This window comes from Anolis sagrei, chromosome 3, assembly GCF_037176765.1.
Source record: "Anolis sagrei isolate rAnoSag1 chromosome 3, rAnoSag1.mat, whole genome shotgun sequence".
NCBI classification, from domain to species: domain Eukaryota; kingdom Metazoa; phylum Chordata; class Lepidosauria; order Squamata; family Dactyloidae; genus Anolis; species Anolis sagrei.
In genome coordinates this window covers 111,119,605-111,191,693 of record NC_090023.1, presented here as the reverse complement: position 1 = coordinate 111,191,693, position 72,089 = coordinate 111,119,605, and the positions used below count along the sequence as shown (strand labels likewise).

At 40.4% G+C, this 72,089-nt stretch overlaps 1 long non-coding RNA gene across 1 annotated transcript; it reads left to right on the top strand.

Moving 5' to 3' along the window:
* The first annotated feature begins 35,811 nt into the window (after nucleotides 1-35,811).
* On the top strand, nucleotides 35,812-62,280 carry LOC132769971 (uncharacterized). The gene is made up of 5 exons (XR_009630954.2): nucleotides 35,812-35,915; nucleotides 55,583-55,760; nucleotides 56,021-56,253; nucleotides 57,461-57,537; nucleotides 61,223-62,280. It is a non-coding gene; the product is annotated as an uncharacterized lncRNA (long non-coding RNA).
* Nucleotides 62,281-72,089: the final 9,809 nt, after the last annotated feature.

Genomic DNA, 72,089 nt, shown 5'->3' with positions numbered 1-72,089 from the left:
TTTTGTACCACTCTTGTTAAGAGTTGATTTGTTCACCAAGTTTCAATAAACCTGTTGCTTATTTCATCTTTAAACTGGTGTCTGCCTCGGTCTGTCACACTAATTAGATCTCAGCTAGCCTAAAGACAACTTAGTTCCAGTCCAGTCAGCGAAAGAAGCAGTTATCAAAGAAGAACTAAGGGCTTGAATATACTTTACCTATTTCACATTCACACTTATGTTTTCCTCAGACATTAATTGAGGTGGTGGCGGCGAATCTATCAATTACATCGGCAATTAACATCGTTAACGTAGTTGGTCACTGAATAATATTACTGAGGTGGGATAAGAGAGTCTTTCCCCCTTGTCATAGTTGTTTATCGTCATTAAAGTAGTGTCCAGCTGAACGTTAAACCTTCACACTGGTGACCAGAGGGTGGGATTGCTTGTCCACCCTGCCAAGGTTTACGTTGATCTTTATTACACTGGTGGCAGCGGTGGGATTGCTTTCCCCCTTGCCCAGGGTGACGTTGATCCCCATTACACTGGTGGCAGTGGTGGGATTTCTTTCCCCCTTGCCCAGGGTGACGTTGATCCCCATTACAGATAGCCTAGAACCAGAACTAGTCTCCAATCCATGTATCATTGTCCCCTCTGTGCTCCAGCTCTGGGTAAATCCTCTGTTACCACAATTGACAATATGATGTCTATCAATATGGCCTTCCATCATTGTCTAGCTGAGCAGGATGAGTTGTACATAGCTGTGTTGAGGATTTGTTAAAGGGTAAGATGGTAAATCCCTAAAATAAATACATCATTTTGGGGGACTCTCTTGTTATTTGTTTGGGCTAACACAGAACTGAAATTATTCACCTTCTCAAGCTTGACTATTTACAACAAAGATGAATCTGCTTTGGTATTTTAATAAGCATCTTATGTGAAGTTTCTTAAAGGTCACAGACATTAAAACCTATTTTGAAAACCTTTAGTACACCATTCTAGAACAACTTAAACTGCACTAGAAATAGCAGCATTTCAATTCTAACTTATTATTGTCAATGTGAATACCTAATAACAAGGATATATGTAAATGTTTCCCTGCATTGATTCCATGTTAGCTCTGTATAACTGTGTAATCTAATATCTTTTGCAAAACACAGTTATAATATCAAATGTGGTGTTGGATTTGGGTTTAAAATCACCTCCAAAACATAGAATAATGATGCTTCCTACATTCTCAGATCCTTCAATCATCCACATCCTGAGGGATTTACTGATGTTCTCTTTAGCTGAATTCCATAGTATGAAAGTTGACCTATTTACCTGCTATATAACATACAAAATTTCCAGACATAGTGGCAGGGTAAGAAGAGAGGAGATATGCTCTAGATAGAATGATATCAGGCAGAATCAAAGACAGAAGAGTATTACAAAACTGACAACAACAACAACGACAAAAAGTTTGAAGGCAGATTTAGTCTTTCCTTTCAATACCATTTCCAAGTACAAGAACAAGAGCAATGCTGTCAGTATAGGTGGAATATCCCTTATCCCAAATGGTTGGGACCAGAAATATTTTCAATTGCAAAATTTATTAGATTTTGAAATAACTGTATCTGCATACACAACATCTTGGAGATGGGGCCAACGTGTAAACACAAATTTCATCTATCCTTCATATACACATAGACTGAAGGCAATTTTAACCAATATTTGTAATTATGTTGTTTATAAAATAAAGTTTGTGTACATTGAACCATCTTAAAGCTCAGGTGTCATTATCTCAACCACCCATGTGGACAATTTTGGAGTTCTGGATAAAAGAGGCTTCACCTGTATTGCAACTCATTTTGTAGTTTTCTATTTATACTTCTCAAACTTAAATTTGGAACATATTATATAATAACTGCTTCACAAGAAGGAACAGCCCTGAAAGGTTGTCATTCCATATACCATGACAGTGAGATTCTGTTTCAGGATTAGATTGGTTCATTGTTCTTACAGATGTTTAACAGGAAGCGATGCTAACAGAATTCCACCTCCACCCAGATATTTTTCTATGTAGTTCTCACCTTTCATGAAGAAATTCATTACATTTCGAAGGAGACAAAAAAACAGACTCATTCCCCCAGATGAAGTAAACAGCACAATTATAAGAACCCTATTTCAAGCCAGACAGCAAAAGCAATCATCAAGAACAATAAAAGTCATAAACTCCAGATGACAGAAAGCAAGCAATGTCATGTCGAGTATGATCAGTTGTGTCTTTTATAGAGCAACTTTTAAGTTAGGAACTTTAATGTGAGGGCAGATGCAAAATCTAAATTTAGTGCAGATACCAAGCTTGCATGAAGGAAGACTTCTTGCTATACATTCTTCTTAGTTCAACACCAAGATCATGTAAAGCAGAAACATGGTCAAAGAAAAAGAAAGTCTTCTTTTAGATACACAGCTCTAGTAACCAAAGTGGCATGTCAAAACAAAAGCTGAGTTGGAGCTGCAGGATTCAATAGGTAGAATATTAGTTGCCTGGTTGTTTTGCCATGTATATAGGAGAGGTCATGAATCACTAGGCATTTACTATAGTCCCTTTCTGTGCAGCAGAGAACAAGATAGCGTATACTGATGGAGAGGATTTCCCAGCCACCACTCCAACATCCAATATATAATGTATAAGGTATATGCAAGTCCTTTGTGGATACAACAATCCAAGTGTAGGGCCATCTTCACATAACAGAAGAACTGAATTAATGCAGTAAATCAGAGTTGGCAACTTTTTGTCTTCCATGAGTTGTTGGACTACAACTTTGCTCACTACTGGTGATGCTGGCTTCAGCTTATTGGAGATACAGTCTGAAAAAAATTGAGAGGTGGAACATATTATCTGCTCCTGAAGTAAATGTAAGTTATGTTGTAGGTTATAAACAAAGGTAAGTAGACTTGTGGCATATATTTATTTATTTATTTATTTAAAAGTTTTATATACCGACCTTCTCACCTCTCTTGAGGGACTCAGACTGGTTTCCAACCATAATATCACAGACAATCAATAAAACATCATAATTCATATTACAGCAAAACATTAAAACAGCAATTACAATCAATAACTACAATGGTCAGTCATCACACTAAAATCGTTGTTCATCATCCTCCTTCCATATCTCAGGGTGTTAACTTACTTGTCGAATGCCTGTCTCCATAGCCAAGTCTTCACCTGTTTCCTAAACGTCAGGATAGAAGGGGCGGGTTCTGATCTCCAGTGGGAGAGAGTTCCAGAGCTGAGGGGCCACCACCGAGAAGGAAATTCTTTGTTGTCTTCCATCCCCAGTTTAGCTCCACAGAGAATACAGTTCTCTTAAATGATAATAAAACACTAAGTGTTCTGAATGTTGGCACCTGTTGTCAAAGTCAACAAAAATTAGTGGTCCAGTGGATTTCTGAGTGAGAAACATAGACTGAGGGCACTTCCACAAAGGCACAAAGGCCCAAAAGCTGTGATGGGTTCTGGGTTAACCTGAGCAGTGATGGAGCCTGAAGGAGAGGGAGGGTGCACACCACCTCCCTCCCAACCCATCCCCACCAAAAAAAACTTACAGGAGGGGACTGCCAGTAGTGCAGACCCCTTCATAGAGTCCTCCTGACACTTGAAAATGATGCATTAGGAGAGGGAGGTGTTTCTCTCCTCCCTCCCCACCTCCTGTCCCCTTGGGTAAGTTGGGGGGGGGGGGTAGGGAGCTGAGGGTGGCTGGATACCATGCCTTAAGGGAAAGTCCAGGATTGTGGGAGAGGGTGAGGACTGAAAACCAGGAGAAAGTGGGTTATTTTAATCCACTTCCTCCCTCGTTTTAGTTAAGCGTAGAAGGACCCTAAAGTATCATCTCCACTGACTATTTAATGCAGTTCAAATTGAGCATCAAACTGCAGATGCTATATAACAAACTCTCACAAAAGTGCATGAAAGAAAGCCCTCGGTGCAGATTAGTGCTTTGTAGTTTCTGTAATCACCATCTGAGCCTCAAACTGGTTCCAGGATTTCCTCATGATCATCTGCACAGTGGAACTACTTTCTTCAATATTGGTTTGAAACTAACAAGTGGTCAGTGTAGATGTGCCCTGAGTCTTAACTGAACCAGTCTTCTTTTTTTCCAAATAAGGGGTTTACTTCTAATCCAACAGCTCAGAAGCATGTTATAGCCATGGCAATCCATAGGCATAGTATATAACCATGCCTGTTCAGCAAATCCCTGCCACTTTTCTAAAGCCCACAATTGAATCAAAGCCTTGAGGTTGTCAGACTAATACTCTCCTAGCTGAACTGCTTTTAAGGCAGTCTAATCAATTTGGAAAGAGGAAGTACCTGTTTAATAGCAAAAGCTATTTAGATGGGTTCAGTTGTTGTAACACACATTGTAGTTGTGCTGGTACAACTGTACCAGGAGCTCCTATTTTGTTTGCTTTGCATTTAATGTTTGTTATAGTCCTAAGTTTCAGGGACTCTGCAGATAGGTGGCTTCTTTTGGCTGCAATCATAGGGCAAGCCACCTGTCAATTATCATTAGGTTCTCTGGTCCCGCCCCTTTTTGAGTTTTGGAGGGAATAGGAGCCTTTTTGAGTCAGTTCTCACAGAGAAGCCTTTTGCACAGGACATAAAACCAAGAGCTCCTGTAGAAAGCTTCGTCTCCTACAGCTTGGCCGGGGAGAAAAGGCTCTACAGCTTGGCCAGGGTTATACAGCCCTACAGCTTGGCCGGGGAGAAAAGGCTCTACAGCTTGGCCAGGGTAATACAGCTTGGCCGGGGAGAAAAGGCCCACAGCTTGGCTGAGGATTTTGCAACCTTTCAGCTCCTTTGCTGAGGGACTTCAGCCAGCCATCACTGAAACATGAACTCCTTCTTTTCCCCTGGAAGTCTACAAAGCTCTGCTTGGTAAGGGTCGCTCGCGGAAGCCAGACGCAGTTGGTACCGAGTGCAGGGGCTCCACACCAACAGAGGCAAGTACAGACTGCCCAGATTAGAAGTTAAGGCTTTCCCCATTAGTTAGTATACAGTTATGAAGATAGTGCCTGTTCCTAGTGAACAAGATTGCAAGAGCCAATAGTCTTTTAAGAAAGCTTTAAAGTACCTGTTTGTTTTCAACAATAAAGAACTTTGTTGGACTTACTTTAAGCCTCTACAGATCTTTGTTTTGGGGAGGTCCAAGGGCCTTTAATCTGAGGCAGCCCCGGCATCCCATTGGGCACACAGAATTTATGTCCTGTCTACAGTCATATGCACAGGCCCAGCGTGCGACAGCACAGTAGTCTTATGAGTTAAGACATTGTAGTCTTAAGAATTAAATGCACATCTCTCCTATTCTATGGTAGGAAACACCTAACATAGGATAGGTTCACATCCAATGCCAATTATTCAAATTAAATGCTATCCTGAATGTTTTATCATTTCAATTTAACTTGCAAGCCATGCTTAAACAATAGTACTTCACAAACAAGGAGTGCCAGTTTGAAACGTGTATGTGTATAGGTTGGCAAGGAAAGCAATATAAAGTTTTAAAAACAGTAAGCCCAGTGACACAGATTTAATTTGAGTGTAAATAGTGAACCATTAAAAAATAAAGTATGTTTTATAAAAGGCTGATGACTTCATTTAAGTCTTCACTTTAACTTTCGTGTTCATTTTTCTAGGAAAAATGATTAAATTTTCAGATTGAAATCATTTTTGCAGCAGCTTTTATGCCTGCAGCTTCCTGCAATCCACAGTTCCACTTATTGAAGATGAGTGCTCTCTGGAGAACATTTATTCCTCAGTTCCATGCAACATCCACTTGACATTTTATTGAGGGTCAGGAATAAAAGCAAAGGTTGCAATTCAGTTAAAAATCAAGAAGCAGCAAGTGCAGTCTCCTTCTGAAAAATATAGGGTTCAAGCCCAATTGGATATAGGTATAGAAGTGAAATAACTTTTTGGCCCCATCCTCTTTCATTTTTTTTTTATTTGTGTGGGCTCATTGTTTGGTTTGTTGGATATATCCATTCATACACACACATGAATATCATCCTCTATATGAATAGTGGGAAAAGTGCACAATTAGCATTTTCTTTATTAATAATAAAAACAAAAGGCTTTGGGTACATGATCCCTATTATATGAAAAACAAATGACAAAATCAAATCCCCCCCCAACCAGTATTCAAATTTGGGTGCATTGGGTATTTGTGCCAAATTTGGTTCAGTGAATATAAATACATCCTGCATATCAGATATTTACATTATGATTCAAAACAGTAGCAAAATTACAGTTATGGTTGGGGGTCACCACAACATGAGGAGCTGTAACAAGGGGTCATGGCATTAGGAATGTTGAGAACCACTGTTTTAAACAGAAGCTGGATGGCCATCTGTCAGGGGTACTTTGATTGTGTTTTTCCTGCATGGCAGAGGGTTGGACTAGATGGCTCATGTGGTCTCTTCCAACTCTATTGTTCTATGATTCTAAAGGAGGTTGCCAGAGTCCCCAAGATAAGGTTATCTAGTGTGTCCAGTCTTGCATTTGAAAGCTCAAAAGAAGCCTGGGTTCAATTTTTCATTTTTTTTCAAATTTTAACAGTGTTCTGATCTTTAACCTATCAAATAAGCGTGGGAGGTCTGTACTGTATGACCATTCTTCAAAGCTGCTTAGTGTATAACAGTATATTATGTGTACTTGGTTACCCAGTGAAATCACATTTTATTTTTTTAAGTTTGCAGTCATGTGCTTTTGCAACTAGTCAAAAGCTACAATAAATGTCATGCAGGACTATAAAACCCAGGGTGACTGGCAACTCCCCCAATAAACATATGCTTGCAGAATGCTTTATATCACAAAAGAGGTGCTGGTTGTTTTCTTAGAACTGGCCCAGTTCCACTTTCAGTGACAGTCCTAATTCTTAAATCTCAAACAGTAGCCTTGCAGCTTCTATGATCCCTCTGACTAAACAAAAGATAATCATTCCTATTATGGACAAATAGTTGCATTCCAAGTCTCATCATTGTCAAAACAGATCTGCTATCTCTTTGCTAACTTCAACTGTGGTAAAATCTTTAAATGCCTTTCCCATCAACAACTGTAAGGAGATTTCTCATGAAGAGAATCAGTAAAAAGCGATGATGGCCCCAAGTCCCATGGGGCACCGGTCTTTGCTCCACACCAAACGTGCCTCCAACCAAGTCACAAGCAACATGTTACCAACAAAGCAGCATTTCTGAATTTACTCCAATCCTACACTGTCATTCCCTTTCTCTTAATTAGGTTGTAAACCTGATGACAGGGAATTGTTTTATTGTTCTTTACTTCTAACTTGTGGTATTATTATTATTATTATTATTATTATTATTATTATTATACCTTTAGTCCTCTACTACAAAGCCTACAACTTGTAAAACTACAACCCAGACTGGATTCACAGTGCCATATAATCCAATTTCTGAATCCAGAGTATCTGCTTTGAACTGAATTATATGAGTCTGCACTGCCATATAATCCAGTTCAAAGCAGATAATCTAGATTTGTAAACTAGATTAGGGGCCCTTCCAGACAGCCCCTATATCCCATGATCTGATCCCAGGTTTTCTGCATTAAACTGGATTATATGAATCCCCACTACCAAATAATCCTGGCTAAACAGAAAACCTGGGATCAGATCCTGGGATATAGATCCTGTCTGGAAGGGCCCTATATGGCAGTGTAGATAGGACCTCAGATGATTCTATTTCATTGAGTCATGGAAATTACAGTGGTGTCAAACTGCATTAATTCTATGGTGTAGTAAAAGTTTCCCCTGACATTAAGCCTAGTCATCTGACTCGGGGGGTGGGGGTGGGGTGGAGAGCTGACATTGTCCATAGACACCTCCAAGGTCATGTGGCCAGCATGACTGCATGGTGTGCCGTTACTTTTCCACAGAAGTGCTACCTATTGATCTACTTACATTTTCATGTTTTCGAACTGCTAGGTTTGCAGAAGCTTGGCCTAGCAGCAGGAGCTCACCCACTCCCCAGATTCAAACTGCCAATCTTTTGGTCAGCAAGTTCAGAAGCTCAGCGGTTTAACCTGCTGTGCCACCAGGGGGCCCATCTATGGTGTAGATCTACTCCCTAGATTTCCACTCTTCATTATAAGTACTTGGATCCCAATGTCCTCCTATACTTATTTTAAAGTAAAACACACACACACACACACACATAAGGAAAGACATAGCTTCAACATCTTTAAAGTATATTATGACATGTTGCATTATCTGATTTCTTATTTCCTTCTGTATCTGTGATTATTTTCCCCCTAACATATTATTGAAGTTTTCATGAACATCTGTGTAGGTGCACGTTTCCCTCTGAAAAGATCACCATTTTTTAATCCATTTAAGAATTCACGGTTTCTGCTTGAAACTGTAGGCTTCTTTGCTTTAAAGTAACACTTAATCGTACCCAGTCAAAACCAGCCTGAGCATGCCCTTGTTATCTCACATGAGTTTTTTTTTTACTCAAATGCTCACTTCCCACATTTTAAACATTGTTTTGCTAATGAGATTTTTTTGAAGTTTCTGAAAGTTTGGGCTTGTTTTTGTTTTTTTCTCTGTGTGAATGTGTGTCTCTAAGCTATGTTAGTTTTCTTACTTCCTGGGACATTTGAGCTTTTAATTGTCTTGCAAGTAGACTTTTAAGAAGTATAACTTTTGTCATCATCTCATATCATTCAATGTCTGCAGGATAGTGACTACAGTTTTCACAGCCCTGCCAAAAGAAAGGTGGTAGCCCTTGGTGTTGCTTGCTTTTAAGAGACAGTGCCAATTTTGAAAATGATCTTTGAACATGAAAACCAGGCTACATTTGTATCCCTTACTGGGAAAAAAAATCTGTGATACCAGCAGGAGAACCAGATTTGCAAACTAGATGACAATATCAACTGCATTGAGGCAGACCTTGACTTTTATCATCTTAGACCACACATCTTTATATAAGCATAGCTTCATCCTCATTGGCAGCACCCCACACACTAGTGATGTGCTGGATTGCCCTTTTATGGAGATGAATAGGATTTTTGCCCATTGCTGTTACCTGTAGGAGGAAATTCCTTTCAAAGTACTGGTTTACTTGCGGGTTTAGTCAACTATTTAGCAGGATGGCAATGTTGTGCATAAATAAATTGACCAGACTTGTAAAAATGTGTGGATTGAATGAATTAGGAACACATTTATCAATCTTTAGATCAGAGCTTTCCAAACATTTCATGTTGGTGACACACGTTTTAGACATGCATCATTTCATGACACAGTAATTCAGTTTTTCTTGCAAACCAGAACTTAAAGCAATCCCTTGTAAGAGATCCTGGCACATACATAAATTGTAATAATTAAATGTATGGGGACACATTATGTCTCATGAAAACACACTGCAGTTAAAACATGAATGTGTAGAGACACACCGTCTGGAAAACTCTACTTTAGGTTGGTAATGCTACAAATTGGCTCAGGACTGTAGGATCTCTGGATTGGGTTTAAAAAAACAACAAGCAGAGCTATCCATTTTTGAAGTTTGTGGGGAAGAGGTAGCAAACGTTTTCCACCTTTCCCCTTCAAAGAGTGTGCCCTGGGACTAGATTAGGCAAATACACCAACTTTCCTTGGGTGTGGTGACACTTGCCCAAATTGAATTAGGTGATACTCTGTAATCATCAGAGCTAGATTCCCTGGACATGTTTTTTTCCACAGATCTTTTTCCTAGATGATACTGTTAAAACTCTTAATGCTCTTAATTCCAACCATACTTTGCTGTCTTACTGTGTTAGGCCTGGCTTCCATCCTCTAGATACACCTGCCTGTGAACAAAGCTTGGAAGTTAGCCTGTTACAGATAATACATTATTTGTGATTAATTCTGGAATTTGGAAACAACTGTTCAAATTCTCACTCTGCCAATTTCCTAAAGAGGTACTTTTCCCTAACAGATGCACCAAATATTAGTATTTGACAAATATGGGCTTGTATTACCAGTATTTTAATTATCTATAAATATCTCCCCTTTCCAAGCACTTTTATTGCTGCTTAAAACAACACAAAACCCCGTTTTTGTGTGTATCTTTAGACACATACTTTTTACATGTTATCAGGGTTCTGACCTTGCTTCTGAAATCCCAACATGTTAACCCTGCAGCCAGAGTAGTAAATGCAGCCAGCATTTTGTTTACTAATCTCTTGCAATCAAATTTATGGCATGTTATAAATATGGGTGCAGAGATTAAAATTCTTAGACAATGGTATATTGTTATTGGCTAACTCCCTAGGCTAAATACCTGGTATGCAGAGGTGTAATCAAGTGTAGGTTGGAGTTTGATGTATGAAAGCAATGCTTGACTGGATTTAAATGGCTTTGATTGGGGCAGATATGATGCATACTTGGACTTAACATTAGTAATTGCTGGTTTTTCTTGGCAAGTTTGCAAAGAGCTTGACAATTATATTCTGAATTGTTCATCTGTTCCAATCTTAGCGATGCATATCACGGTTCCACTTCATTCCGAGTAAGCCTGGATTTCACCATTCTGGAGTTGACTGACATATTGAATCTTTGCACAGTTTTGGAAACTTGAAGCTGCAGCTTCTGTGTACAAAGTATATTGGAACACTGGCAGGAAAGGATGCTGGCTCATGCACTAAAAAGGCTCTCTCTTCATTCCATTTTTCTCTTTTTCAGAAAGCCTCGAGCTGTAGGTTCTAGGAGGAAACAATTGGCATTGAATAAGATTACTGAATAATATCTGGAGCCCTTTCCCACTACGGAAATGATGGTTTGATGAGGCATTAAAGCCTTCTGGCTGAAAATTCTAAGTACCGTGTCTTAAACTGCAACTCCTAAGATACCAAATGAATTAAAGGGGAATCAAAGTGTTATAACTATATAGTATGAAAGAGCCTCTGACTGTGAGAAACAGATGGAAGCTCTAGGCTTTCCCTTCAAGGACAGGCTATAGCTCATTAGCAGGTGGTTGGAATTCCAGAGGAGATCTAAGCGGGGGGAAACTCCTGAAGAGTTTCTGCCCAGTCAGTACTGAGCAAGATGTCCCAATGATCAGAAAAGGATTCCTATCTATGAGCCTAACTAAAGGATATAGTTTGTCATGTGAGCTGAACCACTGAAAGGCAAACAGCAATGCAATGAAGTATTTAGAAGATAGAATATCATTGATATTTCACCCTCTGAACTGACTAGGAAATGCCTCTTTAACCATTTGCTTCCTAACCCTTTCCAGTCCAGACACTTTGTTCCACAGATCAGAAGCAATGTTGTAGAACAAAGGAAAAGATGAAATGTGATCTCTATGGTGCCCATCGCTGAGGGGAGATCTTCCAGAAATTTGTCATGCTTGTTTTTCTGGACAGAACAGACATCTATCCCACTGTGTATAGTTTGAGAGATTTATGCAAAAAGATTTCTCCTCCTCCTCCTTTGCCTTAGCAAGCTCAAAAATCAGTCATTTGGATGAGATGTAAATTATTCATCTTGGTGGGGCATTGTCAGGAGTTGCCACAATTATACACTGAGAGTTGCTTCGAACAAATTGCATTCTCATATTGACTTTTTTCCTGCAAAACAAAATGATGCCGTTGTTGTTGTTGTTGTTGTTGTTGTTGTTGTTGTTGCTGCTGCTGCCGCTGCTGCTGCTACTACTGCTATTATTGCTACTACTACTACTCGACTCTCTTCTGGTGATCAATAGCCCTAAATGGAACCATCACTTTCAATAATACAGAAACATGACAGAGAAAGATCAACATAACAAAGCAAAATGTATTTCTCCAGACAACAGTTTTCCATGGCCTTAAACATTTGACATCTTTAGCTTACTCACAGCATGGCAGATTAAAGGCAATTTTAACTTTTGCAGTGTTACACTATGTTGATAAACATTTCAATGTTTTTTAAAAACAGAAGAAAGCATGACCAATAAACAAATAAAGATAAGAAGGCACAGACTTGCATAAAAAAATGTTTAGAAATAATGGCTGTTGACGCTTTTTAAATGCATAGTCTCCATGATTACATGGCTATAGTATACAGAGATTCCTAGCCTGGCATGATCACCCCAATCCCAAATTACCAGTAAGCAGCCACTGCGATCAATTGAGGGTCATTTCTCTGTTGCTCAGGAAGCATCTGATTGACTTTTGAATCCCACTTTTGTAAGTGCTCTCCTTTACAACAGGCAAAAGCAAGGTCCTTGTTGCAATTACCTCTTGCACCAAAGATCAGTGCGCAAGAAGGGAGTGGGACCTTCACAGGCAATATGCAGGAATTATGAATAACAGTCGCCTTTTCATCACAACAGGAATGGGAAACCTTTGACTCTCTATATGTTTTGGACTTCAGTTCTTCACAACAGAAATACTAAGGGATTAAGAGAACTAGAGTCCAAAGTTAAGGGCTAAAGTTTCCCAATCACAACAGAGAGGATGACATCAGGGACTACCCTATGACAGATGACTGTCCTTCATAAAATAGAACACATGTTCGCTACATTTTAAAAAATCAATACTACACTAAGATCAAATGACATCCTTAAGCTAGCCTCCTATATATGTTTTTGACTACAGCTCCAAGAACTGTTACCCAACACTGTCAATAGTCAGGGATAGTATGAGCTGTACAACTATATCTCAGTTAACACACTAGACATGTTTCTGAGAATTGCTTTTTAACAAAAAAAAATGTAGTATTAATAGCAAGTTCAAGTTCTACATCACAAATAAGACAAAGAGTTCAACATGCTTCATCAAATTATTGATCCAAAACAAATAACATGGACATGTGAAATGAAATAACCAAGTCAAGCCATGTAAGCCTTGCGAAAGCAAACAAACACCTTCCAGAAATTAGTTGAAAGCTTCTTCCAAAATGCATACAGAGGTAACTTGTTTTCACCAATCTCTGCTTTTTTTGTAATTTCCATTTTGGCAGCCAAACTTATAAACTTCAGCTTTTTTAACATGCTGGGCCAACTGATAAAGCAGGCATATCTGCTGTCTTTCCTTTCTGTTTTTCTGTTCACACAAACACAATAAACTTAAGGCAGTTGTTTGCTATGTCTGTTGCATGAATACAGAAGGTTCAACTAAAGTAGAATCCTGCTCTTCCCCAGCTCAAGTTTTGTTTATTGCATTGTTTATTGCAGACGCATTGCAACCCAAAATCAAACATTTCTGTTTTTTCCAGCTCTCCTTTGCCAGCCTCCCAATGTTGATGCTTCCTTATCCTACACTAGGGAAAGAAAAGGGGCAGACATAAAAAGAAATTGTGCTAACAGGAGTATGCTTGGTTTCCAAAACAGCAATGAGATGTTACATTGGACAAGCTGCCTCTTGTTGCCAACTGCTATCAAGTCAACTTTAATTGATGGTGTTCCCAATACTGATATCCAACTCATCAAACCCATTCCTAACTATCTGAAGCAAATGTGTATGTGTTTGTGTCTTCAAGTCACCTATCAACTTATAGTGATACAATGAATTTTTCACAGAGCTTTCTTAGACAAAGAATACTCAGTTGTAGTTTTGCAAATATGGGGTAATAATTCCCTCTTCTGGTTTAGAATTGTCACCTTTTCTTCCCCGTCTGCATTCCTGTGTTCTTAATAGCTGCCTAATATCACTATAGCAATTGTCTCCTGGCATAAAAACAGCAATGGACAAAGCTTCACTGAGCAAATTCCACTAAGAACATCTGTGAAAACATCCCCCCAATAGGAACCCTTTAAATCTTTTGTGATACTCAGTCTTTTGAAACACGAGTTTTGGACTTGAGCCATTCTGCAGCTTATCCTTTGAGCAATAACCAAAAGCAACAAGGATGTTGACATTCTTTGGAATAAAGTGAAGCGATAAAGGTCTCAGCAGTGTCAAGTCATCCCCGGTTGCAGAATATTAAATATTTGTATGTAAATATAAGCTATAGGGAAGATCTAGGAAGTTTGCAGGATAAAATCATGACTTAAGCATGGGCTTCTGAGGAGCATCAGAAGAGCAGAATTACTTCCTAGCAAATATGAACCCTGCTGGCTTTTAGCAGTACCTGGCCTCAGCTCTTCTGGACAAAATTCCATGCAGAATTGTTAATGATTTTCTTTGGGAGAACAAACTCTGTGTGTGTATGTGCTCATGTCAACATACAGCCTAATAGATTTTATGCAGGTACAAATGAAATACTACATATTCTTTTAATACTGTGTTTACTTTTTTTAAGCTATTGTTTAAAATTTGTAACTATAAACATGTGTATTTTTTCTTAAAAGGGACCAAAAACTCCAGCTCAAACCAGGTGACATTTAGTGGTTTGAATATTGGAGAAGGGCTCCAAGACATGACAGTTTGAATTCTGACTTATCTGTGGAAACTTCAGGGTGATCTTGGGGAAATTGCACATATGCACACATACATACACTGGCCTTAGAAGGAGACAATGAATAACCTCTTCAGAATGAATTTTCCCAAGAAAACCCTGAGTTAAGGTCATCATATATCAGAGTTGTCATGATGGCACATAATTCAACAAAAAACCCCACATTACTCAAACAGGGTTAACTGGAATGTGAGGGTGAAGAGATATGGACGATAGGGCTCCATTGTCTACATATCACTGAACACACTGGAAAGATAGTGCTGTGAAAGCTACCTCCTCACATATAGATTGCACTTCTATTTTGTTATTTTCAAATAAACTGGAATTTTGGGATCTCTCAAGAAGAAACAGAAGAGTAAGAATGTATGGGGATCACCAGTTGGCAGTAACATTATATAAGGTGCCTTTTAAAGAAGCAGCATGTAAATACACAGTGTGGAAGCTTTTCTACCATTCATTCTGCACTGTGGAACACTGCATTTCTTCTTGTTCTTTTAATTTAATTACTGAGTGACACAACCACCAATATCTGCAATTTGTAATTTGAGATATTTGCTATTTAATGTGTGGCTGGAATTCTGCCTTTTTCTATTTGTCCTCTTTTTGTATTAGCCTTCTCTAACCTTCAGCTCTTCACTGTTTTGTCCTCTTATGACAGGCCAAATAATTTGCCACAGGATTAACCTTGTACTCAAACATCCCAAAGTGTCCCACAGAATGAATATTTCTTATTAGTATTTCCCTTGCACTGAAACACCCTGAAATATTCCAAGGGAAATGTTGCACAGAGAAATACATATGAAGGGTTTTTTTCCTGAAAAAAAAGTCAAAAAGTCAGATGACATTGTGACTTTGTTTTATTGTTTTAATTAATGCTATATGTATTGGTTTTAATGATTGTTTTGTATTTGATTGAGTTATATTATTGTAATTGTGATGTAGCAGTCTTGCACCATTACTAATGTAAGCTGGTCTGAGTTCCCCTTCTAGAGTAGAGAAGAGACGGGGTACAAATGCCAGAAATAATAATAAATAATAAATAAGTTGTGGCTCAGATATATTTCCATAAATTGTGTTTCTTCGCAGAAGAATTCCTCGAAAAAACTTCAGGACGTTCAAGTGCCAAGAGAAAATTACAGAGCTATTGCTGCTCTGTTATTGCTACCAATGAGATTTCTCAACTGTCTAGAAATGCATTTTTCAATTGGGGAACTATTAAAATAAGTTTCTTTCCATATCCCTATAGCAGATATAGTCATATGTGTGTTGTGTCTTTGAATTTAGTGGTTCCTTTGTCTTGGACGTTTCTTCACCTGTTCCCACAGGATTACTTTTTCCAGTAGAACTTCTTGAAAAATTATGCCTTACATTTTTACACATTTATCAAAATAAAGGCATTTCAAGTTGATAAGGGAATTTTGTAGTAAATTTACAAAATTTGGATTTCTGTATCATCTCAGGTGTCTGATTTCCAGATTTCTGGAAAGCACTTTTGCAGTATGGTTTATGATAAACAAACATATATATTTATTATAATAAGCCAAATACAACTGCAGAAGGAAATCTATGAAAATATGTCTCCATTCAGCATGCTTTAAAGCCGTATAGTGAAAAACACGGTCAGCAGACAGTTTAAAACAGTAAAATATATTTTATCATTATAGTTAAGGATTTCTAACATTTTTTTCAGCTGTAACACAATAATAAACAGAAGTCTGGCACATAGCTATAAAGAATCAATCATCAATAAACATTTATTTATATTTTAAGAAGACTTTTTGCTTGTTTGTCCTATAGTTTATTAACAAACATATAAACTGTATCACTTAATGCCTTATGAAATGTCTCTTCCAACTATTCAATGTCCAGTAATTGGAGAAGCATTATGCATAGAAATATAACATTGCTATCTAAGTCTGTATCACTTCACCTTTTAAGGTAGTGAGAAGCCTTACTTTTTTTAAAAAAGCTGGAATTTATATGTGCATAGCCTAGAGCAACATATTCATGATTGTTCACAATCCCTACATGTTCCTGTAGATATCATGACATTATTTATTTATTATTTATTTACTGTATTTCTATCCCGCCTTTCTCAGCCTGAAGTCGACTTGAGGTGGCTTACAAGTTGGCAGCAATTTGATGTCATAACAATCCACAATATGCAATTAAAACATTATAAAATCCATAGAAAAACTATTAAAACAAATTATAACCAATGTCTTCCTGAAATCCCCCAGCCCCCAGTAGCTATCCCCCTATCAACTGGATATTAGAAGACTGATATATTCACCAAACCCTCCCATGAGCAATCTCCAGGATGTGAAGAAGCAAGAAAGAAATGCTTCTGCTTATTGCAATAGAAATCATTCACAGAAGAGAGAGAACATCAGTCAGCTGCTCCTCAAATGACAGAGAAACAGTCTATAGTTACTCACAGTGACTGCTACCTGGTGTCCTGGGCATTTCTCTGTAACTATGTAACTGTGGTGGCTGGCTACATATCCATTGATAACTGAATCCAAGTCTAGCTGGAAAAGCTCTGCCAAAAGGTAGAAAGTCAATAGCATTGAACTTTCTGTCAACAGTAGTGATGCTTTGTCATATTGAACATGGGAACCTTGCTGCCACTATCCCTCAGCAGGCCAACCTCCTGCTCATCAATATAGTGTTGCTAGAATGAAAACCGGAGAAGGTTCCCATCCCTTTAAAGAGGGAATTCTAGCAAGTGTAGTTTTTTACTTACAACTTCTTCAGATGGGAGAAGAATCGCCGGCATGCTCCACTTTGCCACCCCTTTAAGCACAGAGCCCACCGGCTCCCAATACACGGCACACTACCACTTTCGGTGGGGCTTCATGCTTAATAGGGCAACAAAGTGGAACCTGCCAGTATCACGTCTCTTTGCCACAATGCAGGGTGATTCCAGCGGCCAATGTGAAGAGGTTTCTAGTTGTAGGAGAAGCAACAGCTGCTAAAATGTCCTCTTTTACACAAACAGCAAAGGGATAGGAACCCTCTCCAGTTTTCACTCTGGCAACCCTAGGTGCAGGTAGGGGGCAGGAGTTGATGTTCCCTTCTTCTCCATGATTAATCACCTCTTGTTGCTACATCAACAGCAAGAGAAGAAAACCAGGAAACCTAGAAGCATATTTTCACATGGAAAAGGGGGTAACAGGATTCTAGAGATGCTTAGATAGGGTATGGCCAAAAAAGAGTTGGGAACCATTGTACCCTATAGCCCATAATCTACATATATAATCTTTATAATCTGTAATTTCTAAAATCCAGAACCTAGAGAGGTTATTCTGGGGACAGGGGAACTACAACATTCACTTGGTGTTGTACCATGTAAGGAAGAGCCTTGCTCAAGTGAATCACCCCTTCGTACAGAATGCCAAAGCCTCTTTTTCCCCACCCTCTTCCCAGACGCTGTTTTCATGGATAAGCTCCCACACAAATAGGAGAATGGAAAAGAGCCATTGTTTGTTTGAGATGGATAGGCCTATGAAGTGGATCGCAATAAATAACATGCCTGGTCAGCAGCCACATAATCTAGGAGGGTTTGTTTTCACAGCTTTGCCCTCCGCCTCAGTGCCGATGGCCTGTCACTCCCTGCAGAGCCTGGGAGCATGTGCCAAGCTGAGATACCAACCCCACAGAGTCTCACCTGCCATGCCAAATATTCACATGGGGCAGGAACAATAACACTTTGTGAAAACACTAATAAAACTTCACTCAGCACCTTCCTATCCCTCACTCTCTCTCTTTTTCTCTTTCTCTCTCTTCTTTCCAGCTCACTCCCTGCTGAAACCACCAGAGGAGTGACTGTGCCATCAAAATGACTGGAGACACTCCTCTAAAACCTGGGGTGTAGGCTGAGCTCTTGTTGTGGCAAAGAAGAAAGAAAACAGTCACTTAAAGGCAGTGGGTGGGAAGGGAAGAGAGAGAAAATAACACAGCAGGCTTGAAGGGTCTGTCTTAATCAGCCACAAATCTGTTCCCACAACACCTCCACTTGAGTCAGGGCCCCGTTGCAAAACAGCTGTGCTGCAATGATTAAGCCCGCATTACTGCAGATCAACTTCAACCTGAGAGAGAAAGCGAAGCCACACTCTGATAGGATGCAGGAGAATGAACTCTGCATAACCTGAAGGAAACACTAATTCTTCTTTTGTCCTCTTTCACTTGTTAAGCAAGGTATATGTGCTCGCTCCATTTGCTTCCATTACATTTTGCAACGCACCATAAGCAGCAGATTATCCGACAACAACGTTCCTCTCTTATGTTCCCAGGACTCACAAGATGTTATGAGCTTCTGCTGGGAAAGTACAGTGAGCTACAGCTGTACACTTCCTCCTCACAATTGTGTACTTCCTCCTCCCTGTTAGGAAAAAAAGTTTAGAATTACCAGTTTTTCAACTGGCCCCTGCAATTGAGCTTGAGAACAATTTGAAGTGGAGCAAGAAGTCAGGCAGAGCAAGGCAAGAGATGCTGATGACCTGCAACTCCCATCAGCTCAGCCAAATATGAATTAGGGAACCAAGAAAGATAGAAGGTCAAAACATTTAAAGGGCCAAAGTTCTGTAGAGGAGAATGCATTTAAACTGCATGGAGTTGCTCAATCCTATACTTCAAGCTATTTTTTAAAAAACTAGAGCCAGTGTGATGTAGTAGATACACAACAACAATTTTTAAAACAACACAAAAACAGAGATATATTTTTCTTCTTGCTAGTTGTCAGTCATAGCAAGACTTAATATATGCACATATGTTTGGCCATTGTGGGCACCAAAATTATTATTAGAGAAGAAGAAGAAGAAGAAGAAGAAGAAGAAGAAGAAGAAGAAGAAGAAGAAGAAGAGGGACAACTTTATAGACCACCCCTCTCCCCGAGAGGACACAGGTTTATCCACAAAAAGGAAAAAATGCAATGCCCATACAAATGAAAATACATTAAAGTAATACAACATAATACAGTGTTTTTATCACATAAAGGAATTAATATCAAAAATTAACATTTTTTTCTCTATTGATTTCATGGAAGGAAGAGTATTGTGTCGATACTATGGGCCCTTCTACACTGCTAAATAATCCAGATTATCAAATCAGATTATCCATATTATCTGCCTTGAACTTGATTATCTGAGTCTACACTACCAGATAATCCAATTCAAAGCAGATAGTCTGTATTTTATATGGCATTGTAGAAGGGCCCTGAGTCTCATATTGTAACAATGCAGAAGCAAAGGAAAAAACTGTTTTACCCTCTCCTTAACATATCATAAAAGACTGGAGAAAATTTTAGTGGGGGAAGATTTTGTCACCAGTTAGTTTGCATTCCAGAAAAGAAGTTATACCAGCTGAGGTTTTGATGGCTTGGTCCTAAAAAGCAGTAAAAAAGAATACACATTTGATTGCTGTGAAGCTGCTGAAGTCACAGGAACCTGGCCTGAAAACAGCTACCGAATCGGTAAAAATGTTTTACCTGCCAAGAATTTATTCTGCACAGTTGTTTTTCTTCCTACTCAAATCATGTATTGTGCCTCTAAGACCTGCATGCCTACAGCAGAGGCACTGTAATAAAAAAAGGTTTCTCCCATTTCTTTGCTGTCAGTCATTCAACTTTTGACGTCTTAATTTATCTTTGACAACTGATGTGGGCATCACACAGTATTTCCAAAATCCATGTGTAAGACTGCAACTCCCATCATTTCCATCCAATAAAAAATCTATGATGACTGAGAATGGTGGGAAATGAAGTCCAACAAATCTGAAAAACATCAGGTTAGTGATATATTAGTAGAGAGAAATGTTCAACTAGAAGGCCTCTATAGTAAGACAGCTGTCATGTGCCATTTCAGAATCTGTATTTTAAAATCTTGTTTTTTATTGCCCACAGTAAAAACATAATTGCCAAGATGTAACATCATGTAGCTATATTTCCATAGTAGTGCTATAAAAAATATCCCTAAAACCCTTACCTTTAAGCAGTGCACATGTATACACATTTCAGATGTCCATTTCCATATTGTCAGAGTTGTAAGGCTGCAATGCTTACAAAGTTGTCTGGGGAAACATTTGGTAATTGTATGATCAGAACAGCTCCTGCAATGACCACAAAAGTAAGTCTAATTTGCAAGAATAATGTATGCCACCATAGTTCACCAACAGGATGCCACCTAGTGCAATACAATGCAAACTAATAAAAACCAACGCAAAGTTCACTGAGAGAAAGAGCAGGTGTGTAGTTTTGGTATGTTCTGCCAGTCCATTTTAACTTGTCTGCATGATCCTTGAAAGTTGCAAATACAGACTTTGATGTCCTGTTACAAATTGGGTCATTATGCAGTATCTTTCATTTCATTATCTATACTTGCCCCCCCCCCCCCTCGGATTCTGTTTCATGTACTTAAACATACATATGTAGTAAAAAACTAAATGTAAACACTCACTGTTAACCTTTTGCAAATGTTGACAATGAAACGTTAATAAGCCTTTGGCCATCATTGCATGGTAGTTAGAAACCAGAAATCTGTCTTGGGTTTTTCTGCCAAATATGATCATATTACATTGTGACAGCATACTATAGACACTGGACAGCATTGCTTTACTTATTAAAAGAGCAGAGAGAAATCTGGGACATGATCCAGCTTAAATTAAGGACTTGTATGGTTGCAACCTTAAACAAACCTGGAGATTGATTTATCAGAAAAAAGATACATGGAATTGGGTTTTAAGTCCCATTTACCTAACTTGCAAGTTTGACCATGTGCTTAACTTTCCCATGGAATTAATAAACCAACTTTGGTTACATCTTTTTTTATTATTATTTTTGGGATAATAATAAAAATTGAATTTTGGAAGACTCAGAATAAATTCTGCACCGATAACCAATTCTCCATTTGCAAAACACATACAGTCTTACCTACAGGTTGTTGTGTGCTTTTCTAAGTTATTGCAACCAAAAGGTAGACCTATTACAGGGCTGATAGTGTGTGACTCACCCAACTCTGTTTCCATTGTCAAGTGGGGAATTGAACCCTGGTCTCCAGAGTCATGGTCCTATTCTCAAACCACTAAACCATGCTAGTTCTCATATTGCTTGATCTTAAGGCCCGTTCCACACAGCTGAATGAAATCCCACATTTTCTGCTTGAACTGGAATATATGGTAGTGTGGGCTCAGATAATACAGTTCAAAGCAGATATTTTGGGATTTTCTGGCTTGATACTCTTGGCTATATGGCTGTGTCGAAGGCCTCAATGTTACTATGGGGTATATGCTGGTAAACTGATAGTTACCAAATACTCTTTATCCCTCCATTGGTAATGATCCATATCAGAGACAGTAGATCTTGAAGGAGCTTGTTAAGATTCCCCAATTCCTAACACCAGGATTTGCTCTAGACTGAAATTGAGATTTGCTCCAGAATTAATAATATAGCCATTGAAATAAATGGGATTTTGATTACTCATGGGAAGATCTATCTCATAGTCAAGGTATCTCATTACTGTCATGTTTTGTTTTGTTTTTTTGTTTTTGTTGTTTTGGTTTTTCTTTTTTTGTTAAAATCACTTAATGTGGTGATTTTTGCAAAGAGGGTGAAATAGGTAGATGGAGTTAACAAAAGGCTGGAAACGATCACATTATTGTTTACCCAGCTTGTCTGCAAGTAGGTGTTTTCTTTTTCTGGACCCAATGTGTCTTCAACCATCTGGTTAGATATTGTTTATTATTGTCAACCAGTACAATAAGAGAGGCCTGTTTTAGTCAGTACTTAAGATAACTAACTAACTACCATAACCATGGCGACTGCTAATAAGTCTTGTAGAGGAAATGTATTTTAGTAGTGTACCAGATGATGAGAGGAACAGCAAATATAGACATAGAAGTGGGGGATTAGAAAACATATGGAATTAAGTCATGAAAAGGAAAAGAGAGGGGGAGTAGTCTGGTTGTAATTGGCAACAGTCCTCCTACTATCACCATCTTTTTTACTATTTTAATTCCTTCTTCTCCATTGGAAATGTCACCTGCATATTCTTTGGATATTGCTATATCCTTGTAAGAATTAAAACACAGTTAAAAGCCAACCTTTTCTATAAGGGAGATATTGGACTCATAAACCATGAAAAGGTTATGAAAATGATATTTTGGTTATGATAATATTTTGGTTATGATATTTTGGATATGGTAATGATAATCTTTTCACATTATTTTGTGTTCTGGTGTAGCTACACAAAGATAACTGAAATGTCTATGGAATCATTTCCAATGAGTTCATGCACATGGATACTGCCACCATACCCTTGTAAAATAATGTGGTGGAAGTGAACGAGTATGGTGTAGAGCATTTGTTTTCAAACTTTGGTCCTCCTGACGTTTTGAACTTCAGTTTTTAGAATTCCTGACTATTGGTCAAGCTGGCTGAAATGTCTAGGAGTTGAAGTCTAAAACATCATGAGGACCAGTTTTTGGGAAACACTGCTATCAAGGTTTGAATATTAGAATAAAAACCATCAAAACCCACTGGGTAACTTTGAGCGAGTCACACATTCTCAGCCAACATCTTCTGGATAAACTTTGCAGAAAAACTATATGGTTATGTGTTATCAACTTGAAGACACATAACAATAACAACTGATTTTGGGTGCATCTGGCTTATAAAAATAATGTAGTTTGACACCACTTTAAATGTCATGCTTCCATGCTGTAGTACAGGGGTTCTCAAACTGTGCTCAGTGGAGCCCTTGGAAATCCACAAATGATAATCCACAGTGCCATGATACTTACAACCTCTCCCTCTTTCCTCCTCCTCTTCCTCCTCCTTCTCCTTAAAAATGCTGGGAAATTAAAGCTTGGAGCTGCCAAAATAGCAACAGCATCCTCCCAGGGCAAAGACACTTTCTTCCCACCTCTCTTGTTGCCCACACTCTTTTCTCTGCCACCCTGATCCCACCCCCCCAGCCCTCTTTGCTTCCAAAACCCACAGCTCAGGGGGTGCTTTGATTGTGCTTTTCCTGCATTGCAGAAGGAGGTTGGACTGGATGGCCCCTGGGGTTGCTCCTATTGCTATTATTATTACAACTACTCCTACTACTATTACTATAGAGGATGGATTGCCATCTGCCAGAGGCGCTTTGTGCTTTTCCTGCATGACATAAGGGGGTTCACTGGATGGTCCCTAAGGGTCTCCCACTGAAATACTGTTAAGTTTATGTTTGTTGAAATTGTTCTTAACTTTAAATATCATATTGTTCTTCCTTCCTTCCTTCCTTTTTTCCTTCCTTTTATTTGCACTTCAAATTCGATATGTGCATTTGTTAATGTTTTTTTTCAATTACTTCACACAAACACTTTGCATTCATATGCTTCTGTCCTAATCCATCTGTCAAATTTTAAAACACAATGTGGCCCCTGTGTCCAAAAGTTTGCTCATGCCTGATATATACATGACATGTCACATATATAAACATTTCTTGGGGCTCCATGAGATACTTTTGCTTCAAAAAAAGCTCCATGGCTGAAATAGTTTGAGACTCCCTGCTATAACATTGTGGAAGCTGTAGTTTTACAAAGTCTTTATCCCTCACTGCCAGAGTCCTGGTTCTTCACCTAACTACAATTCCAAGATATCCATTGCATTGAGCCATAACAAAGTTGAGTCAAACAGCATTAATTCTACAGTGTAGATGTACTTTTCAAAAGGGAGTCCCCACTTAGTAGTTAGGCAAGCCCTCAATTTCATACATCTACAAACCACTAGACATCTACAGAGGCTAAGTAAAGATTTCTGGAAGGATCCTAGTGGGGCTTGGAGCTCTTTTTTTACTAGATCCCACTGCTTACTACTTCACATTGCTCAAGGAGTAAAGAGATTTTAGACCTGATTGTCCTTTATTCTCTTTTTGTCAAATCTGTTAGAGAATTCAGGCTGGATAGACTGATTTAGGTTAACTTATCTTTGTACTGTGAAACATATTTTTGTGTGGGAAAGCTATTCCTGTTACTTCCTTGAGACCTTTCGACAAACCACATAACCCAAAATATCAAGGCAGAAAATCCCACAATATCTGCTTTGAACCGGGTTATCTGAATCCACACTATCATATATTCCAGTTCAAAGCAGATAATATGGGATTTTATTCAGCTGTGTGGAAGGGGCCTTAGAGGCAGACATCTTGAGGTGGTGGTGATTAAAGTTTCCTCTTGGGGCTTTTGCATATTGCTCTTTTTTTATCTTCAGTCTGTAACACTGGAGCAATTTTCCCACATGCAGTTTTCATGAAGCGATTTGGTGCTCATTTATATTTAAAAAAGAAGGGGAAATCTGCTCATGTTCCAGTCCAGTTTTTAGAAAAAGTTATTTTATTGCTATTTTTTTTATAAAAAAACACCTGTAACTTTGTGCAGAACATAAAACACCTGTAACTTATATGCATATTATGATGCACAAAGTCTAAGCCAACAATTGTGTTGCAAAATTCAGAGTAGTGGAATTATCTGAAGGATGACACTGTTTTAATTCATGTATTACTCTTGGAAGAGTGAATTAGGTTTGAAATGTAACCACCATTTACATACAATGTGATCCAAACAAAATTCTCCTCCATTCCTACCTTACAGCTGAACTGGTCATCCTTTGCAATTTATCTCACAACGCCAGTCTGCTAACGCTGAATAGACTTGAACTGAGTACTATCTGGATGCAAAACCTTAGAATAACCCAACATAAATGATTGTGGGTTGTACTAAATAAATGTAAAAGAAATGTCAGCTCAGGAGCTATATGAACCTAAGTTGTATGCTACTCTATGTGTATGCACTGACTCCAAAAATAATACTTGCAATGGATATCGTCATTTGATTAATATCTCCCTGCAGTGGCATCTTTCTAAGTGGAAAATCAAACAGTAAAAGCTGGTACAGATTGGTAAAAAATTGCTGGTCTTAAACTGCCAGGAGAGAAAAGATAAACCCTAGAATACTGATATAATCCACATATTCATTTCTGTTTCATAGTGCCATGCTATGGATTAACAGTTTCTGTGAGAATTTGAGGACAGACAGAGACACCCACTTCGTAGTATTTCAGGAATACATGCAGTTGTAGGGTGCTTAATCTCATGGCAAAAATAATCTGTTCTGGAATAGACCGGCTCTCCCAAGAGTCATTCTGAAAGTATTGCATTTGTGTAAAGTGCCATGTAAGAACACACTTAAAGAGACTCAGTTGAATGGATGTTAGTTTGAACAAGATTCTACTTCACTTAAGAAAGCAGGTAAAAAAAACACTTGGAGTGCTTCCTGTGAGGGCAGGACTGATTTTTTTAGTGGACTAATTTCAGAATGAACAACCAACACAAGCATTATTTTTCAATGTGATGCTTCCAGTGGCATATATACAGACCTTTAATAGTCAAGGGTTGGAGACTGCTTGGTCTTGTGATAAGCAGGGAGATCTGAGTAGTAGTTTTCCTTACACTGAATCGAAATAAGTAGAAGATGCTCTATAATCAGGAGCTATGATGGAACAGGGTCTCTCATTTCAGATGAATACTGAGTAGAACCTCAATTTCCTTTTATTAAAGGAGTATGTCCCTATCCTTTGCATGATATTTGCAGTGCCTATAGGTGCCAGATGTGGTCACAATATTCACCTATCCTTCTATGTTTCTCCTAGCACTTGGTACAAAGAGTCGTTATATATGAGTGCCACTGAACAAGTCCTTCTGTGGCAGAGATACATAGAAATTATAGCCTATTATGTGGGATAAATATGCTATCAGGCATAATAAAAATTCTCTTCCCAGTTCAGATTTGAAAAGGAAATTCACTTAGAACACATAATTGCCCTCAAAAGATTTCTGTTTTATGATAGTCATTACCTAAATGTTTCACACAAGAGATTTGTTCCTATTAAGATGCTTTGAACTTCAGTTTTATAAGTACATTTTATTTAATCTTTTTGGACCTGATTCATTTTTTTAATGCATCACTTGAAACAAAGATATTTTTTGGTTATGAAATAAAATGAGCTTCATCTTTAATGGGTAAAAGCTTATGAAGAACTCTGCAGCAATTTCCTTAATGAATGATCAACTCTTGCATGAATGTAACAATTTGGGAATGAAAATATCCGCAAGGTCCCTGTTTATCTGCATGGTAAGGTGGGACCTTCAATACATATGGACATGAATACACAGTCATGCAAACACACAAACAAACATAATCTCACTATAAGGATAGTTGTGAAATGTTTTCTGTGCATCCTACTTGAGAGCAATTGTCAGCAAGAGCTCTGTGAAAACTAAAGGAAAGCAACCAACCAGTCATGCCATCATAAGATAAAGTCGGCTGAGAAAGCCAATCCACTAAACATTATGAAAGCAACTTTAGAAATGCTTCAGAAGAGTTCTGGCAGAGGAATTTCAAAGGGCAACTGAGGTGTAGTTGAAAATTATTTGGGGGGGGGGGTCCTGCACACAACCTACACCATTGGCTATGATAGATGGACCTACTGAAAATTGTGGGCCAAAACATCAGGTCCCCAACCTAACTTAGTGGTTCAGAGTTTGATGTATCTGCTCCTGTTTTTGAAGACTATTTCACTATTCCAGTGCAACTTGGCTGTGTAGTTTGCTTAGCTGAATGGTATGAGAAGCATGTTTCTTATAAACTCCTTCCCTAGTGACATATCCCAGTACCTCAGTTGCAAGCCTGCTATCAGCTGCGCACGTGCAAAATTTCAGTGTTCCACAGGATTTATATATACAGAATAAGCCTGGCGAGCAATGCTTTTCTTTAAGTGCAGAGCGCTTATCCTGAAACCACCTGTCTCCTCAATATAATGCCAAAAAAGAAGAAAATGCTTGACAGAATAGGAGACTGAAAGGATGACTGTTTTAGCCTAGTGTGCTGACGCCTTAGTGGTAATAAGAGGCACATGGGCTGGAGATTTAACTGGCCAGAACCAGACAGACAGAACACTTAAAAATACTTAAATATATCATCTTGCTGTAAAATATCGCCAATCTAATTCTGCTGGCAACCTTCCCTATCATCAGGGACAATACTAAACCTTGGATACTAAGCCTGGGTAACAACGGAAAAATTTGTTTCTAAAATCGATTCGTTTTTTGGGGGTTTTTGCGTTTCGTTATTTAAAATAATTACAAAATTTTCCTTTAAAAAAGTTCGATATTTACGAAATTTCGTAAATGTGAAAAAAATTACAAAACAATAACGAATCGATTTCCGAAACAATAACGAATCGATTCGTTAATGGCGGACGCGACCGCGCAATACGCTAAAAAACCTCCAAATGGGACAGGGGGAACTTCTGAAGCTTAATTAAACCAAAAACAACTATAAAAACCCTTAGAAAACCAAAAACAACTATAAAACTTGCCCCAGACATGCGGAAATAATAACGAAACGACCTCAAAACGATAACGAAACGAATACAATAATGAAATACAAAACATTTACGAAACAATTTAAAAATTCGTTTTTTAAAAAAATTGCTCCAGACTGGTTCGTTATTGTTTTGTAATTGAAAAATTAACGAATTTTTTAACGAATTACGAATTAACGAAACGAAACCGCCCAGCCCTATTGGATACACTCCAGCTGGTGCTCTGGCCATTTCTACGTAATAGTGAGGATATGCTGGAATGAAGATTTCATAATGATGAATGTGAAGGTTGCTAAGTTCCACTGTTTGCTCTACAGCAGTGCCAGGACCAACCAGAAGGTTTATGGGGCCTAGGGCAGGTATGATATTATGGGCTACAATGTTCCATGTAGATGTCAAGCTCCACTGAGTGACATGTCATAGCCAGGTTAATGTTGTGCACAGGATTTTTGGTGGGGAAGCCTTTGCTTTGCTACACTGGGGTTGATAAATCTCAAGTTGTACAGTGGGCCCTTGGCACGTGCTATGGTGTGGTTTCAGGATCCCCTGTGGATACCAAAATCTATAATGGCATATATAATGATATATATAATACAATTACATAGAACGGCATATTTAAATAGGGTCCCTTATATAAAATGGAAAAATCAAGGTTTGCTTTTCTTTTTTAATATTTTCAAAGCATGGATGGTTGAATCCATGGATACAGAAGCCATGGATGGTGAATCCATGGATATGGAGAGCTGACTCTACAGGCCTGCAATTACTACAACTAAGAAGATATTTTTACATGTCAGGAGACATGACTTGGGTCATCATCAAATCATTTGGTTAATTAGAGCCAGGGAAATAATGCCCTTTTCTAGAATTGGCAACAAAGAAGATACCATGTCACATTGTCATTGTTATTTTTACATATGTGAAACTCTGAATAAGACATGCTGGGGCTGGGATGACTCATAGTGTACACTCAGCAAACATCCACTGTCAGCATTCATCTTTCAGAAGCTTGGGTACCATACGTATTATAAGCCACACAACGCAAGAGATTTTATTGTGATACTTTTATCAAGGTGCCTATCCTATTTATTTATTTATTTATTTACTGTCCTTGTATACCGCCGTTTCTCAGCCTAATTGGCGACTCAACGCAGTTTACAACAAAATATACAGTGCACAGTATACAATTAAAACCATAAAAAACATAATACACAATATTACACGAAATCACAATCCAATACATCTCCTAACTAAAATCGTGGTCCAATTGCATCATCCATATTACCAATCCGTAATCAACACATTCATTGCACCGAATTAGCCAAATGCCTGCTTGAACATCCAAGTTTTTAGTCTTCTTCGGAATACCATCAGCGAGGAGGCTGATCTTACCTCCATGGGAAGGGCGTTCCAGAGCCGAGGGGCCACCACAGAAAAGGCCCTGTCTCTCGTCCCCGCCAGCCGCACCTGTGAAGCAGGCGGGATAGAGAGCAAGGCCTCCCCAGAAGATCTTAGGGTCCTGGTGGGCTGATAGGCCGAGATACGTTCGGATAGGTAGGTTGGGCCAGAACCGTTTAGGGCTTTAAAGGCCAATGCCAGCACTTTGAATTGAGCCCGGTAGCAAATCGGCAGCCAGTGGAGCTGGTGCAGCAGAGGAGTTGTGTGCTCCCTGCGCTCCGCTCCAGTTAGTATCATGGCTGCCGACCATTGGACTAATTGGAGCTTCCGAGCCGTCTTCAAAGGCAACCCCACGTAGAGAGCGTTGCAGTAGTCTAAACGGGATGTAACCAGAGCGTGGACTACCGTGGCCAAGTCAGACTTCCCAAGGTACGGGCGCAGTTGGCGCACGAGTTTTAACTGTGCGAATGTTCCCCTGGTCACCGCCGAAACCTGGGGTTCCAGGCTCAGCGATGAGTCCAGGATCACACCCAAACTGCGAACCTGCGTCTTCAGGGGAAGTGCGACCCCATCCAACACAGGCTGTAACCCTATACCCTGTTCGGCCTTGTGACTGACCAGGAGTACCTCTGTCTTGTCTGGATTCAATTTCAATTTGTTCACCCCCATCCAGACCGTCACAGCGGCCAAGCACCGGTTCAGGACCTCAACAGCCTCCTTAGTGACAGGTGGAAAGGAGTGACAGAGTTGAACATCATCTGCGTACAAATGACATCGCACCCCGAAACTCCGGATGATCTCACCCAGTGGCTTCATGTAGATGTTGAACAACATGGGAGACAATATTGAACCCTGAGGAACCCCACAAGACAAAGGTTGTGGGGTTGAACAGGAGTCCCCCAGTAACACCTGAGACCGACCCTCGAGGAATGAGCGGAGCCACTGTAGAACAGTTCCTCCAAGACCCATTCCCGCGAGGCGTCCCAGAAGGATACCGTGGTCGACGGTATCGAAGGCCGCTGAGAGGTCCAGCAGCACTAACAGGGACACACTCCCCCTGTCGAGCTCCCGGTGCAGATCATCGACTAAGGCGACCAAAGCTGTCTTGGTACCATGCCCCAGCCTAAAGCCAGACTGTGCCGGGTCCAGATAATCCGTGTCTACCAAGAATGCCTGGAGTTGTGAGGCCACCACACGTTCCAGGACTTTGCCCAAGAAGGGGAGATTGGAAACAGGCCGATAGTTGACGAATTGAGTGGGGTCCAGTGATGGTTTTTGTTGAGAAGCCAATTGGTTTCTAACAGTATTTATATAACTGAGCTAAATAAAGTAACCTAAGGTGAGAACAATAGTATTGCTAAGGCCAGTACTCACACTATCAAGTAGCAGCATCAGCAAGAGTGTGTCATAAATCTCTCTTTGGGGATCAAACATTTCAGAAAATGAAGGACTCAGATGTCCAGGAATGGCCATCTCCTAATGATAAGGTTCTCTCAAGAAAGCTCAAAGTTGAGGCAATGGGGGACCTTGCTCCTATTCAGGAGGTAGTGGGTGGTGAGAACACTGAAGACATGCCACCATCCTTTTCTGAACAATGAAGAGATAGGAAAAAATTGGATGAATCCCTGCAGTTATTAGACAGAAAATGCTGATTAATTAGGCACCTGAGGTTTTGGTGACAGCTGCCCATAAATCTCCCAGCAGCTTGTTTTTGGGTGACTGGCAATATTCTCTAGCATTAGTGTTTTCTTGGCCTTAGACTGGCAGTGGTGACACTTTCATTATTACTCCTTGTTGACTTTTTGTATCTGGATGCATTTGTTGTTAATGCAACTGTTGGACCAGCTAATGACTGCTCTATTGTTTCTTCTTCATCTTGTTGGATAATCTGTGACTGAGTTGAAATGATTTAATAACTCGACAGCTATTTCCGTCTAACTACCTGATTTCTAGATCATTTGCTGACTGAAGTATAGGACAGAGTGGCTCATTCAGGGAGTAAAAAGCATTTCCAAGGATTCTTGCCATCAGAAGTGCTACATATATGGAAGGCCCAGTCAAGTCTGATACTGCCTCCTGGAATTGGGTTTCATAAATTGGTTTACCTTCACTTGCCCTCTTCCCACTCACTGGAGGCTTACGTTTTGCTGCTCAGGAAATCCAGAATACACTCTGGGATGATAAATCATGGACCAGAGTCACAGAGAAAATAGCAATTCTGAAAACAGCCACATTTTGTTGAAACTGGCTTTGGACAGTAAGACATGACTCCTGCAAAAGTTCTATCTATTGATCATATAACACACACACACACACACACACACACAATATTTAGTGATAGACTCATGGTAGGTTGCTTACAGAAGAATTTAACTTCACAGTACCTTGTTACTTCAAACTAAAGAATTATTGAAAGATTCACTTGTTTATCCTCCTCCCCCTTTTCCCAATTTAATTCAGTTTTGGAAAGAGGTGCATGCATGATTAACTTTTCAATAATGCAAGAACAACAATCTGATGTAAATGCATCGATCAATTTAATGGAAGATTGTAAAGTCAGCATCAGCAGAGAAACCAATTTTATTGATTCGATTAAGTAACATTTTGAAGCATTTTGCCTGGAATTATTAAAATGTGCCTACATGCAAAAATGAGAAGCATAGTGTAAAGAGGATGATGTTTTTATTAGACCAATTTTGGCTTTTAAAATGTGCAAGCTCTGAAAATGTACGTCTTGGTTGTCAAGCACAGTTTCCCAGAGCAAAGATGATAACAAGCAAGAGGCTTTGGGAGCTTCCAGACAGACAGCTCTGACTGCTACCAATTATAAAAGGTACTGTGCAGTTATTCTGGGTTTTTTTTTTCTTTTTGATGGGTTTTTTGGGGAAGGAAGAAAAAAATATGGGAGAAATTGTCTGGGAAAATGAAAAAACATTGGCTAGCATCCTTTATGGCAGTTAAAGATTTTAGTGAAGACATCTGCCCTTGCGCTATGCTACTCTGCTGCTGAGTATGCATGCCCAGTGTGGAACACATCTCACCACACTAAAACAGTGGATGTGGCTCTTAATGAGACATGCCACATTATCACGGCGTGTCTGCGCCCTACACCACTGGAGAAATTACACTGTTTAGCCGGTATTGCACCACCTGACATCGGCTGGGGAGTAGCAACCAATAGTGAAAGGACCAAGGCAGTGACATCTCCAGCTCATCCCCTGTTTGGATATCAGTCAGCATGCCCACAACTTAAATCAAGAAATAGTTTTCTAAGATATACAGAGACACTCACTGAAACACCTCAGCAAGTGAGAGTCCAAAAGTGGCAGGCTCAAACCCAGAACCTCAATAAATGGCTGATACCAAATGAGAGACTCCCTCCTGGACACACAGAAAACTGGGTGACTTGGAAGGCGCTGAACAGACTCTGCTCTGGCACCACAAGATGAAGAGCCAATCTTAAGAAATGGGGCTACAAAGTGGAATCCACAACATGTGAGTATGGAGAAGAGCAAACCACAGACCACCTACTGCAATGCAACCTGAGCCCTGCCACATGCACAATGGAGGACCTTCTTGCAGCAACACCAGAGGCACTCCAAGTGGCCAGCTATTGGTCAAAGGACATTTAATAGAATACCAATTCTGCAAACTTTGTGTTTTGTTTGTTTGTTTGTTTGTTTTTAATGCAATACAACTGTTTTGGTTCATTCCTGACATGACAAAGAAATAAAGATTTTGAACCTAGAGTTATAGATCTGTAATTGCTTCATACTATGTATTAATGATTGTGGCATGACAGCCAGCATCTGCTTTGAACAATTGAGGTATGTTCTGTTGGCGATAGAGGGGGGACACAGTGGCATTTACAGCCTCCTCCCACCAGTGGGCAAGATTTTGACAATCAGAAACAGGGCTTCTTTTGCAACTCCTTATCACACAACAACTCACTGGTGAGAAGGGGATTGGAAACATCATTTTGCTATATCCCTGCTTCCAACAGAACATCACTTGGAGAAGCTGCTAGCTGTGAAGTTTTGCTTGGCAAGTTGAGCCAGAAGACAATAGTTACAAAATCATAACTAAGTTGGTAATGCCATCTGAATTCCCCATCCTGCACATAACCACATAAAATGCGATGAATGAAGCAAGATACACAATAAGAGTTACAGCTAAAAGTCCCAAACCCAATTATCTCTGGACTGCATCTTTCAAAGGCAGCCCACTTACTTCGTCTTTACCTTATGATGTTGTTTGCCCCATTCTTAATTTTAGATTGCAGGCTCAACATAATTGATTAGGAGCCAAAAGGTGTTACTGAAAATATGCTTCTTAGGATATGTGTAAACTGCGACTAACAGACTTGACTCACATCTAGCTGAACAGTTACCTTCTTTCTGTAAGGAACCCCAGGTATAAGGAATTGGAGCATAGGAGCTGCCATGACATCTCCCAGAAAGAATTTACAGCATACCAAAAATAGAAAGAATATCTATACATCTTTTGTCAGAAACCTTCATCCAGAAAGTCCTGGACTGATTTAAAATGTTGCAATAAAGAGCTTTCTCACATCAAATTGCTAAAATTACTGTTGTTTCCTTTGAGAATGAAACAACACTCTCTTCAAACTACAATTCTCAGGAGTCTTCAGTGAAAGCTGGGATTTGCAAGACTCAAGTATATGTGATGATGGCAGACAGAAGTGGAGTTCAAGTAGACAACTGTCATCCATGGAGCGAATTGACAAATGTCATATGCTGTGCCTATGGACAATGTCTCTTGCTCACCACATATTCAGCACCAACACCGAACTCATGTCAATGTCAGGTTAAACCAATTTATTTTGTTCTAAAAAATTGAAGCTGGTGTGTGTGAATTTTCTTATTTACTCCATGTTGTAATTGGGTTTTAATAACTGGATTGTTTTTATTATAATGTATTTTGTCTTGTTGTATATTGCAGTGGTGCTTGTAAAATAATGGCATAAAATAATTCAAGAATAGTTACTGTCTCCTCCCCCCATAGAAACAGTATGATAAAGAGACTAATGTGAAGATGTACATCCAAATCATCCCCTGGTCAATTCTGGGAATCCCCATTCACATGAAGGAGTGTTATACATTTATGCTAGTACATATGTACATCACCTTACCATACTTGCTTAAAACGTGGCCAGTAGGAGATCTGAATGCTTGGCACAGTTAAAGGGGGGCAGTTGTGTCCAAAGATAGGAGCAACTAGTTCCTAAATCAGATATTTATAATTGGTTCTTTTTTTACAAAGCTATAGTACAAGTTACAATATAGTTGCTGTTTAAAAAGTAATAATCTCAGTCATCTTATGGTGTAAATGTAATGGTGGCACACCCTTCAACATTTTACAGAAGAAAACTAGGACACATGTTGCCAAGCGTAAAGTCAGTTTGATCAAAATTCACAGACAACCTTTGGACCTCATTACACAGGGAGGGAAATTGAGAGCTAGCATTTTCTTCCCATTGGGTTCCATGGCATTCTGTTTTGAAAGGAGAGAATTAACTAACCCCATCACACAGGATGTGTCTTTGTCCATTTCTGGTTAGACTATGCACTTCATTCCTTATCACAGATCTCTCAGGATATTTTTAAAAAAAATGTTGCTGTAACTGTGAAATTTCAAACCTTTGCACATTTTTAAAAATGAAAAATAAAAAACCTGTGACGTGAGCACTTTGTGGATGACGGAATGGGAGGAGGAGGCTGTTTGTTTGTTTGTTTGTTTGTTTGTTTGTTTGTTTGTTTAGAGCATTTTTATCCCGCCTTTCTCAGACCGAAGTGTGGCATACAGATTGGCAACAATTTGATGCCACAACATACAGTACATACATACATATCAATTAAAAACATTTGATATCACATAATAAAAATCCATATAAAACCATTAAAACTATAATCATCAATGTCTTTTTTCATTCCATCATCTATGGAGTGTCCACAATACAGGGTTTTTTACATTTTATTTTTAATCATGTAATTGCAGTATTTCAAAGATTTTTAATTGTCCACTTAGCAGTTACAGCAACAAAGCATTTTTTTAATATGTGGGTAGAGTCATTTACCAGTCTTTTTCTGTGTCCAAAGAGTAATGGCAGCAGAATGAGCATCGAGGGGCATGAAAAGACTGCTCATATGCATGCTCACACTGAAACATCACAAAATGAACTCAAAACGGGCAAATGCACTATTTCCCATCCCAAAATCAATTTCTAAGCACAGGGAGATGAGTGGAGCCAATTTCAGTCTGTCTTTCAAATCTACCAATTTCTCCATGCTGCAGAGATAGCATTGCATCAGTCCCACAGGCAATCCACAGAATGGGTTGTGAATTGATTGATGGGATCTGTGGGATTTCGTCTTTGAAGCATGTAGAAATGGAGGGCACCTTCCATTTGATGTAGTCTTAAAAAAAAACTATAGTAGTTTGCTTTTTGTTTTGTTTTCTACAGGGAAAGCAAGATTCTGCCCCCTCCTGTTCTCCGCCACCACTGAGTTGAGTGCAAACCACTTTTGCACTTTGAACTCGTTTTGCATAAAGTTTGAAACAACCTGAGGACAAAACAGGGAAGTAAGATGAAGTGAGAGAAAACGGGAGATTTTGAGGCTTTTCCTGCCACAGTTGAAATATATCTGATGGTCAAGGAAAGGTGACAAGGGGGACAGGTGAGTGTCCTTGTACCACAGGCCAGCAGCTTGTAAGTATTCAAATGTATTTAAAGTAGTTAAAACATTATGTTCAGTTACTATTGAGGAATAGAAAAGAGTTATTTTTAAACACTGTAGCTATGAGGGCCTGGGGGTATAACTGTAATTGATTGCTTTTTAAAAACTAATTGGTTGTTTAAAATTTAAACTAATTGGTCTTTAAAAGTAATTTGCAAACTTTCCAAATTTTCCACATTGCACTGTCCCTGATGTAACTGGGACAAGTCTGTGCTGAACTGGCATAATAGATTTAATAAACGTGTGTTGCATAAATATGCCCTTCAGCTACTATCCTACCCATTTTGTTGAAGTAGTAAGATAACACAAAGAACTTTTGAACTCATGAGCTAACAGCAAAACTTGGACAAGTTTTGCCTTTCTTGAATAATAACTCCCCAAATCGTCCAGCTGGCTGGAGGATTTTATTTGTGAGTCCAGCAAGTAACTTTTTCAAGCTCTTGCTTGGTGTATGTGGAAAAAGATAAAAACAGCATTAGAGTGATTCCTTATTCAGTTAGAAATTCTTTCCAAGTGAAAAATATCACATTGCTGAGAAGACATATTGAACATCAAAAAAGTGACCAGAATATTGCAGTGAGGAGTGCTTTCTGTATCCTGTTATTGCTACTAAAAGAACACTTTTAAAAAACCCAAACAAGTAAGACTTGTTTTCCATTTTCAAGGCGAACTATTTTTAGCATAAAGCCAAAGTGTCTGTGTTTGTATAGGAAGACAAAATGATTGATTGAGGGAGTGGCCGGAGATTCCAAAATGGTTCTCCGATGACAGCGAAAAGAAGAATGGTCATCTCTGGAAAGGATGAATACTATATATATATATATATATATATATATATATATATATATATATATCATTTATATATTATTTTCTTTAAAAAGTATAGAAAGAAAACATTTAATCTTCTTGAGGAAAAACTAAAATAATAAACTTCTTTATTGCATGTCAATGGCATCATGTTCAGAGATGTATGGAACCAATTAGAAAAATCACCATTATCTTAAGGTTGTCAACCCTTTATAAGAAATATGGTCACACACAAAAAAGCCAGTTACATCAGCAGATTTTTTTTTTACACAACCACCTTTTTCTCTTGGCATGGGAATCAACTAGTGTTGTTACACTAACTAACACATTCACACAATGTCTCATGTTTAAACTACACTAGGGCCAGTTTCAAAAACACTTGAAAAAGTCTAAATGCTTCCTTATGCATTATGACAAGAGGAGGACACTTTAGTACTCCAGATGTTCTCGTATGGTGGGTGGGTCTGATGGGTGTTGCACGCCCTAATCATCTGGCAGGCCAAAGGTTTCCCACTCCTGCATTCTGCCACTAGGCTAGTCCATCTCTAATAATTCAGAAGCAGAACATGGAAAAATTCATACTTTTGACCACAATTGCTAGAATCTCTCTGCAAAAGTCTTCTGTGGCTCTTCAAGGCATTCTGTGGTGGCTCATACAAATAAAATCCTATTCACATAAAATCCTATGTATGTAGGTCATAATCAGTTTCCTGATTTTTATTTGGCAGCTGAGCACAGAAGTTTCGCAGACACACATGTAGCATGGATCAAACCAAGTATCATCTTGAAAATCCCCAAGGGAAAAGGGAGGGGTATTTAAATGATTTCCAGAGCCTTCACACAGCTTCCAAACTCAGCAATATTAACTTCTTCTCATGAATGAGATGTACATTGTCCCCAATCAACACACATGACCATACAAGAGATACACAAGAGGGGCTTTTGAAAACCCATCAAAATCTCCAAACCATTCTTAAGCATTATCTACCAACAAAGATGGCTCTTCTGGACTATTTCATTCCTAAAGATATGTTTTAATAGGGTTTCTCCAGATTAAAGATATAAAGAATATTCGCAAATGGTCTTGCTATTGATGAGAGAAAAAAAATCTGAAACTTCTCATGAAGATATTGTACAATAACCATGAGCTTTTTCACTCTTTGAGGGCCTTTTTTGCAATAATAATGATAATGCCAAAATAAACATCCTGTGCAAATGGCTTTTTGTGAAAATATTGTTCAAAACAACTTTTTTAGAAAAAAAATTAAAACATAGAAAATAAAAAAATCAGAAAATGCAAAAAAAAATAGCCTTGCATGGTTAGAAGAAAACTTTGACATATTTTGCTTGTGTGAGTGAATGCAAAACAAAGAGTTACATCTCTACTACTGCTTAAAGTAAAGAACGAAATAGTGCTTTGTCCATTAATGCTGTCTCAAGGTGACACAACTTCAGAACCATCGAGTATTTTAAAAGGTTGCCTATATTATTTTTAAAGTCATATTTTTGTGTTCCATTAGCAAGAGGCTAGTGGGCATTAGTCAACCCACCCTCCATATCTACATTCTGTATTCATGGATTTAACAATCTACAACTTGAAAATATTGCAAAAATTCCAAAAAAAGGCAAACCTTGATTTTGCCTTTTTATGTAAAAGACATCATTTTACTACATCATTGTTTATAATGGGACTTGAAACCAAATTCCAGGAGATCTTAAAGGCCCACTGTATATTCAGCAAAGACTATGATAATTCACAGCTCCCTGATATATTTACCTGCCTCTTTCTTGAAACCTCTGGAATATGCATGTTATAGTTTTACAGGAATACATAATAATATCCTGCATCCTCCCATAAAGAAGATCCATCCTCCCATAAAGAAGAATTTATAGGATGTCAACCAGGGCTAAATGTTTCAGTGTTCCTTTTGTTTACTGCAGAGTTTCTCAATTTCCCTAATCTTTGAATGCTATTCTTGGAACCAGTACAGTAACAGTTCTGGATTTCCTGTTGCGCATATACTCATTAGTCACCAGGAGAGCATATGGCCTGTGAGCCAGATGCAGCCCAGTGTTTAAAATTTGATCTAGCCTGCAAAGTTTCACTAGCTCAGGTGAAAAATGTGACTCAAGGAGAAACTACAAAATGGTCTCCAGGGTGAAAAAGCAGCAACACTTTTATCTTTTGCCCCAGTGTGGTGCGGCTGAAGTTCTGGTTTTGGAAAAGGCAGTGTCAAAGGTGCCATGAGAGTAGTTGCAATCCTGCTCCACTCGTCATGTTTCCTTTACCATATGGGCTATGTGGGCACTATCCTAGATGTTTGCTTTTAGCTGACAGAACTGATTGCTTATTTACTTATTTGATTTTTTTCTTAGCTTTGCTCCAGTGTCAGATTCAAGATGACTTACGATATGAATTAAAACAATGAGCTTATGTACAGGAACCGAAAAAACTCATCTCGAATCTGGTGCTGGATGTCTCCATGACACATGACAATTTCTAATAGGTATCCAAATGATTAATCCAACTTTGTTCTGCACTAAGCAAAGACAGGAGATACACCAAAGTTTGCAAGGAAGTCCAGAATATCCTCAACTTTGAGTCAGGCTGGACAAATGGATTGGGTCAGTTTCAATCAATTTCATTGCCCACATGCACACTGCTGCCATCACCATTCCTTGCACTGATTAGTGCAGCAAAGCAAATGGGTAATCCATTTTGCTGTCACCGAACCTCTCTGCAATCACATCTGCTGCACTCTGAATGGGGTACCCACACAATCAGCAAGGAGAGCACTCATTTGTCTCCTTGCTAATCACATGGACACCCCATTATTATTATTTTTTTATTTGTCGTGTCAGGGCAACCAGTCAATTGTATTACATTTCTAACAGAACAAAACAAACAAACAGAAAAAAACATGAAATTTGCAAGTTTGGTAGTTGATTAAATGTCCTTTGACCAGTATCTGGCCACTTGGAGTGCTTCTGATGTTGCTGCAAGAAGGTCCTCCATTGTGCATGTGGCAGGGCTCAGGGTGCATTGCAGCAGCTGGTCAGTGGTTTGCTCTTCTCCACACTCGCATGTCGTGGATTCCACTTTGTGGCCCCATTTCTGAAGGTTGGCTCTGCATCTCGTATTGCCAGAGCGCAGTCTGTTCAGCGCCTTCCAAGTCGCCCAGTCTCCTTTGTGCCATGGGGGGATTCTCTCATTTGGTATCAGCCATTGGTTGAGGTTCTGGGTTTGAGCCTGCCACTTTTGGACTCTCACTTGCTGAGGTGTTCCAGCGAGTGTCTCTGTAGATCTTAGAAAACTATTTCTAGATTTAAATCATTGACGTGTTGGCTGATACCCAAACAGGGGATGAGCTGGAGATGTCTCTGCCTCAGTCCTTTCACTATTGGCTGCTACTTCCCGGCGGATGTCAGGTGGTGCAATACCAACTAAGCAGTGTAATTTCCCCAGTGGTGTTGGGCGCAGACACCCCGTGATAATGGGGCATGTCTCATTAAGAGCGACATTTACTTTTTTAGCGTGGTGAGATGTGTTCCACACTGGGCATGCGTACTCAGCAGCAGAGTAGCATAACGCAAGGGCAGATGTCTTCACTGTGTCTGGTTGTGATCCCCAGGTTGTGCCAGTCAGCTTTCATATGATATTGTTTCTAGCACCCACTTTTTGCTTGATGTTCAGGCAGTGCTTCTTGTAGGTAAGAGCACGGTCCAGAGTGACTCCCGGGTATTTGGGTGTGCTGCATTGCTCCAGTGGGATTCCTTCCCAGGTGATCCTCAGAGCTCGGGATACGTGTCTGTTCTTGAGATGAAAAGCACATGTCTGTGTTTTAGATGGGTTAGGGATCAGCTGGTGTTCTCTGTAATAGGCAGTAAGAGCACCTAGAGCTTCAGAGAGCTTCTGTTCTACCATCTCAAAGCTCCCTGCTTGAGCGGTGATGGCACAATCATGAATCATAGAATCATAGAATCAAAGAGTTGGAAGAGACCTCATGGGCCATCCAGTCCAACCCCCTGCCAAGAAGCAGGAATATTGCATTCAAATCACCCCATGAGCATAGATGAAACTCTCTGTACCTTCTGGCAGTGGCTGGTCATTTGTGTAGATGTTGAACATGGATGGAGCAAGCACGCTCCCCTGAGGCAGGCCGTTCTTCTGTTTCCACCATCTACTTCTCTGGCCCTGGAACTCAACAAAAAAGCTCCTGTTTCGTAGCAGGTTTCCTATGAGGCAGGTGAGGTGGTAGTCCTTTGTGATATTATACATTTTTCTCAGGAGGAGGCGGTGGTTCACAGTATCATAGGCTGCTGACAGGTCTATGAAGACAGCTCCTGTGATCTGCTGCCTTTCAAAGACATCTTCTATGTGCTGAGTCAGGTTCAGCACTTGCGATGTGCAGCTTTTGCCTTTCCTGAAGCCAGCCTGCTGTGGGATCAGACGGTCTATTTTTTCCGTAATTCTATGCAAAACAAGTCTCTCCAGAACTTTGTAGAGGTGGCACAACAGGGAGATTGGTCTGTAGCTTTTTGGGTCATTACAGTCTTTGCCTGGCTTCAAGATAGCAATGACTCTTGCTTTCCTCCAGATTTTGGGGATCTGACAGGATGCAGTGCAGTTGTTCATCAGCTCCCGCAGCCAGCGCCTTGCTTTTGGACCAAAGTTCTTGATTTGTTCCATCTGTAGATCATCCAGGCCAGCTGCTTTGCCATTTTTACATTTATTGAGAGCCATGTCCAATTCATTAGATATAAAGGGTTCATGAAGGTTGTTCTCAGTCTCTGGTTGTCTGACTATTGGTTTCTTTCCTACTTTGGTGGCAAAGTTGGGTTTCCCATTCTTCAAGAGTTGGTGTGCTAACTGATCTGCCTTTATGTTGGCATGAGTATTAGTTTTTGAGGGGTCATTGCTCAGCCATCTTAGCAGCCTCCACACCTTCTGGCTGCTCCTGCCCATGTCGACCTCTGTGATCAGCTTGATCCACTGTTCTTTCTTGGCTTCAGAGCTGGAGGACATGATGCTCTGTGCTGCCTGAAGGGTTTGCTCACTAAATGGCTCTTCATTGTGGAGCCTGTAGTAGTTTTCCAACAAGGCAGCTGTTTCAGGAGTAATGCCCTGAAGGTAGTTGGTTCTGCAGCCTCTCGGTATCGAGGCCCGTGAGCAGGTTTTCACTATTTCAATAAAGTGCTCGTATTTCTCAGGGATTGGCGCGACCGAAATGATCATGTCATCTAACATGTCTAAGAATTTAGTCCAATCTGCCTTTCTGAAGTTGAATCTTCATTTAAATTGAACTTCCTAGGGCCTTATAGTTGGAAACAGTTGGCATACTATTGGTCGGTGCTGTGTGTTTGGGATTGGTGGTCCCACTGATTTAGTGCATTGCTATACAATGCTGTCGCTCACAAATAAGAGGTCTGGGTTATAACCTCGGTGCCATCTCCCACTGTTGTAGGATGATGGGAGCTTACTATCATGAATGAGTGATAGTTTGTGCGGTTCAGACTAGGAGAGGACAGCCTCTCCATTTTTATCCTCTTGAGCATAGCCCCATACATGGCTATGGCTGTTAAAGTCACCAATTACTACCGCCCTTTGGTGCCTATCAAAGTTCTTGGGGGAGGAGAAGCAGAACTCTTCATTTGGGGGCTTGTACACAGAGGTGATGGTGATGTTATTAAGCTCTACTGTTATAACCTCTATATTGTTTTCTTCAGTGTTGTGGGCACTGCTGACTTGGAGGCCAGGTTTGACAAAGACAGCGCTTCCATACTGCACATGTGGTCTTTCCGCTACTAAGACCATTCCTGGAACTTTTGGTTGTTTCTGTTGTTCATTCGTGTGTGTTTCTGGAACACACAGCACATTGCATTTCTTATCTCAGCACAGTTCATAGAGCGGTTGTTCTTTGGCAGCTGACATGCCTTCAATGTTGATTGAGATAATTGTCATGGTTGGTCCTGAAAAGATCTGTTAGTTGTTTTGCTTGCTTGCATGCATGCTGCAAGTCACTTCTGGTTGCTTCTGGAGTGAGAGAATCAGCCATCTACGTTGCCCAGCGGACCCCCGGATATCTTGCAATCCTGCGAGGAGGCTTCTCTCATGTCCCCCATTATAACCTCAGCAGACATAACAAGTGGTCACTAGATTCATAACTGGATTGGAGCAACAGTAGTGACACATCGACAAGGGTCCAAGACAGCAGGGCCGATGCAATCTTGACCTGCCTGGACTAGATGCACACCAATGCAGTGCTGCAGAGAATTGGGTCGGAATGTGTGACCATTATCACAATCAATCTGGGGCCAGTCTAGCTTAAATGTAGATGATACCCAAGGTGTTAAGTTTGCGGTGACTTCATTGATTATTTATTTATTTACCCCTCAGCTTTGCTCCAATGCCAGATTCAAAGTTCCCTGCAACATGAATTAAAACAACATAGATCTATGAACAATTTGAAACAATTAAATCAGCTATCATTTCAAAGTCAAGTATTGAATTAAAAGAATTTTAAAAAGAAGAGCAGGAAGAATTATGCAACCTTTTTATAAAAAAAAAACATTCTGCAGTAACTAGCTAAAAGTCCAACATCTATGTAAATAAACAGGACTTGCCGGCTAGTGGAAGGAAAGAAGAGAGGGGGCCAGCCTAACTTCCCATGGGAGGGAATGCCATGGCTTAGGAACAGTGACTGAGAAAGAGCTGCTGCCTAAAAGCTGTTGAGTCTCAACTCTTAGTATGATGACAAGACACAGCCACTGGAGAGGCTGAGAATGATTCATGTAACATCCCCACTGAGAATAAGTGTGCAAGCCTATGAATGGGAATTAAGTTGCTTGGCAATAGGAAATTCTTAAAATACAAGGAACATGTGGCCAGGATTAGACTTCTTTCCTTTGTACAACATGGACTCCAGAGCAGTGTTTGTTTGCAGTTAAAGGCTACACTCAGGCCCCTTCCACACAGCTGAAGAAAACCCCACATTATCTGCTTTGAACTGGAATGTTATATATTTATTTACTACATTTATATCCCACCCTTCTCACCTCCGCAGGGGACTCAGAAAGGCTCACAAAAGGCAGCAATTTGATGCCGTACATATACATAAATACAAAAAGAAATGAACATATGCAATTAAAACTCAAAGAAAAACAACAGCAGAATTAAAATTATTAAAATATATGGCAGTGTGGACTCAGATAACCGAGTTTAAAGCAGATATTGTGGGATTTTCTGCCTTGATATTCTGGGTTATACGGCTGTGTGGAAAGGCCCTCCCAGGGCCTTTCCATACAGCCCTATATCCCAGAATATCAAGGCAGAAAATCCCACAATATCTGCTTTAAACTCGGTTATCTGAGTCCACGCTCAGATAATGGTTGATTTCCTAACTTGATATTCCGGGGGTATAGGGCTGTGTGGAAGAACCCCCAGACATTCTTCATCTCATTGATTCACATGGATCATGGCTTAAATCCTGCTTTGAAAGTAGGCTAGACTGTCCAGGTTATGAAGTTTAATGTACTTGTAGCCTTACTTTGAATTAAACCTGTGTCCCATAATGGAAGGCCCCCACCCATGGCTCATGGCCTTTATAGAGGAACATTGCAACTGGTCTTTAGACCTTACAAATCATGAAGTCAAAAAGTTTGAATGTCCTCTCATGTATACAGAAATGGTCCATGTTGGTAGAATGTCCCATGGGCACCTTATAGTGGAAAGTCATACATAAAATTGATCAGCAGGTAGGACAATATCCACATACGTCTCTCAAGTAAAAGAAATACAGAGTTGTCAGTAGAGAACATTATCCATTTCTCTTTTTTAAATATATTGAAAGAAAGGGGGGAAATTCAACCTGAAATAACCCTGTTCACCCAATCTTAAAGTAGCTGTTTCCAAATACAATGATCTCACCCCATTTGCATTTTTATTATTTATTATTATTATTCACATATTTGATTTAAAATGTTCTCTCTTGGATTATCTAGGTCAGGGGTCCCCAAACTAAGGCCCGCGGGCCACACCTGGCCCCCCGGGAGCATTTATCCAGCCCACGAGGGGCACTGGGCCGCCACACCTCTTGGTCTTCTCCCAGCATTGGGTTGGTGCAGGAAGTGCTTGCCCAGGGGACGATGGAGGGAGCGTGCTTCCTCTGCACCGGCACTCTTCCCCCCACACGCTTGTCAGCATCCCCTGGGCAGGCGCTTCCTACACTGGTGCCAGGAGCATGCATCCAAGGCCAGTGCAGGGAGTGTGCTCCCTGCACCGCCCTTTTCCCCATGCACTTGCAAACACCGGGAGAAAGATGCTCCCTGGCATTGGCAAGTGCGCGTGGGAAGAGGGCCAGTGCAGGGAGTGTGCTCCCTCCACTGGCCCCTGGGCATGCACTCCCTGCCCCATCCTCCTCCCAGCATTGCCAAATGTGCGGGGAAGAGAGCGGGGGGAGAGAGTCAACACAAGTGTTAGCACACGGGGAAGAGGTGGCCACGGGGGTGCTCCCTGCCTCGAAGGGCAGCCCGGTGGCTCAGATGCCATGGCGACGGTGCACCTCTCCTGGGGGCTGTGCCAGCACTCCTCTCCAAAGAGGCTTCCCCCAGCAGCTGTGCCTCGAGGCAGTGGGAGAGAGCCCTGTGGTTTTGATGACAGAGCTGAAGCAATTGAAGGTACTGCAAATCCCATAATCTGTTGAAGATTCTACCTCAAAGTCATGGGACTTCTGTATGCCAAGTTTGGTTCAGATCCATTTTTGGAGGAGCTCAGAATGCTCTTTGATGGCTGGTGAACTATAAATCCTCAGAACTGCAATTCCCAAATGTCAGGATCTCTTTTCCCCAAACCCCTCCTGCTTTAAAGAATAGCAATGATATTTAGTTCTATTGTAATGTTTTATATATTTGTAGAGTTAAAATTGTATTGAAATGTAAGCTGCTTTGCCCCCTTCCACACAGCTGTATAAAATCCACTTAACTGGCTTATATGGCAGTGTGGACTGACAATGCAGTTGAAAGCAGATATTGTGGATTATCTGCCTTGTTATTCTGGGCTATATGGCTGTTTGGAAGGGCCCTTTCAGACAGGCCCTATATCCCATGATCTGATCCAAGGTTTTCTGTTTATCCCAGATTATCTGGCAGTGCAGACTCATATAATCCAGTTTAAAGCAGAAAACCTGGGATCAGATCCTGGGATATAGGGCCTGTCTGGAAGGGCCCACAGTCTCCTTGTGGAGACAAAAAGTGGTGTATAAATAAACGTAATGATAAAATTGTAGAACAGAAATCTTTTCCTGGTTTGAAAGTGTTATTTTCTTTTTAATTTTGTGGGCCTTATTTTGAAAGTAGTAGTTCTTATCCAGAAACTTTGTGTGCCTGCCACAAACTATGATGGCAAGAGGTTATGGGAGTTTGGCCAATAGGCTGATCAGTTAAACATATTCATGTGTTCCCTGTTGTTATAGTATTATTATTATTATTATAACTTTATTTGTACCCCGCTAGCATCTCCCAAGGGATTCGATGCGGCTTACAACAGGCCGAAGCCCACACAATATAACAATACAGTACCTAGCAAATAAAACAGTTAAGCAAGAACAATAACAATAGCAGTACATCAAGACATTATTAAAAACTGAGCCGGCCAGAGTGGGGGTACAGGATTAAAAGTGCTGATGTGTCGGAGGGATATGGGATTATAATATAAGTGAGGTGTGCGGTGTGCGGTGATCTTGGTCCTAGCTAAAGTGCTTCTGGGGTTTGGTACTGGGGTTCCTAGTCTGAAAAGGCACATTGGAACAGCCAGGTTTTCAAATTCTTTCTGAAAACTGCCAATGTAGGGGCTTGTCTGAGGTCTTTCGGGAGGGCATTCCAGAGGCGGGGGGCCACCACAGAGAAGGCCCTGTCTCGTGTCCCCAACAAGCGTGCTTGTGACGCGGGCGGGACCACGAGCAGGGTCTCTCCAGATGACCGGAGTGAACATGTGGGTTCGTAGACAACGATACGGTCACGCAGGTAGGGTGGTCCCAAACCGTTCAGGGCTTTGTAGGTAAGCACCTGCACCTTAAATTGGGCTCGGAAAATAAACGGCAGCCAGTGGAGCTCCTTAAACAGGAGGGTTGACCTCTCTCTGTAGTGGGCCCCAGTTAACATCCTGGCTGCTGCCCGTTGGACCAATTGGAGTTTCCGAGCCGTTTTCAAGGGCAGCCCCACGTAGAGCGCATTGCAGTAATCCAGTCTGGAGGTGACTAAGGCGTGGACCACCCCGGCCAGATCAGCCTTAGCGAGGTATGGTCGTAGCTGGTGCACAAGTCTCAGTTGTGCAAAAGCCCTCCCGGCCACCGCCGATGCCTGAGCCTCAAGCGTGAGCGATGAGTCCAGGAGGACTCCCAAGCTACGGACCTGTGGTTTCAGGGGGAGTGTAACCCCGTCCAACACAGGTTGCCACCCTATACCCCGATCTGGTTTATGATCGACCAGGAGGACCTCTGTCTTGTCGGGATTGATCTTCAGCTTGTTCGTCCTCATCCAGATAGACACAGTGGACAGGCACTCGTCTAGCACCCGAGAGGCCTCCTTGGAATTAGGTGGAAAAGAGTAGTAGAGTTGTGTGTCATCTGCGTAGAGATGGCACCCAACTCCAAAACTCCGGATGACCTCTCCCAGCGGTTTCATGTAGATGTTAAAAAGCATGGGAGATAGAATAGAGCCTTGCGGGACCCCACAGGTCAAGGGCCAGGGGTCCGAGCAGGCATCTCCCAGCTTCACCATCTGGGTTCGTCCCTCCAGGAAGGACCGGAGCCACGACAGAACCGAGCCCCCGAGACCCATCCCAGAGAGGCGACCCAGAAGGATACCATGATTGATGGTATCGAAAGCTGCTGAGATGTCCAAGAGAACCAGCAGGGTCACACTCCCCCTGTCCAGTCCTCCACCCGCTCCAGCACCTTACCCAAAAAAGGGAGGTTGGAGATCAGCCTGTAATTGTTCAGCACCGTAGAGTCAAGGGAAGACTTTTTAAGGAGTGGACGAACCACAGCCTGTTTTAAGTTAGATGGAAAAATCCCTTGCTCCAACGATGCGTTAATGATCAACACAAACCAATCAACCAACCCCTCCTTGGCAGATTTAATAAGCCAGGATAGGCAAGGGTCTAGGGCCGAAGTGGTTGCCCTCACAGCCCCAAGGACCTCCTCCACGGTCTCAGGAAGAACAAGCCGAAAAGAATCCCACAAAATTTTACAAGCAGAAGCCTCAGTCGCCTCCCCTGGCACTGTGATGAAATTGGAGTCGAGCTCAAGACGTATCTGGGCAACTTTGCCTGCAAAATGGTGTGCGAAATCGCAACACCAAGCTGCTGGGTCGTCCAAGATCTCCTCCACCACAGGTGGGTGAAGGAGCTCCCCGACAACCCGAAACAGCTCTGATGACCTATTTGCTGCAGACGCTATACGGGTGGTCATGAAAGATTCCCTGGCCACCCGTATAGCGACGGAGTATGCCTTAAGAGAGGCCTTAGCCCGTGCTTGATCAGACACGTCCCGAGATCTTCTCCACTTGTGCTCTAGCCTCCTTCTCGTATGTTTCATCACAGCCAACTCCTCGGTGAACCATGGAGATGGCCTGTCATAACGCAACGAGATGGGGCATTCGGGAGCGATCGTATTTATCGCCCTGGACATCTCCTTGTTGTAAAGGTCGACCAAGGCGTCAACAGGATCGCCAGGCTCCATGGCAGGAAGAACCTCAAGGTTCCTCAGGAATCCATCTGGATCCATCAGTCTCCTGGGGCGGACCATCTTAATTTGTCCTCCACCCCTGCAAAGGTTGGGGGTCGCAGTGAGTCTAAAACTGACCAGATAGTGATCAGACCATGACACTGGAAGGATGTTTTGTTCTTCCACTCTGATCATTCCACTGTCCACCACAAAAACTAGGTCAAGAGTATGTCCAGCCTGGTGGGTGTTACCCATGCTACGACATGCTTGAAGTCAACATTTCATTTATTTGTAATTAGAAATAAATGTTTCACAATATATAAAATAAATGTTTCACAATATTCCCGTGTAAACTATAGTCCGGCCCCCCAACAGTCTGAGGGACAGTGAACTGGCCCCCTGTTCAAAAGGTTTGAGGACCCCTGATCTAGGTCCTTGGCTCAAAGGTCAGCCACCTCCAATCATGCTGAAAGATCTAGAAATTTTAATGCAATTCTATAGCCAGGTTCCCAGGTAAAATAGTGGCAATTTCTTTATTCCTTTATATATATATATTTCACTTTCACAGCTATCCTGTGCCCCTAACTTCAGTAAATTTGGATGACTGACTATAAGTGGATTTGAGATAATTCCCCTTGTAAAGAAAACAAACAAAAGAAACCTCTGTGGCAAACCTTAACAAGATGGAAAGCTGAAAAGAAAGAAAGAGTATTGGCACAGCTACATAAAGATTGTGATGATCTATTATGTCAAATGAAGTGAATAAACAATATTGACAGAGACTGTGAGTAACATAGATGGCCCACTCGCGGAATGCAGGAAATGAATAATAGGGGTCAATGATGCCGAGAAAATATCATTTTGTTGTTGTTGTTATTTTTAACCAATGAGTTATGAATGAGTCTTTTGGTTACACATGTTCCCTTCATGTAAACTTGCAACAAGCAGTATTTCATTATCAATAGTTGCCCAACATGGCAAAATAAACTGAATTAATTGTAGTTTATAGTTAATTACAGATAATAGAAGACTATCTGGCTTATTGGCTAGCTTATGTGAAGTGATTAGAGAAGAGATGGCTATGTGGTCAAAATTAATGTATATCTCCATTTATAAAGACAAGGTATGACCATTTTAATTGCCCCTTGCATTCTTTCCTATGTCCTTTCAATCCATTCATTTAAGCTGCATTTCTGAATGGACAGTTGGGCAATTCCTTTAAGTAAGAGCAACCAAAAGATTCTTACTATGGATTTGAGAGGAGAAATCACTCATGGAGCATAATTGATATTTATTTCTTTTTATATATACTTTTCTGGCAAGTAAAAAAAAAGTCCAGATATATTGTGGTACCACTCTTGCACACATTTCAGTGTACATGTGTCTCATAATCTCCAATATTTTACAGATTTGGAAAGCAGGACGCATGTGGCCAAGCAGTATCAGAGTATGGTCAAGATAGAAAACATAATTAATGAAAAGCAAGTAGAGAGTAAAGCTGACAGTGCAGCTATTTCCCAAGTCAATAGGAAAGGACAATATTATGCCTGGTCCAGCCCACTCATCTTACTGACTTAATGGAATAAGCTATTCTTACATTTTGAAACTCAATTTGTTGCACCTCAGGGCCCTTCTGTACAGCCATATAACCCAGAATATCAAGGCAAAATATCAAACTGAAGACAAAGGGAAGAAGTGTGAGAAGAACACACATTCTAGGAAAGAAAATGGGACATTTTGTTTAAAAAATGAAAAAGTAGCATTGCAGAGTATTAGTAATGACTGTCCCTGTTTAATTAGAATCAGTAAAAGTAAAGTTATTACCCTATGGTGGTTCAGAAAAAGAAAAGTTATTGCCCTATGACTCTTGATTCTTCTATACTTTCTCAAAGTGCCTGGGAGATTCAGGAAGTCATTTCCTAAACAAATAACTTTCCCATGCACTGCTCAGTGTTCATTTCACTCACTATGCATCTTATTTGGGATAAACTTTGTAGCTGTTTGAAACTGACAGCAGAGAATAGCAGAAGTAGGAGTCATGTGCAGGAATGCAATAATCTCTCCAGTGCAAAGAATCAGTTGCCCAGCCAGAGACCTGCACCATTCATGCCACAAGGCTGATTGCTCACGATCTAGCTCTTCATCTATATTAAGGATCAGGATCAAAGTCTATGGGTTTTGTACAGTTTTAGATACAGAAAACAAACACTAGATTAAAGAGATGGAAGAGGTTCTTACATATCTAAGGAATTCTTCCAGTATTACTTTGTGTATGTGGGAGTTATTTGATTTAAAACTGACCTGGAGATTTTAATTACTCAAGTGCTCAGGGATTGTTGTTATCTTGCTGCTTTTTCCTCTTTTAAAGACAGATAATATCAAAATGTTCTTGTTTAGTTTCCCATTCAGTTATTGCTTCCTTGAAAAGCTGAACAAAATATTCCCCTAAAGTCTGTTCTTCAATGTGTTTATTGTAACTCAGAAGGAAAAGTAAGGTCAAATACACATACAACATCTAAAATGCCCTACTTTGATAATTCTTTCTAACTTACTGATTAGAATACGCAATCAATTTCTCATATATTCACTACATTTGCGTAAGACATGAATGTGGAAGAGATTCAAATCCTCTTAGTGTCATAAGGCCACACCTCAGTTTTGCTTCTCTAAACTATTGTCTTACAGATGTTTGGGACTAAAATTCCTATGATCTTCAGTCCACTTGACATTTTTGGAAGGCTCCAGCTCAGGGAATTCTAATAATATTTTCTTGATCACTGCCATGAGTGTGGAAAAAAAGAGAAACCTGGGAGAAAATGTTACTCTGAGTGCATTCAGACAGCACCCAAAATGCACTGTCACCTGCATTTTTACGATGGCCCAAGTAAAAAACAAATTCCTTCAGGACAAAGCAGGAAAACCATGCTTTGTCCCGAAGTAATTTTACAGCCTGAAAAACCTGCGTCTTTCAGAAGACCAAGGTCTTTCCAGCTGCAGGCCCTATACAGATTGGGCCTGGGCATCAGGAGTTGTTGTTGTTGTTGTTGTTACACTATGTTCCTGATTGGAAGGAGTTCTTTCCTGTTCCATTGTGTGGCCCTGGCTGTGAAAGCCGTTGTTCTGCTCCAGAAACTTTGTTTTTTATGCCACAAACTAGGTTAAATTGAGACTTTATATCAGGCTTGGTTGTAAAGTTAAATTGAGACTTTATATCACAACCTGGGGATCACAACCAGACACAGTGAAGACATCCGCCCTTGCGCTATGCTACTCTGCTGCTGAGTATGCATGCCCAACACATCCCACCACGCTAAAACAGTGGATGTGGCTCTAAATGAGACATGCCCTATTATCAGCAGAAGAGGCTCCTCCGCCTCCAGCTCAGCACCGCTCCCGGCCCGGAGCGATTCCGGCTGGGCCTCAAGGGCCTCAATGGCGGGCCTGACTCCGGGACAGAGCCGGTGAGGAAGGGAAGGGCAAGGCAGGGCTGGCACTCTGAAGGGAAGGAGTGGCTCTTCTTGGGAATACACTAGGCCACGAAATTAGGAAAGTGAGCCTGGAGAGGAGTTGTTGTTGTTGTTGTTTTTGTTGTTGTTTACATTATTTTCCTGGTTGGAAGGAGTTCTTTCCTGTTCCATTGTGTGGCCCTGGCTGTGAAAGCAGTTGTTCGACTCCAGAAACTTTGTTATTTATACCACAAACTTACTTACTTACTTACTTACTTACTTACTTACTTACTTAGGCGATCCCTCGTTGGATGAGTAAGATGGTCATCCATGATGGGTTTCCTTGTGGATTCGTAGGTGGCTGTGGAGCTCTATTCTTGACCCGCATCTTCTCCCACAGTGAAGGCATTGGTTTCCAGGTGGAAGGCGGTCCCGGTTGGGGTTGGCTTGACGCGCCTTCCTCCTGGCACGTTTCTCTCTTTCGCCCTCCACTCGTGCTTCCTCGAATTCTGCAGCACTGCCGGTCACAGCTGACCTCCAGCTGGAGCGCTCAAGGGCCAGGGCTTCCCAGTTCTCAGAGTCTATGCCAGAGTTTTTGAGGTTGGCTTTGAGCCCATTTTTAAATCTCTTTTCCTGTCCACCAACATTCCATTTTCCGTTCTTGAGTTCGGAATAGAGCAACTGCTTTGGGAGACGGTGGTCAGGCATCCAGACAACGTGGCCGGTCCAGCGAAGTTGATGGCGGAGGACCATTACTTCTATGCTGGTGGTCTTTGCTTCTTCCAGCACACTGACGTTTGTCCGCTTGTCTTCCCAAGAGATTTGCAGGATTTTCTGGCGGCATTGCTAATGGAATCGTTCCAAGAGTTGCATGTGACATCTGTAGACAGTCCACGTTTCGCAGGCATATAGCAGGGTTGGGAGGACAATAGCTTTATAGACAAGCACCTTGGTCTCCCTACGGATGTCCCAGTCCTCAAACACTTTCTGCTTCATTCGGGAAAATGCTCCTCCTGCAGCTCCTCCACGATGACATGATGACAACAGTCTTGGACAGCAATGGCTCCCAAAGTGACCCATTTAAGGTGGAATCAGGTGTCAAACAGGGATGTGTTATTGCCCCAACTTTATTCTCCATCTTCATTGCTATGATACTTCACCTTGTTGATGGGAAGCTTCCCACTGGAGTGGAAATCATCTATCAGACAGATGGCAAGCTGTTTAACCTCAGCAGACTGAAAGCCAAAACCAAGGTTACATCAACATCTGTTATAGAACTCCAGTATGCTGATGACAATGTCGTCTGTGCGCATTCAGAAGAAGATATACAAGCCACTCTAAACACCTTCGCAGAAGCATACACGAAGCTTGGCCTGGCTATTCCGATGTGCCTTTCCAGAATAGGATAACCCCGAGCACTATGTCCCAGAAGCACTTTATTAGAGTTTAAGACTCTCTGCACATTGCACTTGCCCAGAATTCCAACATACCACCTGTCACACCCAGCACTTTTCTAACCTGTACCCATCATTGGCCCAGCCCTGGTTTTTATTGCGTAATAGTGTAATGTTTTGTTATTGCTTATGTTTTTAATTTGCTTTGCATCATATTGTTATTGTCTGTTGTTGTTGTGTTGAGGCCTTGGCCTTTGTAAGCTGCATCGAGTCCTTCGGGAGATGCTAGCGGGGTACAAATAACGTTTAATAATAATAATAATAATAATAATACTTCCAGTGCCCATTCACACAACTATCTTGGGTTTGTTGAGCTACTAGAGCACCCCCTCCCAAACCCCCCAAGAAAAGCCTTTAAAAAAGAAAATAACTACTGGGTCACCATTACTGTGCTAATGAAATTCTCCTGGTGTGTAAAAATGAGACATCAGGAGAAGGGGAAGAGGAAAATTGCTCCTGCCCCCTTCCTCCTGGTGCATCATTTATATGCACCAGGAGAACTCTGGCAGCAAGGTAATGGTGGCCGAGTATGTTATTTTCTTTTTTAAAGGCTTTTCTGGGGGGAGGTAGTTCTTTTATGTCCAGGTGCCCTGCCAGAAGGCCCAGCAGGGCATCTGGACATCCCCCCCCCCCCCCCACACACACACACACAGGAAAGCATGGATATTGGAGGGAGGTGTGTGGATTTCAACCTAAGCCCAATCGGGTTTAAGAAACCCTGTGGTATCTTAGTTTGTTGTGCCAGCCATGGGAATGTGTAGCTTGGTCATTGGACTAGATCCCTGCTGCCTCTATTTTGCTGTTTTGCTCAAATGTTGCAGAAAATGGGCATGCAGACATAAACCTCAGGTCATACTAATTTCCACATATCAGACAATCTTAGAGCTGGAAGAGACCACAAGGATCAATCTAACCCCTTTAGAGAAGGAGTCTCCACCACTCTCCAAGACAGTATATTCCATTACTGAATGTCTCTTACTATCAGGAAGTTCAGGAGCCCTTGGTGGCTCAGTGGGTTAAAGCGCTGAGCTGCTGAGCTTGTTGACAGAAAGATCGCAGGTTCAAATTCCACTGTCAGCCGCAGCTTCTGCCAACCTAGCAGTTTGAAAACATGCAAATGTGAGTAGATCAATAGGTGCCGCTCCGGTGGGAAGGTAACGGCGCTCCATGTAGTCATGCCAGCCACATGACCTTGGAGGTGTTTACGGACAATACCGGCTCTTTGGCTTAGAAATGGAGATGAGCACAACATCCCAGAGTCGGACATGACTGGACTTCATGTCAGGGGAAAACCTTTACCTTACCCAATCAGGAAGTTCTTCCTAATGTCCAGGTGAGATCCTTTTTTCTTGCAATTTGAATCCATTGTTCTGTGTCTAAGGACCTCATCATGAAGGCCCATGGATTCTCCAAGTATTGTGGCAAATCCATGGGCTCCTGACAGGAGATGTGGAGAACCTGTTACTCCACGCCCCACATTGCACAACTTACTTTGACTTCCATCCTATGGACGGAAGCATCTCTGCCCGGTTTTTGCCATGGCTGGTAAGGCAAAACAGGAAGGCTCCCGTACTGCAGTGGCAGTGGCATACACCACTTGCTCTCCCCTTTCTGCATGGAGCCTGCATGAAAGTACAGGCGCATTGTGTAATGGGCTCCATCCTGAAAAGGGAGAACAAGTAGCATACCATAGGCCAAGTAGCTCACCTGATGAGGTAGCTAATTTCCAGAGCAGCAAAAAAACCCAAAAAAACTAGCCCCCTCTTCAATGTGGCATTTTTTTTCAAATATTTAAATATAGTCATTATATTTCAGTCTTCTTTTCTCCAAGCTAACTATACCTAGCTCTTTAAGTCGGTCCTCATAGGGCTTGGTTTCCAGACCTTTGATCATTTTGGCTGCCATACTTTGGACACATTTCAGCTTGTCAATATTCTTCCTGAATTGTGGTGCCCAGAACTGCACACAGTATTCCAGATGAGGTCTGACCAGAGAAATATGGCTGCATTCACAGTAAAACTTTTGCCTGAGACTGATGCAATTCATAAGCTCATTTCCCAGCTATAGCTTCCTACCTAGTTTGCTCACATTGTCTTTTAACTTTTCTCACTTCTCTGACACTTGCATTTGTCTTCCTTCATCCATTCCCTCTATTCCCCTTCCCAAACCTCTTTCAGGCCCACATAAATCTACAAGATGACTGAAATCATGAAGGATCTTGCTCAAATGGATGCATGTCTAGACTAGCAGAAGTCAAAGCCTCCAGGAAGAAAACTGAGAAACAACATCTCAAATATGAAATCTATTTGACCTGGTAAAAGTTGCCTGACCCAAGTTCATATGCAAAGAACACAGGTACGCATTTTTTTGTGGGGTTTCCTTGCAAAATCTATATATTGAGGCCTGATTATTAATTCCATTAATTTTATGAAAGGGACAATATGTCTAACATCCATACATGAGCACATGCCCTTCAACTGTTGTTATTTGGCAGCAACAGCCCTGATTAATCTTCTCTTGTCCCATCTTGCTAGTTCATCTTAAAATGTCCCACTTTTTCTCTCTCTTCCTCTTTCCCCTTTTGTCCCCAACTTACTTCTCCTGAAAATTTTCAGGGTGTGAAAGTAGCTTATGCACAATTAACACAGCAGTGAGAAGAGGAGATGAATGGAGAGTAGGAACAGAATATTATCCTTCCTTGTAGACTCGAGGAAAAGCAAGCTACCACAACTTCTTCTAGATTGTGTGTTCTTCCTCAGTAATATCCTTGCCCTTTTGGCCATGTTCTGATGTTGATCCTGGTTTCCATTTGTGTGATGGAAGATATTATGACATTGTGATTGAGGAGGTAAGGTATATTTTATACTCTAACACACATACTGTATATATTCATGTATTACTCTGCCTCATGTATAAGTCAAGGGTAGGTTTGGGGGTCAAAATTATGGATTTTGATATAATCTATGGATAAGTTGAAGTCATTCCACAGAGGGCCCGTCCAGACAGCACCTTTATTGCTGTATCTACCACAGTAAAGGAGGGGCTGTCCAGACAATGTTTTGGACAGTCCCAAATTAATTTGCTACAAATCAGGAATGTGCAGGATAAATCCACTATTTCTGGGTTTGTATTCCCACAGTTTACCAGGCTAATAAGCCCAGTAAACTGTGAGAATACCCACCCTTCTAAGCCCCCAGACCCCTTAGAAAAGTAATAAAAACTTACTCGGCCTCCATTACAAGCCTCGGTCAGCTCCCTTGATGCATAGAAATGGCATGTCAGGAAGGTGGAGGGGAGGAAAAATCACTCCCCCCCCCCCCCAACCTGGCACATCATTTCTATGTGTCGGGAGAGCCGGCCGAGGCTTGTAATGGAGGGCATGTAAGCTTTTATTATTTTTCTAAGGGGTCTGTGTGCTAGAAGAGAGGGGGTAGGGCCTCCGAACATTCCCTGGGGCTAGTCCCAAGAGAATGTCTGGACACCCACCCCAGAAAACATGCGCTTTCTGGGGTGGGTGTGGACAGGCCCCCAGAAACATCTGTGTTTTTTTAAACATGGGTACTTCTGGGATAAAGGCCTGTCTGAATCCGGCCAGAGAAATGGAAGTGCTGCTTCAGGAGGTCACTGAACCTAACTGCCATTTGCATTTTCCTGCCCAGGCATGCAAAAGGCCAGAAGTAGTACTGCGATGGAAGGAATAATGAGAGTCAATGCTTCTTTTAGGTTCTGCTGGGACAGACTAAGCTCTCATCATTCTATCAGAGAAGATAATTGTTACTTTTTTGTAAGAGTTACAGTACTTTCATTGACCAAATTTTTAGGTCTTTTCTGGACATTTTTTCTATGTTTCTTTATCAAAAATCATGGTAAGAACCAGCTCAAGGGGCAAAACTAATAAATTGCCTTTCAGTGTTTCTTGGTGGTAAGGTGAGAGAATACATGATTGTAGGAAATCCTGGCAGAATCTAGAAGAGTGTCTAAACTTTCTCCCTGCCTGCCCCCTAGTACTTCTTCACATCTTTACCACTTTTCCTTCCATTCACATTTTGTTTCAGCCTAAGAACTTGGCTGGAGGAGTTTAAAACAGCCAGAAATGAAGGGTTATGGGGTCAGTCTCTAAACCGGGGAAGAGGTAAGCCTGCATTTCCCTTCTGCTGTTTTTCACTTACAAATACCCTCAAGTTTACATTAGTGCTATGTGGCACATGTACAGAAAGTCTGTTTTTGCTGCATAATGTAATGTTTTGTCCTTAAAATATTTTTTTCTTAGAAAAGGCCTGAAGTTTTGTTTGAATCCCTAACAAATTAATGGAGTAGGTCCCTTTTAAGAAGAAGAATGAATGCTGAACTTCATGCATGAATGCCCTTGTTCACATGCAAATATAGGTATTCATACAAAAAAGCCATAGGCCAGTCTATTGTGAGAAAGAAAATTTTATCTGAGCGTCCATGATTAAGTGATGATAGGGCTAATGAGCACATTCAGACTCAGCAACAGTTCATAGCTATTAAGCTTCATAAAACCTTTTACGTAACATTTCCCCAGCTTAGATAATACTGTCAGGAAGTCTGGCTACAAGGAATCAGAATTATTTGGTAAAATCTTAAACTTTGATTTGCCCCTAACATCATCTTGAACTTTTCTCTCAACCCATTAATCTTTGGATATTTTTTCCCCTTTTGAGTTTTGATTTGTATAGATTTAACAAGGGCCAACCTTTCCCTATGCAACAGATGCCTTATCTGACTTGTATTCCACCCTTCCTTCAAGGTGTTCAACCCACCTGGAGTTCTCCCATTTCAATAGGGTTGTTTTAGCTAAAAGATAATATGAGGGCCAAGCCACCCACTGAGCTTAATTACCAAATGTAGAATAGAGGCAGGAAGGTCATGGACAAATCACACCTTCCACACTATTGCAAATATTACAAGTCCAATAACAGAGCTTTCGGCCCTCTCTGTTGCATTGCTTCAGCTGTGCAAAGCTTCCCCTCACAAGTTTATCTGACATCTGTCTTAATCTTTTTAAGGCACCAGGTAAGAATTGCTTTATTCATTAACCCCTTAGCAAGGTTTTCTTTACAGTTTTATTTATGCTTCAACCATTTTATTTTAAATTGATTTTAAATTGAATTTTTTTGTTCAATTTTTTCTGCTCTTTTCTTTTCTTTCTTCCTTTCTTTTCTGCCATAAGTCAGTATGGAAATCTCCTTGATATGAAAGCATCTTTTAAATAAATAAATAAATACTTTGTGTCAGGCTTTCTGTAGTCTAAGCCCTTCATATACTACATTTCTCAGTATACAGCTGAGATGTTTCGAAGCATACAAATCAAATAACAACATGCAAACTGATCTTGTACCACTTTAAGAGAGTGAAATTGATAATAATGATGAGTCTACATGAGCTAAAAATCCCATATTCCCCACAAGGCCAGTGCCAGCAGTCTTAATGACACGTGACTTTGGATAAGAATCTGGAGTTTTCCCCCTTAACCAAAGTTGCTTCACAGTAAGCAATGTTGGGTGAAAGGCAGGAGTATCCTTAAGATTTTCAATTGTGTTGACAGCTGGATTGAATCCATTTTGGGCCATTCCACTGATCACATGCACATACTGCCACCTCACTCTGTCCCTGTGCTGATCAGTGCAAGGAAGGGGATGGGTTGTCTTTATGTCATTGTTGCCATTGTCTTAGTAGCCAAGATGCCCCTGATAGAGCCTGGCCATCACAGTCACATCTGTGAGGTCAGAATGGGCATGCAGACATGTGTTCAACAAGAAGGGGCTCACTTTACACACATAAATGTTTATCACCTAGATACCCCATTCTGACTTTAACAGGTGGAATCATAGTGGCCAGACTCAGATAGTGGTCACAGCAACATGAGGACAAAGGGCCAGGCCATCAGAGATAATGTGGAGTACAGCCATTATGGGATTGCAAAATATTAGGCTGGGTCCAGTCTGTAGCATGATGTTGCAGATTGTCCCAGATTAGCTGTCCATTGTAGACATGGCCTATGTCTATTTCCTCAGAAGCATCTTAAATTTCTAAGGAGCCACAAGGTCCTTTTATATATTAATATTCCAGACTAATATAGCTATATTTTGAACAACATAAAATTACAACTTTTGCTAGTGATGTATATAAGTTTAAAATGTGTGCACTGAACAGTTGCCATCATAAGAAAGCTAACAATCTGGCTGCACCTCTTTAGGCCAATTGAAGTTTCTGAGCATTTTCCAAAGGCATCCTTATTGCAGTAATCCAGATGGGATGTTACCAAGGCGTGTAATACAGTGGCCAGATCCAATGTCTTCAGGAATGGGTGTAGTTGGTGCATTAGCTTTATGCAAAAGCACAGATGAAGCTTGGACCTCTAGGCTCAGAGCTCAATCCAGAACTATCTCTAAACTGAACTTACATTTGGGGGGAGGGGGATATAACTCCATCTCACTATGGCTGAGTGACTTCAGAGTCTTCTTAAATATACTTAACATTCATTTGTGGACTTGCCCCTCACACCGCATGAAAAGGCCTTAATGAAACCTTCACTCTATTTTTCAGGTTGCATTTTAATAATGAAAAGAATTTCCTGCTTTTTATCTAGCTGCCAATAGAACAGCAGAACTCCTTGTTACCTGACTTTCCCTTCCCTTTGGCTAGTGGGTCAAGGGTGGAATACATGCCATTCCTGATCTACAGGCTGTAATCTATGCATGCACTCACCCTAGTGCCCCACCTTACCATTTAAATGTTCTCCTTTCCTTATATTGTGTGCCTGACTTCTAGACCCTTTTTCTTGTCAATCACACTTGATATTCACATCTTTAATAGCAGTCCTGACATGAAAAGAAAGTGATACACAATCATTGTGCTCTGAGTCACCATTTTTATTATTACTATTATTTGCCCAGGCATGGTGTAACAATGCAACTAATTTATCAGTTGAAATATATGCTAGCAAGTGTCACACATAGTCCAGATGTTTCCCTGCTGATATTTTTGGCAGGATGGAGGTGTAGTTCAATTAAGAAGTTGTACATGAATGCAATTAAAACTGAAGCATTCTTAGTTTAAAAGAATACTTTCCTAACCATTGTAGAGTTTTTCCCTATTTTATGCATGCCTATATCTTAGCATGACAAAATTGATTTAAAGCATCAAAAAAATTCAAAAAGATCACCTGTATTAATAAAAATGAAGGAATAAGCTAATACAATTTTCAATTCATACTTCATGTCTACACTAACAGCTTAATCAGAGGTCCTTGAGCTACTTCCTTCTTCTTGCCAATAATATGAGCACCAAGTGACCACAATGTCTTCACTGTGAGCTCCATAGCTAGCAGGGATGCCCCGTTACACTCCCTGGCATTAGAGCAAGCGATTGGGAACAGGTAGGTCCTAAGTCATGGTGGGAGACCACAACTATATAGAGGGCAGAGACATTTAGGGTGGCTGCCCAGCAAGGTAAACCATGTTTGGTGCTGCTGTGCAGTAGGGATTCCCTCCCTCCTCTATGGAGGCTAGGGGAATCTTTATGTGGAGACTTCTTGAGCCCAATCTGACATCAAGTACACTAGATCAGGCCTGAGTTCAGTATCTGTGTGGATGTGCCCCCATCTATCAATCAGTAATGCAATCTACCTTTTTGCCTGCTACCCTCCACTTTACCAACTATTATTGACTTTTCTAGTGAACTATGTCTTCTCATGATAGGGCCAAGGCATGACAGCCTCGGTTTAGTTTTATTGACTGCTAGGGGGAGTTTAGGCCTGATTTGTTCTAGTACCCATCTCTTTCTCTTTTCAGCATTCCACAGTATCCATAGAACTCTTCTCTGGCACAAGAGCAACCATATTAACTGTTGAAATTCCAGAACATGAATATTTTGACTGAACCAGATTTGTGACTTGAATCTCCTCCTGTTCCCTGACAGAGCCTTATCATCAGTCAATGCTAACTCAGCCTGAAGTCAATTGACCTTGTTCTGTAGATACCCTGACTGTATTCTAGAGATAAAAACAGATCTGGTGGTAAACATGGGCCTGGTTCCAGATTTGATTATCTTCCCCTCTCTGTTCCAGTCTTTACATCTCCCATCACAAAACATTGCATATATTCTGTTTTATTTCAGGTTTTCTCTGAAATAAACTCTGAATTTTCACTGTGGGGAATTCACAGAGGCTACAACTGCAATCTTCCTTTCCACAATCTGTGCATATTACAGCTTAGGAAGTGACAAGTTAAAGCCTTTGCTTCAAAGAAGATTTACCAGTCATCACACTCTTAAATACAAATATATACAGGACTTTTTCCCTGGAAAAGGCAGTAAACTTCTTCAACACTTTAGATTTTTAAATTAGAGAAACTCCACAATGACAGATGCTCTCTTTTTGAATTTTTATTTTGTGATCACAGTCTGTCTGCCCTAAATTTCATATGTGGGTGTTCTAAAACATTATATTTTTAGATCATCCACAAATAAGATGCACTTTTTATGAGACAGACATTGTAATGGAAAGCCTTTGGATAGTTATTATTACAACAGATACATTTGCATTTTCATGAGACAGATTCTGCCAGCTTTCGTCATGACATGGTTTTCCTTAGGGACTTTGTGATCCAACATATGTAACTGTACAAATCCACTGTGTATTCTGCCAATCCACATTCTCCAGCTTACCACTACCCATAAGACATGGAAATACACAATTGGTCTGTTCAGAAGATAGGGCCACATGTTCAGTAGAATGTAGTGTAGATGTGTATAGCATTACACAGTCCCATACACAATATTCCCATTAAGGATGGTATCACATTAACATTATAGAATGGAGGCTTTCATCTCCTTATCATTCGGTTTGCTCCTGCAGAATTCTGGGAAATGTAGTTTAGATAAGCCAAGGACCTCTGTAGCTGAGAATTCCAAAGGCCTCACTCTGAACTACATTTTCCAAAATTCTGCAGGAGTAAACCAGGTGATAGGAAGACAAAAGCCTCATTATATAATGCTAACGTGATCTCATCCTTAGCTAATATGTGTGTGTATTCAATTTCCAGCTTCACATTTTTCAAAAATCTTTCAAGATCTCACTAGTTTCCATGGTTTTTGGTGGTAACTCATCAGCTGATGTCTAAAAGCTTTAAAGGAGTGGAATACATAGGCTAGATATTCATGGAAGTCATTGTTTAACTTCTAAACTACTGGGTGGTACAAAGTAGCCTTCATAGATAAGTTGTATTCAGATTGTTTTTAATGTGATTTTTTCCCCCTGGAATGCTGCTTAGAACTGTGATGCCTTGAAAACCACATCCACACCCCTCAAAAAAAAAAAAAAAAAAAAACCCAAGGATTTTGTTCTCGATTAAGTCCCGCATTATCTTAGTACTAAGGTGATGGAATTCCTATAATGGGAGATTTCCCAGTGTCTTTATCAAGGGTTGAATTAAAACTGTATTCCCTGTGGCCTTTTGAAAACCTTATTCATGTTGCCTGTTTGAATAGGTTTTGTGTTCTTAAGGTTCTGCTAAAGGCCATCTGACCATGGCCATATTTGCTGGTCTGAAGTGGACTGCTGAGTTTCAAATATTGGTTCAAAGTAAGCACACAGATCTTTGGCTGGGAGTAGACTGGATTTTATCATATTCAAGAACAAAGGGAAAAGCAAACATGATAGAACAGATTCCTGTTTTAGGCATGCTTTACATTTTTCAGCACAGTAGAGTTTGTTTCTGCAGAGCTCAGAGATGTTTTTTGGGGTGTCGCCTTTTGGGTTGGATTAGAGCTGTCAGAATCTGTTAGCTTGCCATTGTCTGGTGAATTCTGGAAACTGGAGTATAAAAGTAACTTTTCCAAACTTCTCATGACCATTATTGGGGTTTTAGATGCATATTCTTACAAAAGATTATTTGCATCTCACCAAAACTAAAAAGAATACACTGACTTTCCTGCCTTAAAAATCCTGTTAGATCATTCCCTGTTGGATTATGCTCATGCCAAAGTCACCTTAATACTAAAAACCAAAATCACACAATAAACCTAATACAGTGGCTATCAGCTATTAAGGAATAGGGGTAGTGTTGGAGCAAATGCATCTTTTTCAGTGGCCAGACATAATTTTTAAGTGCTTATTATTCACCTGAGCATGCAATTTTAAATACCTTGTTTTATTATATCCATTCCAATACATCCATTCTTTTAGCAATTTCCTTGTAAAATTAGATCTATGCCACTGTTCTCTCTTTTAACGCGCTGAACCGGAGAACAATGGTAATATCTATTGTCTTTCATGCCATATTTAACCTTACAATAAATGTATTAAATATAGATTAACATCTTGTCTTTGTACAGCCTGATGTTTCACGGAATATGTCATGAAATTTCATTATAAACATAAATCAATATGCATTTCATGGTTCAAAACAGTAAATTAAGATTGCATTTTCAGTGCAAATACCATGCATTTCCAGTATCTTCATACTTACTTTGGGCTGTTCCAGATATTTGAACTGCTTTTTCCCTTAGCAGACCTGTTTCATTCTAATCCTTATTTAATACCACAGTCAAATGCTCTATCCCACATAATGGATGGGATAGCCTTAGTGTAAATATGATAACCTTGCTGTAGGGATGGTCGTACTGGCTCTTACTTTTTAAAAAAAGAAGTCATTGGCGATTACACTGCAGCACTGCAGGGACACTGAGAAGAGCATTTAAGGAACTAAATAAAGAAATGAAAAAGCAAAAGGTTTGCAGAATCATAGGTCACTGCTATTGGGAGTTGCCATCTGTGCCAGTTTAAATATTTAGAGGGCTATATAAGGACTTCCTTATAACAGCAGGAAAGTTCACTTTTGAAAGAACAGTTTAAGAAATAACCATCATCATCATCATGAAGACACCTTCACAAGAAGAATTTTAAAATAGCATGGGTTTAAGATTTGTTGTGTCATTTGTATTATGTGCAGTAGTGGACATTATACAATGTATTTGCTGCTGGAAAGATGGAATTTGGGAGGAATTACCTGTTCAGATGTTATTCCAGATGGTTTCTGTTCCAGGTGGTTTCTGTGCATTGAGGGGTTTTACAAAGCATAATATTTGAAATGTATCTTTTTCTAAAATCTTAAGTACGCCAATACTTTTAGTATTTAAGATTTGGAACAAAATGATTTGTTCCAACCTTTTCCATTTTTTCCATAGGCAATGGGAACTCTAATGGTCCCCCATAAAATAGAACATGGAGATCTAATAAAAATACAAAATATTGTTACATCAAACAAATCCTGAAAGAGAAAAGAACCTGGGTGGAACACCAAATTCTGTCTTTCATGCTGCTTTTTTATCCCCCCTTCAGTGTTCTGGTGGGTTCTTTACTTTCGATGAGGTCTTTACAAATAGTTCTACAGAACAGATTTTTGCTAAACTAGATTTTGTGAGTAAGTGGTACTACTGACCTATGAAACTGGGGTGTGACAATGAAAAACAATAAAACACATTTAATTCTACATCTCTACTGTCGCAGTCAGTGTTAGATGCAAGACTTCACTCACTGCCTAAACATATGTAAAAGCACGGCTGGCTCATTTTTCATAAATCTATTGGACAAAAGAGTGACTGCACATCATTTTCACCAGTTACTCCTACAAGGGCTAAAGATCCGCTTGTAAAATAAACAATGAAAGCTTGTAATCCAAACTATCTGATGCTGTTATGCATGAAAATTGGGTTAAACCTAGACAAGCAACCCCAGAGTTGAGGGTTCACACTTATGGGGAGCATGCTTCATGTTCTGAGAAGCTAGTGATTGTGCACCTCCACAGTCCTGCTAATAGGTCTTGGCAGCAGCATTTCAACCTTAGAGTGAGTAAAATATGATAGGAAGTCTGACAAACTATTAAGTGAACATTGGCTATCTAACCAAATCCAAAGGGTTGGATTCGGCTGCTGGGCATGAGGGCCCTTGCCATCCTTCTAGTTGGATAACTTGAACAGAGTCTATTTTCCATAACTAAATATGACATTGGGGAAATGTGATATTTACATCACATTTGCTGAGGAAATGCATGCTATTTCTATGCAATAAACATGCCGCTGATAAATTTAAATGCCTTTGAGGCTGCCAGAGAGTTTCTATCAAATTTAGTTTTTTCTGATTCCAGATTTTCTACTGTACCCTGTTCAGAGTTATAATGTTCCACCCTATATTGCCCTTTATCGCTAGCTTTGTCACCTGATATTTGCACTTTATCCATTAGCCCTGTCCTCACAATTGATTTGCATCAGCCCGCCCGCCCAGTACCAGAAACTGTTACTATTTCTGGCCACTGGTTGTTGCTTGCTATTTTTTTTTACATTGTGTTATATATATATGATAATTTTATATTGTGTTATGATGTTATTTGAATTTTAATGTACTATTTTAACTCTGTTATTTGGACTTGTTCCCATGTAAGCCATCCCAAGTCCCTTCAGGGAGATGGAGGCGGGGTATATTCTTCTTCTTCTTCTTATTATTATTATTATTATTATTATTATTATTATTATTTACATTATATGGAATAATAATAACAATATCAACAATAATAAACAACTTTATTTGTACCGCGCCACCATCTCCCAATGGGGACTCGGAGTTGCTTATATGAGACCGAGCCCAATAACGCAATATTGTAAATAAAATCCAAACATAAACAACAACATAATCAATTACATAAAACATAAACTATAAGAATTCTACAACCAATATAACATTGCAATAAAATCATTCATAACACAAAACAGTGAGCAGGCCACATGTATAGAGTAAAATACTAAAGGTAAAAACAGGGGTTGAGATAATAGTGGAGCAGATTATTTGGGAGGGAGGAACTCTTCCAAAATGGGATTGAAAAAGGGACCTCCATACAGGGGGGGAGGTGTGCACTAAGAACAAATATTGAGGGTTACTAGGAATATGAGATTATATGGTTAATCTCCAAAAGCACAGCAGAAGAGCCAGGTTTTCAGATTCTTCTTAAAACTTTCTAAAGTGGGGGCTGGCCTAAACTCACTGGGCAATGTATTCCATAGACAGGAGGCCACTGCGGAAAAGACTCTTTCCCTTGTTCCCACAAGGCAGGATTGAGATAATGGTAGGGGTGAAAGGAGAGCCTCCCCCGAGGATTGGAGGGATTGGGCAGGTTCATGGAGGGAGATATGGCCATGGAGATAGGCAGGTCCCAAACCATTAAGGGCTTTATAGGTGATAACCTGTACCTTGAACTGGGACCGGAAGATAAATGGTAGCCAATGGAGCTCCTTAAACAAAGGGGTTGACCACTCCCTGTAATTCGCCCCCGTTATTAATCTGGCCACCGAATATTGGACAAGTTGTCATTTCCGGGCCATCTTCAAGGGTAGCCCCATGTAGAGCGCATTGCAGTAATCCAATCTAGAGGTAACTAAAGCATGGGCCACCATGGTCAAGTCTGACTTCACAAGGTATCGTTGCAGTTGGCGCACAAGTTTTAATTGTGCGAAGGCCCTCCCGGCCACCACTGACACTTGTGCATCAAGCGTCAGTGATGAATCCAGGAGGACCTCCAAACTGCGGACCTGTGACTTCAAGGGGAGTGCAACGCCATCCAGCACAGGTTGCCACCCAATACCCCGGTCAGGCGAGCAACTTACCTGGAGGACCTCTGTCTTGTCAGGATTAATCTTCAGTTTAATCTAATAATAATAAATAGTGTGGAATAAATGGAGGAGTGTGAACAAATTGTTGTCTTCAGCTGAACCAACCTTGTACAAAACTTTCCAGAATCATGCAGGAAGATGCCTAAAGCAGCTCACCAGAGAAATGAAAACATCAAATCCTGATCATAAACTTAAAGGGATACAAATCCAATAATCCCCTATCAAGACAGTCACAGTGGGAATTGGAGGCAAGAATGGGGATCTTCATTGACTGAGTTGTGTTTATGACCATAGAGTAAGAAGGTCCTTCAGATCAAATAGAATACAGAGGGATGTGCAGCTCAATTAGGTTGTAATCAAAAAGTAATTACTTCCCAGTCCAGAAGATATTGCATGACATTTCTTGGACCAATGTCTTATCTTCTAAATAATATATGCATGTGAGGCCTGTATTTGGGATTGAACTGAGCAAATTATGCTTCGGTGCATTTGGCTTCAAGCTGAGAGTATACACAACCTCTGCTGGTGCTCTGGTAAACATAAAATGTAGGCATCAGGTGGGAGATAGCTCAGCCAGGATGCCAAATCTGTGTTTACATCCAAGATTGTCAGAGACAGAAGAATAAAGACAAGTACAAAGCTGAAACCACATATTACTACAAAATGTTTTAATTTTGCAAGCTGCAGTAAGCCATCTGAAATTAGATTCCAACCGCTACATGTATTCATCTAACTTCTATCCTTTGCTATTATAATAAAAATGCTTACACCATCCTACTGATAACAGTTAAGTATTCCAAAAAGTTTTCCCTACCTAGGCAGTTTCTTTCATTTCCTATTCTTGAAGAATTTACTGCCTTCGTCTTCTAGCCTTTTTCCTGAGCTTTCAGGTGTTGATGGTTGCTGAGTTTTACAAGATGACAGCTTTGTCGTTAAGCTCCTTCCCTTGGTGGTCAAGCTTTGCTAAAAATAAGTTGCCACTCTTCTCATACTTGAGAGAATATTGCAACAACTATTTTATATTCATGATTAGAATTTAGCCTGACCATTCGAGGCTCCTATACCCTTGATTATTTATTTCATTTATTTACATCCTGCCTTTCTCCCAGGAATGAGACTCAAGGCAGATAACATATTTTAAAACTGTACAGGTTAAAAACTATTTAAAATATAATAAAAGAAGTCAGGCGGACAAACGTCAGCATGCTGGAAGAAGCAAAGACCACCAGCATTGAAGCGATGGTCCTCCTCCATCAACTCCGCTGGACCGGCCACGTTGTCCAGATGCCCGATCACCATCTCCCAAAGCAGTTGCTCTACTCAGAACTCAAGAACGGAAAATGGAATGTTCGTGGACAGGAAAAGAGATTTAAAGATGGGCTCAAAGCCAACCTTAAAAACTCCGGCATAGACACTGAGAACTGGGAAGCCCTGGCCCTTGAGCACTTCAGCTGGAGGTCAGCTGTGACCAGCAGTGCTGCAGAATTTGAAGAGGCACGAATGGAGGGTGAAAGAGAAAAACGTGCCAAGAGGAAGGTGCGTCAAGCCAACCCCAAACGAGACCGCCTTCCACCTGGAAGCCAATGCCCTCACTGCGGAAGAAGATCAAGAATAGGGCTCCATAGTCACCTACGGACCCACCACCAGGACACCAAACTTGGAGGACCATCATCCTTGGACTATGAGGGATTGCCTAAGTAAGTAAGTGAGGTCCTAAATGGGTGTTTGTCATCAATAATCGCCTGCCATCAGTAATAGGCTTGTATTGATTTAGTTTCAGAACTAACTGAAACTAAATTCATAAGAAATGGAGATGCACCTGGTCATTCAAATCACTAATGGTGACTATCCCCCTGAAGAGGTAGTCCACAGCTTGGGTGTGATTTTGGATTCAGATCTGAGCCTGGAAGTTTTTCGCATGCCTTAGTTACATCCCACCTGGATTGTTCAATAGAGGGCTGGCTATGAACAGTTTTCTTTTAATTAACTAGTCAAAACAACCACAGCCAGGTTGCTAACTAGGGTTGTCTACAGGGAACATTCACTTCTCTTGCTGAAACAATTTAATAGGCTCTTAGTCCATTTGCAAGTACAATTCATTGTGCTGGTTTTGACCCACAAAGCCATATACATCTCAGATGTGTGGGACCAAGCTGGAAGCCGGTTACATGCCAGGAAATCATCTACTTGATACACAAATTAAAGTCAAATAAGGCCCCAGGCAGTGATGCCATTATCCCTGAAATACTGAAGGCAAACCCACTATGGTGGGCAAGCCTGCTAGCAAAACGTTTTACAAGGATCAATGAAACGGGGACCATGCCAAAGGTATGGACCTCCTCTATAATGGTCCCAATATTCAAAAAAGGAGACCAAAATGCTCCAACAAACTATCGACCTATTAGCCTGCTCTCTATAATAGGAAAGCTTCTCCAGACTAGGCTAGAGTCATGGGTCAACCAAAACAACACAATTGGCCCCGAGCAAGCAGGATTTTCTAAGGGGAAATCAACATTAGATCAGGTCCACATCTTAGCTCACCTAGCCAACAAATACTCTAAAAATTGTCCTAACAAACTAAAACAAATATTGTTTTAGTTTGTTGTGTAGAAGGTCACCCCATCTACACAACATGCTTGATTTTTTTTGTTTTATTAGTGTGCGTGTTTAACAGAATATGTTTTAATTTGGATATTTTGTTTTTGTTGTTTCAACTATTTTTAATTTTTGTATTTTGTGACTTTTTAACTATTTTTTCCATTTGTTGCAAACCACTCTGAATCTCTAACTGATAAAAAGTGGGATGCACATAAATATTATGGTAGTAGGAGTAATAATGTAATAAAGTAAACAAATATTGTAAGACACCTGGAGTCCCGTGTTTGGAGTGAGACAAAATATGGCAGACAGACAGGCAGACAGAAATATGCCTGCAAGATATACAAACTTGCAAACATTTTCTCTCCACTACTGCCAACCCCCACCCCTCCCTGTATTCATTATGCATGTGGTTAAGCTCATTCAACTTTGTTAGATTGTATACTAAAAAGGGCTTTGCACAAAAAGCAGGAACCAAAAGATATCAAAGAAAGAGATTTTATTTTGAACTCTGCATATTGGGAAAAATAGACTTTGCAATTCTCATGCTGTGGTAAGATATATTATATGCACCTAAACAAATACAATCACATCAAAAGAAACAAGAGGGTTATCCTTTTCTGAAAAAAGACAAGCCAAGCACAGAAATCAGAGCAACTTGTAAAGAGAAATGTCATTAAAGTGATGTCAAGCAGAGCACAAGCCCATGATCGGTTCCAGGGAAATGCTGCCCAATTCGCCCTGCTTTTGAGGTCTCGAGCAAGGTGCTTTAATCTGTACTTTTACATTTGAAGCACAGATTTACTTTAAACAGCAAAGGAAGAGCCTGGCAGTGGATACTAGCATGATGGAGGAGGGAAAAGAAAAGAATCTCTTTTAGTACTCCTAATAGTAATTTTATGTTGGATTACATCTTGGCAACCAGCAAAGCTAAATGCCCAAAGTGGTCTTACTGTGTGTTAATCACATGGCTAATTTGTTAAATTTGCATTTCATTTGTTTCTTAAGCTTTGAAGAAAGTTTATTGATAATGTTCCCCTCTCTCCTATTCCGTGGAGACTTTCCAAGGGATTTCACATCGATCAATTGGATTTCTCTCAGCGACTCTCTAGTAATTAGTGCAGCTGAACATGAAGAGTTAATCATGGGGCAAAGCCTTTTGTGTCTGCCCTTTTTGTGGTTTAATGGAAAGTAATCACCCTTGGTTAGTGACTAAATGCAGGGTTTCTTTGGTTCTCTGAGCTTGTTTTCTTCAGAAACTGTGTTAAGAAAAAATCTCCTTTTTCAAAGAAGCATTGTTGGGTTGTGTGTTTAATGTTGATGTTCTGTTAAATTCCATAAATTTGATTGTTTCACCTATTTGACAAATTATAATAGGAAAGGGGAGAATCTAAATCATCACCACTACCAGTATCGTCATCAACTCATTTTTGACCATGGAGAAAAAAAAGTGACAATGCTGCTTAAACTTCATCATCTCTGCTCCCCTAGGGAAATTGACAGAAGAAAATTGTCACGACTCAGAAGGTACATCTAAATATGCTTCTGAGTGCTTGTGAAATGAAACTAACATTCAGCTTTTCAGCATGCATGTAAAATATATTCTTTGCAGAGGGTAGACAGAAAACATTTCTGGACTTGAATACCTATCATCAATCTAGCTAAGGCCTACTTAAGGGATGCAGGACTCATAACAATGTACCACTGCTGACTGCACTCCATCCTGCATTTGTAGCCCAAGGCAACAGTCTGACTCTGCCTAATGGTAGAACAACCCTTTCCCTTGAAAGTGCTTCCAGAAGAATCCATAGTAACAGGTCTCAAGTGCTATATCTCATTTTATATCTTTTGTTTCTGATATGTGAAAGCTTATTTCTCCACAACACATTCTTAGTGGAGTGTGTTTCCAGTGAGAACTTTGTTTCTGGGGCAAGCTAGCAATCCCCAAATCTGCTTCATCCACGTCCAAAAGGGCATTTTCCAAATGTCTCTCAGTTCCTCTCCCTCTCATCTACTCACAATGGTGCTGGTAGAAAGTTTTCTCTAGCTTCCTGTAAGGATCCTATACCTCCAAGGTTTCATCCCTCTAATAATAATTATTATTATCATCTTCGTCCTCATAATTTGTTACCTATCTCTTCTCATAGCTCAAAGCAAGGCACAACATAGTTGCAATACACTGTCATACAATACATTCAATAACATGTATATGTTAAAACATATTTCATAAAATACTCATATAAAACAAAGATTAAAATACAATAATCATAGAATGTAAATTTTAAATTTATGGTTTAAAATTAAAATACAATAAAACACAAGCATAGAATGTGAGTTTTAAAATCATGGTTTAAAATTGTCTGGGTAGGCCTGCCAGAATATAAAGTTTCATTGATGAGC